Here is a 71873-nt window from a genome sequence, read left to right as displayed (position 1 = left end):
GAGAGGGAGAGAGGGAGAGAGAGAAAGAGAGAGAGAGAGACACACACACAGAATGAGAGAAAGATCTTACATACTCTAGTTTATTCTTCAAATGCCTGCAACAGCTGGGGCAGGACTGGTTTGAAACCAGGATCAAGAACTCTAGCTGGGTCTCCCATGTGGGGATACTGGCAGGCATCTAGATCAGATGTAGGGATTCCAACGGATTTCCCTATGGCATACTGCTGCTGCAGGTGGAGGCTTCAACAGCTATGCCCCAGTGCTGGCTCCTTGCACCTCCCCGCCCCCAAACGTCTCTTTCAATCCCATCGTCTACCAATGTCTTGGAATCTCTTTGTAGTTACGGCTTTCCGAGAGGTTGGATAACTCCTACCATTCCAGAGCCTGGGTGCAAATAGCAGAGAACAGTCCCTCAGATGCTACAGTTCCTCTCCCTGAGCTGTCCCACCTCCCGTCCCACTCACTTGTTTTGTAGGTGAGCAAACCAAGACCCCAGAAAATAAAGAATCTTTGCTAATTTCTCAGTCCAGAGAGCAGGAGCCAAAGAGGGGAGGCCTTTCATTTCATCCTCTCCTCCTTCAGGCCCCTAACGATGTGATTTGATTGCTGGGGAGATTTTTTTTTTTTTTTGCTGTTACCGTGGTGTGAATCCCCTCTGTGACAGGTTCATTTCAGTGATGTGCACTTAATGAGTCGATGGAGTTGTTGCAGGGTAGAGCTCAGAGGGTCACGTCAGGTGGGGAGGGCAAGCTGCTTCTGCTACTCAGCATGCCAGCCAGCACACAGAGCCCTTGATTGGGTCGTGTGCATGCCTGTGCACGGGGGTGGAGGGAGCTGTGTTTTGAGATCAAGAAGGTGTGATTTTTCCTCCACTCTGAACTCTGTGGAGTCCTGCCAGCTGAACCACCCTACACATCCTACAAGCTTAAGGCAGTGAGGGGTCAAATAGCATCTCCTGAGTCCCGAAGGAGAGTGTCTGTTGCAAATGAGTTCAGTAACTCCATCAAGAGCATATGAAGGCTATGGGTTCGCCGTGTTGTCGTAATGCCTTCTGAGCCCCATCATCTTCTTTGCACCTGCCGTGTGAGGCTGGCACTTGGAGGTATGCTTTTGCTCTATGTAACCAAGCCAGGGACTCCAGACTCAAGAAGGATCTGTGCTTTCAGAGCGAAGCGGACAGCTGAGCCTGCATGCTTAAGAGAGGGTGTGGATCTCTCTCATGGGCTATAGAGGATGAAGCCTCTGTGGCTCATTCTAGCTTCCATGTTCAAAGGTCTCAAAAAGTGTGTTGGTTCAGAGCCCTTGACTGCAGGGGCCACAGCAGCGATTCAGGAAGCTGTGGCAGACATGACCTGTCCACTTTTATACGGAAAAGCTGACTTTGTCATCCCGCCTGTTCTGGAGCCATGAACTAACCGTAGGATCTGAGGCTAAATGATTTAACTTGGCTTCTCTTTTCTATTTTCTCGTGAAATGGAAATAATGATATCTCATTTGTCTGTTTCACATGTTGGCTTCACAGATCAAAAGAGGGGATGGCATTGTGGCACATCACAACTGCACATTAAACTGCCACACATGACACCAGCATATCACTCTGGGGAGCGAACGAGGGCCTTGGCTGCTCTGCTTCTGATCTAGCTCCCTGGAAAGCAGTGGAGGGTGGCCCAAGTGTCTGAGTCCCTGCCTACACCTGCCGTCTGTGGGTGACCTTGGATGAGTCACCTGCCAACGCCTCTCTCCTGAAATAGGGAGAGGACTGTCACCCTCAGAGGCTCAGGTGTGACATCATTGACTGCTCTTCCACTTGTCCACAGGAGGAAGGAAGAGGCCCAGTGTGGATGACTTGGGTCTAAAGGCCAAAATGCATCATGACTTCGTTAAGGAAGGACCAGACAGCACATTGAGCAGTTATTCTGCTTGGTCTGTTACTTCTTCTCTGTGCATTAGCATCTCATTATCGCCTTTACCTAAAGGATTTTTTTTTTTTTAAAAAAAGGTTTATTATATTTTTATTGGAAAGTCAGATATACAGAGAGGAGGAGAGACAGGGAGTAAGATCTTCTGTCTATTGATTCACTCCCCAGCTCCAGCCTTTACAGCCATTTGGGGAGTGAACCAGCAGATGAAGACCTCTGCCTCTCTGTGCGTCTCTTGTTGTCTTTCTGTAATTCTTCCTTTCAAATAAAAGCAAATACATATATGTATATAGGCTTTGTTTTATATATATTAAGTAGTCAATATATGCATTAAAAGGAAGCCCCAGACAGTTGTAAAAGGAATCATTTGCTTCCGACAGGCCCTTTACACGATTTAAGCATGCAAGAGACACAGAACATGCATCATCTGCCATGGGAATAGACAGTAGTCCGTGTGGAGTCTTGGTTTCCTTTCTGAAACCTGGAGCCCACTGCTGTGCCTTGCTTGCCCCGGGTTGTTGCTGGGGGGTAGGCTGGGCAAGGAAGGTGGGGGCTCCCAGTTGGCACTGACTTCCCCAACGTGTCCCCTCTTTTTTTCTTGCTTCAGTCCCGCAGCTTGTACTTCCACTATCGCAGAGGAATCTGCATGCCTGTGATCTTCCAACCATTGCCGTCATTTTCTGTTTAAAATAAAAGCTTGCCGAGGATTGTAATTGCATGGGGATTTCCCTCCTTGAAGCCTCTTTGGGGGTAGCGAGATCCTCTCTGGCTTCTTGTGGTGTTTCCAATGTTAACATTTTAATAACACAGAGTGTTTTTGTTTGATGAATTCTAATATAGATGGAAGAGCTCCCCCTGAGAGGTTTTACAGCAGGTGTTTTTAAGTGAATGACTCAATATCCACATGCATATTTCCGTGACTAAGAGTCATTTTTTTTTTTCGCCTTCAGACATCAAATCGCTCTGTTCCACAGGCAGCCCAAGGGTGGTTATCGGCCTTTGTAAAGCATACTTTTGACTTTTCCTGAACAGTTCACTGCACCCTGGAAGACCATCCCGTGTGTTGGGCATGAGTGAATGTGTGTGTATGTGTGTTGGGCCATTAGCAAGGCCTGTCCGCTGCCTCACGTGGACTCCCACATGTGTTGGGAAGGAGATCGCTGTGGCATCTGTGGGGTCCTTGCTAGGAAAAGGCCTTCCCCGGGTGGCAGTTCTTGTGCTCATTTTGTTGGACTTGTCCACTCGCACAATGGCTGCCCACAGGGTGTTGCCTGGAGAAGGGAAGGGAACGAGAGATGACTCCAGAGGGGCAGTATCATTCTGATTGCTTCCTCAAGGGCTTCTTTGAAGGGACTTTGCTGGTCCCCTGCAGAAGTGGGCACAAAGGCCTGGGCTGTTGGCCTCTTCTAGCTGGGACTCACAACGACAGGGGCTCATTGTTCACGAGGGCCCTGAGTCCTGCCACTGGCAGTGTTGGCATTCTTTCTCTCTCTCTCTCAAAATGTTGGAGACTATTTAGTGTTTAGCAAGGGGCTGCCCTTGAAAGTCAGAGAGTTCTAGCCCTAGAACAAGGCAGCCTTGAAAGTGTTGCTAAGCATCGTTATTGACCCGTCCTGCGACCCTGGGCTAGAGACGTAACCTCTGCGGACTTTGCACACGTGGTACCCGAGTGGAGGCAGGCATCCAGCCACAGGCTGTAAGTGTCCCCCGTGTGTGTTCCAGGCTGTTGTTTTAGCTCAACTAAGGACTTGAAGGTTCAGCTGATCCAACTAAGTCATGGTAGCTCTAAAACCCTCCAGCTCATTCTCTCTGCAAAACGAGTGTGGCAACATCAGGTTGGAACAGCATGGCAGTGCCCCAAGAACACTGGGGGGAGGGAGAGCCCCAAAGTTTCTCCACATTGGCATCCTCTGCATGCGGCGATACCCTCCAAGTCACTCCAGGGCCCAATGTGGCTGCTGGAGCTCTAGCCATCACATTCTTATTCTGAACGGTGGGTGTGGCAGCTGTCAGTTCCCCTATGGGAGCCAGCTCACCAGTCAGCACCTGGCATGCATCTCCTTGGCCAGATTCTGTGACTGTTCACACCTGTCGGGGGGAGGGTTTTAACGGCTGCCTCAGCACAACCTGAGCCCCAGGACTAAAGATTCAGGGAGAAATGGGTGTTGGGAGGGCTGCTGCTGTTTTTAGAGTTGTTGGTACCACACGCCAGGGACCAACCTGGAGGGACTTTTAGTTCATGATGTAATAAGTATTGTAAAAGGGCTATACAGGAAGTGGTCTAGGGTGGGAGTCTTGGAGGGAGAGGTTAAGACCAATTAAAGGGGCAAGTGTGGTGGTGGTAGGTGAAGCCTCTGCCTGCAGTGCTGACATCCCATTTGGCTGCTGGCTTGAGTCCCGACAGCGCTACTTCTGATACAGTTTCCTGAAAAGCAGCAGAGAATGGGTCCCTGCTCCCATGTGGGAGACCTGGAAGAAGCTCCTGGCTCCTGGCCTCAGATCAGCCCAGCTCTGGGCATTGGGGCAATCTGGGGAGTGAACCAGCAGGTGGAACATAAGCCCCCCTCTCTCTCCTTCTTTCTGTAACTCTGTCTTTCCAACAAAAGAAACCAATCTTTACAAACTGCACTGAAAGAAGACTGTCTGAAGGAATCAGGAAAGTGATTGATTGACCAGGTGAAGTGATGCTCCAGGTGACGTGAGGAGCCCTAGGGGGTTCCCCAGGACAGCGAGGAGGCCAGGAGAGTCGGGGAAGAATGTGCACAAGCTTTAGGTGCCACTGGATCTGGTTGCATCAGCCCAGCATTTGGCTACCTGGCGCTGAGCTGGCTGGGAACGAAGATCCAGCTGGAGGGGACCAGGCTTCTCAGAGCTGCCCGTCGTGTGCATGGCGCCCAGGGCCGTGCGTGGTCATAGGTGTCGGGTCCTGCCGCTCCTGGGTATGTCTGGTCTGTTCTTTCGACTCACTGGAGAGCAGCCACTTTGTCATATCCAAAGCAGCTGGCTGTTGGGAGATGCGTATTTATGGAGAATTAACTGCCATGTGCGAAATGAATGTTTACCACCTCCTTGTCAAACATCAGCAAATTTGTGTTTAAGAATCATTTTTTTTTGTTTCAATTAACTCCCCCAAAATACATCCCATTAATTCTAAATTAAATGCGCGTTGGCAAAAACTCTAATTCCCAACATCAGCAAATCATCTCTCCCCAGCGGCTCCTGACGGGTCCGCGTTGGGGAGGGCCTTAGCTCATGTCCTGAGACACAATGTTTGGGTGTGTTCCTAAGAGGTGGCAATGTAGCCTAAAGGAACAGAGCCCCCCACCTGTCCCCTGTACACCTGGATAGTCCCTCAACTTGTTACCCGTTTTCTTCCACTTCCACCTCAGACCATCATGTTCCACTTGAAGGGTACCTAAACTGAGGGTTCAACATTGACCTCCATATTTAACCTACCTCTGTGGAAACTTGGGGAAATGGACACCCCCTTTCCTGGAATGCCTGTTTGGGAGTCAGAGGACCCAGTGGTTTTAATTCTGTTTTTGGTTATGGGAACTTGGATAACTCATCCTGCCCCTCAGGGCATGTGTAACAGAATAAAGTGACGTAGACCAAAATGTTGAAGTGTGTCCTAGCCATAAAGAAGCTCATTTCTGAAAAGTTCTTTGATTGCAGGATCTTTCGATTTCCAGGAGCATACGGATTGGTCTTGGCAAGATCTGTAGGCACTTTGTGCTTGGGCAGCCCACACTTCCACTCCAGTGAAAATCAATTGTTTTGTGTCTCGATCACCTCTAGCTCCAGAAGTAATTTTATTCTCTTTTTTTTTATTTGTTTCTGGAGCATCCTTCCTTCCTGGAGTCCCTTGCTAGTGGCATGGATGTATAGGAACTGGGTCTCCTGACAGCCAGGCCAAGACTCCCTCATTGCAAACTCAGCTTCCCCTAGCCACGGGAGCCACCTGGATGTAGCTGGGACTCAGGACCCGGCTTAAGCGAGCTATTGGTGGAAGTGCTGGCTTTTGTTCATACTGCAGATTCCACTGAGTTTAAAAAAAAATGCCCAAGAGAATAGGATCCAGGAGACCCAGGATCATGTTCTTAACTTGGGGAACGGGGGAATGGAATAGGATGCAAGGCAAGGGTAGAGAAACCCATCCTGTTATCTTTCTCTGCTGCTCCTGGCTTTCCCTGGGTTCTGATATTGATTTAACAGCCCACGCGTGTTGTTCCAGTGGGGTCCCTGAGGATGCTGGTTCTCAGATGGTTTCTGCACCACCCCCCTCCCCAAGACAGAGTGAAAACTCCCTTGGGAAATGTTCACACCCACTGACCGAGGTTCTCTTTTCCCAAATGGATGAGGTGCAACCGTGTGCTTAATAATCCACAGCACTGAACACAGTGTTTCGTCTCAGGACAGCACAGGGGGGAAAAAAAAAACCTGTGTGAAGCATTACTCGAGCGGTTCTTGCCAAATTCTCAGGATGCGCTAGAAAAACAGCATAGTCCCTCCCCATCCTCCCATAAATCACTCCTTGGAAAGCCGTCCAAAAAAATGCAGCCTGCATACACATTTTCACTAGCGGCTCAGCAAGAAGACAAACCACACAGGACCACACAGCTCGGCTCTGCTGAAAACTGAAGGCAGGACTTGGTTAGAAGCAGTCACCCCTGGACCTGCTGTGGGCTAAAGAGTGTGACCCGAGAGGTCAACTTTAGTCTGAGAGATTCTTCTCATGGGTCGCAATGGTCGCTGTCTGTAGTCCTGAAGCCGTGGAGTGGAATGTGGCCCTCCACTCCTTGGCTTTGAGATCTTGGATGGATTGCTTACCAGCTTTGCACGGGCAGTTAAAAAAAATGATTAAACATGATTGGATAGCATGTATGAAGAAGTCCTGGCCTTCTTGGGTGCCTGGCATTAGCAAGTGTTCAATCAAAATGTTTCTGTATTGTTGGCCAAGAGCGTAGCCCCTCATGTTGCTTAGAAAGAGAAAAATGCTGCCTGTTCCCGACCTTGGTGTGGGTGGCGGTAGACCTGGGTTTCAGCTCAGCCTTTGCCTCACAACCACAGCTGTGACCTTGACGTGGCTGCTGTGCCTCTCGGAGCCTTGGCTGCTCCTCTGGCGAAGCGAGGGGGTCATGGCCACTAATCTTGAAAGTCTTCCCTTATGCCATTTCAGAGCAACCGGAGCTAATGTCACAGATGGGTCACCCCGGGAGACTGTGGCCCTGCTGGCTGAGTGAGCATTTTCCAAGAAGATCACCATGCTTCTCTGGGCAAGTTTTTTTGTCAGCATCCTTATCTTCACTACCTTTCTGGGGTTTGCAAGGAGGCCCTGAAGATGTAACCACCATGGAGAAACATTTGCGAACAGCCAGGAGTTCAGCACTTGGAGGCCGATGCTGCGATGTAACGTGGTAAGCCTCTGCCTGCAGTGCTGACATCCCAAATAAGCACTGAATCAAATTCTGGCTGCTCCTCTTCCCATCCAGCTCCCTGCTAATGTACCTGAAGACACAGCAGCAGATGGCCCAAGTCCTTGGGACCCTACAACCACATGGGAGACCTATAAAAATGCCAAGCTGCTGGCTTCACACCAGCCCTGCTCTAACCGTTGTGTCCATTTAAGGAGTGGATCAGTGGCTGGAAGATTTCTCCCTCCCTGTTCTCCTTCTCTGAAATTCTGCCTTTCAAACACAAGTAAATAATTTTTTTTTTTAAAAAAAAAGCTCAGATGCATGATGCCATAAGGTTCTCTTGCATCCAGAGAGGTTTCCTCCCTTCTGTTTGGCTGGTTTGGGTTTTGGTGGCTGGCAGGAAGAGGTATGAGACTAGATGCCGGTGGCCATCCCTGGCTAAGGCCCCAACTGCTCATCTCCTAAGGTCACTCCACAAGGACTCGTTCTATTGGTGAAGAGACGCAAGCAGCTGAGCTCCACGAGCCGCTGAGTGGGGAGGAGAGCGGGCAGGTGGGACAAATGCGACCAAGAGGACATGGCCGTCCTTGCCTTTTCTCAGTTTTGCTCGGGCATCAGAAAAATCACCATGAGCGAGTCAGAACACCTCTCTCCGATCTCCTAGCTAAAGTTAAAAAAAGTAATAATAATTCCAAGCCCAAACAGCGGTGCCTAAATCTATCGCAAATGTCAGCTGCCAGGCCTGGAGCCAGAGCTGTGATCTCCCTCATGTCAATAAATCCTTGAAGCCGCCTCTCGCTGGGAAGCCTGGGCTGCTCTGATGCCGCCGCCTTGTACCCCAAGGCTGCCCTTTCATGAGTCATTTCTCTTAACCCGAGGATCACAGCTGCGAGCCAGCATGAAAAGCTTTCCTATACACCCGGCCTGCGAGGAAACCGCCGTGCCAGCGGAAGAAAGATGGGGAATTAAAAAAAAAAATCACAATTCAATCTGGTGTCCCACCTATGGCCACACAGGGGCCAGGCAGTGTGTGAAGGGGTCTGGCTGGGCTACACTGTCCCTCCCACCCTGGGAGGCTCATGGGTGGCCATAAGGACATGGAGCTTTCCAGGGCAGGGCCGTGGGGGTGGCCAGGGAGGAGAGAGATGGCAGGAGAAAGAGCGAGTGTGTACCAGGCCTCCACACTACGCTTTTCCATAGCTTGGGATAACAAGGGTGAGTGGGTTCCCAGCCTGGAAGCAAAACAGGGGGCTCTGCTAAGCCATGCCGCCTAACCCGAGAAGTGCACATTGTCATCAGGTACTGTCTGTCATTTTGACAAGGGGTTCTGCATCAGCAGGGGTGTAGGTTCCCCTGGGGAATGAACCACCTGCCTCTGTGCAAGGGACTCAAGCTGAATTCCGGACCCGATTCCCAGAGCCATGTCTTCTGCTCCCAGATGGAGGGTCACCACGGTGGGCTTTATATCAGTTCTTTATTCATGAGCTTTCCAGTTTTTTTTCTTTTTGAAGATTTATTTTTTACTTGAAAAAGAGAGAGAAAAGAGATATATCTTTTATCTGAAGATTTATTCCCCAAATGCCCACAATGGCTAGAGCTGAACGGATCCGAAGTTGGGAGCCAGGACTCTCTTCTAGGATTCCCACAAGGGTACAGGGTCCCAAGGACTTGGGCCGTCCTCTGTTGCTTTTCCAGGCCATTAGCAGGGAGCTGGATGGGGAGTAGAGCAGCCACGGCTCGAACTGGCACCGTATGGGATGCCAGCATTGCAGGCAGAGGATTGGCCTGTGTTCCAATCCTCTCTCTCTCTCTCTCTCTCTCTTTTTAAACAAAAGCCCATGTCTACATTCAGATTGGGTTACTGCCCTTTGCATTTGTTCTGGACTATTTTTCACCAACACACAGATGGAAATTTCCTCTGGCTCTTGATGGAGCTGACCCCAGGGGAGGTGATTTGGGCATTACTTAGGCAGCCCTGTACTTTCTCCTGTAATAAGGCGCTCCTGACAACTTGTATAAAATTTGAATTTTGGCCAATAGGATCATATTTTAATGTAATGGAAGTGTTTGTTGTTCAGGGAGTTCTGTGCCGAATCATTTTATAAAGTAGCAAGTCCTTCTGTAACAAAAACAGCCATTCTTCCCAATTTATCTCTTTCTTCTTCTTGGGGGTTTTCCATAAATCAGATTTGCTTGAATCAAGCTGCTGCTGTACACGCCAATGGGCAGCCTCAAGTTGTTGCTAAATGGCTGAGGCAGAGAGGTGATAAATCAGTGTCTATCTGAGCGCTGGCCTGACTCAGGGGTGTCCAGCCAAAGGAGGCAGGACCCTGGACAGGGCTCCAAGTCTGTAACCATGATGCATTAGCAACATGCACTGAAAACAGTCTCAAGCTATTGTGTAAGCTTTCAGATCAAGAAGGTAGGGCCAGGGCTTGTGAAATAGCTAAGCCACCTCCTATGCATGGGTTCGAGTCTAGGCTGCTCCACTTCTGATCCAGCTTCCTGCTTAATACACCTGACAGAACTGCGGAAGAGGCTCCAGGCACTTGGGTTCACACCCGGCTGTTGCAACCATTGTGAACAAGAGGGTAGAAGAGTTCTCTTTCTCTCCCTTTTTATGTCTGTTGCTCTGCCTTTCAAATGAATAAATAGATGCTTTAAAAAAAAAACAGAACTAGAATGTGCATGGAATGAAAATGGTTTGGGGGTGTTATATAAAAAGGTCCAAACATCACGGACTTGCTGGGTTCGTCTGGACTGGACACTGATCGGAGCAGAAGGGATGCCGCCGTCATGATCTGAGGGAAACACTTCTTCATATACTCTCCGTCACACAGCGTGAGCGGCTGTTAATGGACTGCAAGTGTCAGCGATGAGGGATGGCTCCCTCGCACTGGGGAGCTCGGCTCGGTTGTGGGGAGCCGCAGCTTCCCACTGGCGTTTGCTTTTGTGAGTGTGCTTTTGTGCAAAGGTGTGTGTGTGTACACGTGTGCATGTGTGCCTGTGCACCTATGCCATGCGTGTGAAGTGCATGTTGCAATGTGTGTGTGTGCATCAGGGGGCACTGTCATTTCTCTCCAGCCACTGCAGCAGCTGCTTATCACACAGCAGAACTCTCGAGTCCCAAGACGGAGATCCTGCTTGGAAGTCAACCTCATGATTTGCCAGCGAGGTAGTAGGGAGACCCCTGAGGGATCGAGATCTGACAGCACCTGCACTGATGAAACACAGAGGGGATTGGCGCTAGAAAGGGACAGGCTTTTCTGCCCTGAGGTCTGGCCTCATTGAGAGATTCCATCTGCAACGGGCACTTAGTGCCTTCTCTTTATGTGAAGTGCCAAGGATTGATGGAGTGTTACCAGCAAATAAGAAGAAAAAGGCCAGCTGCGCTTGTGAAACCACCAGAACGGAGAGAAACGAAGCCTTCCGCATGAGGCTGATGGAACAGAAGCATAGAGACAACAGAGGTGTGGGGGAAGGTTTGGGGACAGCTTCACCTGGGGAAAAAAGGATCTGAAGGGGAGAGAAGGCACAGGTGGGTGGGGCCGAGCAGGGAGAGGGTCTGGGAGTGAGAGGCCTACCCACAGTTGAAGTCAACAATCAGTTCCAGAGAGGTGTAGATGGAGCACTCAGGGGCTGGGCTGGGGGTGGGAATGGGAGGAAGTCTTGTCCATATTGAGAGTCCCAAGTGGCGAAATGGTGAGGACAGGAATAGTTAGCGAGCCCAGGAACACGGAGAAATGGAAGACTATATTTTCTGAATTTTGATGAAATCAAATGGGTCCAAATTTTATGTACTTTATGTTATTTAGGTCCTATCTAAAATTTTGGGGGGACTTAGAAGATTTTGGAAATTCTAAAGATTTTCTATTATTTTCTCCTTTTTTTTTTTTAAAGACATTATTCATAGATTTGCGGTCCAGTTCGGTTACTTTTGGACGTTTGGTATGAGCTGAGTGGTAATAATGTAGGTATTTGAATTACGTTACCTGTAATTGCGTCACCCTTCTTCTGGACTCTCTGTTCATCTTAAAACCAGTTTCTCACCAGTACTGTGTTGTTGTCTGGATTCCTGTCACTTGATCCCAGTGTTTTGATCCAGCAAGTTAAACCCTTTAGCTTTATTCTCGCTCACGAAGCAGTTGTACTATTTTTAGTTCTTTGGGGCTGTGGTAACTTCTACCAAGCAGACTTCCCAACTGTTCACTGAAACTGCACTGACCGTTGAGATCAGGTAGGGGAATCATATAACATCCTATGGACGCCGAGCCTCTCCAGCTGTGGACTTGTCATGCCTCTCGATTGGCTTAAGTCAAATGAATCATTTTGGCAATGTTTTGCAGTCCTTAGTTAAACGCATTTTGTTAAATCTACCCCGAGGTATGCCACAGTTTTAAAAGGTACTGTAGGTAGCATTTTTAAGCACTTGCTTTTTTTTTCATTATTCACTAAGGGTATACAGAAAAGCAATATAGATGAAAAGATCTTTAAAAATCTATGGAAAATGCATATTATGAACAAACTGCTCAAATTTCAGGGTTTTTTTTTTATCAAAAGAATAAACACATCTTTCAATTCAATTTTTCCATGCCCCTTTTGAAGTACCCTTCCCTTTATGTTTGATATAATCTACCTATTATTGTTGCTTGCATTATGCTTTACCTTCCTTGGTGTGTCCATCAGCCATGGACACTAGATGCTTTTTGATATTTTTTAAATTAAATTTTTATTGGAAAAGCAGATTTACAGAGAGAGGGAGAGACAGAGAGAAAAAGCTTTTATCCACTGGTTCACTCCCCAAATGGCTACAACAGCTGGAGCTGAGAAAATCTGAAGCCAGGAGCTTCCTTCGGGTCTGACATGAGTTCAGGGTCCCAAGATTTTGGGCCATCCTCTATTGCTTCCCCTGGGAGCTGGATGGGAAGTAGAGCAGCTGGGACACAAACTGGTGCTCGAATGGGATCCTAGTACTTGGAGATGAAAGACTAGCCAATAGAGCCATGCACTAATCCCAGACACTAGATCGCATGCACATTTCACATACGTGGAAATCAAATGGGCACCAAGTCAGTTGATAAAATTGCCCACTGGGTTTGCGACTTGGATTGTCACGTTCTTCCACTTTACCTGCTCCCATACCCTCTATTGTACATCAGCACCAGGCGGCAGAGAAGAGTGCCAGGCTGTACACCAGGCAACTCTGGCTCTCATCCCCGCCCCACCAATCAACGACTGAACTTGGGAAGTTACTCGCTTCTCTGGGGAGATTTTGTGTTCTGTGAACTCGGATGATTTTACCATCCCTTCCAGCTCCAACATTTTGACATTTCCATATCTCTGTGGCTGTCATCTTATGCTCTCCAGACTTTTTAAAGCATCTAGGTCAAGGCCACCCTGGGTGAAAAGGTGACTGCAAATCGAATTCAGGCAGAGCTGAGGCCGCTGTGGATTGCCGGAAGCTCCTGCCCGTTGCTCTTCTCTCCATGGATACCAGCGGATTAAACTGCAGCTGCCCCAGCCTTGGCTCCAAGGAGAGTCATGAGAAAACACGCTGGATCTAAGCTGCAGGCCCTTTGGGCTCCCTTGTCCAAGGGACTGACAGGCCGGCTTTAGTGCCTGCTATTTATTATCTTAACGGAACCTTGGCTGGCAGCCTGGAGCCCCAGCAACAGGGTGAATGATTAGACGTGGGACTCTCATGCATCTAACTTTAAAAAATCTCAATTACATCAGAAAGAGGGTTCTGGGTAACAGATGGGGTCCTGGGGACCGTGGTGTAAATAAGAGCAGGCCACTTGCCTTGATGCATGGCCACTTCCCCAGGAGCTCAGGAATCTCTGGGCGTGCTCTCCTGCTGGCCAGCCTGCAGCCAGGGGATCCAGGAGGTGGCAGCACTCACCAACGGGACCTGCCAGCCAGCAGCCTTGTCCACACAGCCTCTGGGAGACAGCATGGCTACAGGGCTGTCATGGGATCACAGCCCTGTCTGGACAGAGAAATGTGTGGGGAAGCAGCCTGAGCTTCTCAAGGATTGAGAAGAACCCGTGCTTCTCAAGGATCTTGAGGTTCAGAGTAGAGGCAGTGTGGAACACAAGAGTGGGTTTGACTTGGCAGGGTCCCCTTGCATGAGATTCAGTAACAAAGGGGAGTCTATGGGTCTGGCACAGTAGCCTAGTGGCTTAAGTCCTCACCCATATGGGCACCAGTTCTAATCTCTGTGGCCCCACTTCCCATCCAGCTCCTGCTTGTAGCCTGGTAGAACAGTGTCGGATGGCCCAAAGCTTTGGGACCCTGCACCCACGTGGGAGACTCAGAAGAGGCTCCTGGCTCCTGGCTTTGAATTGGCTCAGCTCCAGCCATTGCGGTTGCTTGGGGAGTGAATCAATGGATGGAAGAGCTTCCTCTCTATCTCTCCTCCTCCCTGTATATCTGATTTTGCAATAAAAATAAATAAATCTTTAAAAACCAACGGGGTATCTTTTTCTTTTCTTTTTAAGATTTTAAAACATTTATTTGAAAAGCAGAGTTATAGAGAGGGAGGAGGAGAGACAGAGAGAAAATCTTCCATTTGTTTGTTCACTCTTCAGATGTCTGTACAGGCTATGACTGGGCCAGTCCAAAATCAGGAACCAGGAGCCAGGAGCTTCTTCCGGGTCCCCCATGTGGGTGTGGAATCTCAATGCCTTGAGCCATCCTCTGCTGCTTTCCTACACCAGTAGCAGGCAGCTGGATGGGAAGTGGAGCAGCCAGGACTCAAACTGGTGCTGATATGGAATGCTGGTGAGGCAGGTAGAGTCCCAGCCCAGAAAGCCGCAATGCTGGCATCTTTTCATTACAAGGAGGTCAAGTTTAACCTGCTGCACCACATGGCCAGCAACAGGCTTCTATCTGCCAACTGACCAGTCCTGGTTGTTGTGGGCAGTTGGGACATGAGTAAATGGATAAAAAAAACTCTTTCTGCTTGCCTCTGCTGCTTCTGACTTTCAAATAAAAATGCGTACATTTAAAAATGTGTAGGTTATATGTAATTTGGAATTTTTATGTATAGCTTTGGCCTCAAAAAGCATATATATAATATATATATATATATACATATATATATATGTATCAGCAGTCGGTGAAAGATGAAGCTAAAAAAGTAAATGTGTTTTGGTGTGACAAACTTCTGAAATCATGCATATGAAAGGGCTTCAAAAAAATGTCATAGGAAATGCATGTTTGGAAAAAATTGTGTACTTGAATTCCAGTGCAGCTAAGAACTCTGTCTGGGTCCTCAACATAGGTGGCAGGGACCTCAAGCACATGGTATCTCCCAGAAACTGCCCTGGCAGGACACTGGACTCAGAACAGGTGTGGACCACAGGCCCAGAAGCCCCAGGTCATATTTGATGGTGCCGTCTTGATCGCCAGACACCCTACACAGTGCCTATGACTCTTGCAGATTTTAAATCTCCCCCAAATTTGGTTTGGTTAAAAAACAAGTTCCAGAATATTCCTTGTAAGCCAGCAACATAGTCAAGTGCTTTCGTTTTGTTGTCTACAAGTAGGGACTTAACTTCTCAAGGCACACAGTCAGTCCACCATGATGCAATGCACATACCCAGGTCTCGGGCCTCCTGTTCTGGATCTGTGAAGCTCCATCCTCAGGCATGCCCTTTTTTTCCTCCAGGTTTTGGACTCAGCAAGCACCGACATGAAGGTGATAGCTGATTCTGGCCTTGATTTGGGATAGGAATATTATTATTATGGTCAAATGACTAGTTTGCCAAATTCAGAGCCAGTGCTTAGCTCTGGGGCCTCCCTCAGCCTGGGAAGGAGTGGCATCCTCCAGCATCCATCCTGGGGCGGGGAATCAGAAGGAGGGTATTTGGCCCATTCGCCAAGTGTGCAGGAGAGAAGAGGCAGGGGGTCTCAGGTGTGTGCTGACTAATGTGTTGGCATACTGTGTTCTAGCAACTGTTTGGTAAAGGAGGAGCCGTGAGAAGTTGGCTCCTGGGCGAAGTTGAACAGGGTGTGACGTCACAGAAGGGTTGTTGGTGTGCTAGCTTAGCCTGGACTCTCTGGCTTTTGTTCCCCTCCCTTCCTGTACCCTACTGCGGGGACATCTTGTCCACCCTGCATAGTGCTGTCAAAGAAAGATCCAAGCTCCTTAGTAGTACTCCTGTGAAGAGAGAGAGAGAGAGAGGAGGTCTAGAAAGAACTTTTTATGAATGATGGCTGCAGGGCAGTCTGGCAGCCCCTAGTGGCTCTAAGGTCAGAATTCATCATAGTTGTCATCAGGATCTGTAAGAAATAGCTCCCGGTCCGGGCTGAGGCATCAAGATGGGCCTGGAAGAGGGGAGCACATGGGAGCCTGCGAGAGGTTATTGTAGTTCAATTTAGCCCCAGTGTACCATATAGCACAACGGTTGATTGATTGAGATGGAAGCTGGGGCACTTAGCTGGAGGAGGAGGATACATCAGTGGGAATGTCCTGAAAACACCAGGCAACGTGTGCTGGGCATGCAGTCAAATGCTGGCGAAGGCTGGGTGCAGCTCGCCTCTGCAACCAGCTGGGCTGTCTGAAGCCACATACTTGACCTCCTTGAGTCTCACTTTTCTTAATTTTTTCAAAGACTTATTTGAAAGGCAGAGTGACGGATAAAGAGATAGACATCTTCCCTCTGCTGGTTGACTCCCCAGTGCAATGGCTGGGGCTGGGCAGGGCTGAAGCCAAGAGCCAGGAGCTTCTTGTGGGTCTCCCACAAGGGTGCAGATGTCCTAGGATTTGGACCATCCTCTGGTGCTTTCCCAGGTGCACTAACATCAGAAGTGGAGTGGCCAGGACTCTAACTGGGGCCCCTGGGGATGCTGGCCTTGCAAGCAGTAGCTTAGCTCATTATGCTATAATACTGACCACTCCCCTCCCCACCAACATTTTTCTTAACCGTGGAGGGGACGGTTTTAACCTAGCAGGGCTATTTTGAAAAATGAAAGATTTGTCAAACATCAAATCATCCAACTTTACATCTCAAGTCTAGATAAAAAAGGAGTTTGTCAGAGCTTTGGAATATCGGTTTTCATTCTCAAATGGCTGGAAATGCAGCCTCTGATTTAGCTTATAATTCTGCAAGTTGCCTTTTGGGCTAGGCTGGGAAGGGTAGATGTGTGGGGTCATGGCTGGTCTCTGCTGTGGTCAGCAGTGGGTGACCTGGAACCTGCTGCTCTGGTGAGCGAGACATGGTGAAGGGCTGTCTGTCGAGGCTGCCTGGATAATCAATGCTTAGGGAAGCCTTCCTGGAGGAGGAGGTTTCAGCTGGACCTTGGGGGAATTCTTGACAGGTGTAAGTTCAGTAGAGGACAGAGAATCTTAGGACCCTAGGGGAGCCTCTTACTGAAAGGGATGTTCCTGCTGACGGAGCCAGGTTCAGAACCAGAGGCGCCAAGTTCTTCTTGTCTTATGCTGGCCTCCAGATCTTGTTATCTGCTGTCCCTTGCCTTCCAGCTGGCTTCCTCTGTTGCATGGGGTGGAGGGCTATGGGCCGTGGGAGGATATGGGAGGGAAGGAAGAATCTGGGAGAAAGAAGATGAAGTTTACTTGGGGACCATTTTGGATAGACAAGTTGCAAAGACAGTGCAAAGAATTCTGACACAGGTTGATTATCTCATTCAAATGCTTAGGGTCAAATATGTCTTGGATGTCAGAACTTTTGGGAAGGTATTTCAGAATATTTGCATACAAATAATGAGATGTCTTCAAGGAGGGAACCCAAGTCAAAACCTAAAATTTATTTATGCTTCATCTACACCTCAGCCATACACCTGCAGGCCATTTCACGCAGTGTTCTGTGTGTGTGTCTGGGTTTTTATACTTTGACTCATCCACGTGAGATCATGGTGAGACTGTCCATCCATAGGATCAGATCTTGAATTTTGACATTATAGGTTCTCAATCCATCAACTTTCCCTGACTGTCAGTGACTTACCTAACTACGGCTCATGTATCGAGACTAAGATCGGCACTGGAGCCATATTCGCCGGTATCTACATTAATGTCATTTTGTTGTTGTTGCTGTTTTTGCTCTAGAATTTGATTTCAGGACCTGTTTTCACCATCATGGTGGCATCTTCCCCCCACACCTATGAGACTGACTCAGGCTTCCATGTCACCGCCATGTCACTGCTTTGCTTTGCAGGCTGGGAACGTCCTTGCAGGGCGATGACCTTGACCGTCTGTCTGCTGTAGGGGAATTGCTTCACTGGGAGTTTACTGTGCCTTCTTTTCCCTACTCTTTGGGAGAAACTTGCTAAGTCCAGATGGGAGTTGAAGTTGAGGGGCGTGGGAATTGACTTGCAGCTGAGTGTCTTTATTTTGTTGAGTTTAGTGTGGATGTGCTTGTGGCTGTGGGAAGTTGAGCCTCATACCCGTGGGGGTTGGGTTTCTTCACCCTCCTTGGCACCAGCACCTTTGTGAAGGTTCTTCAGTGTTTAGTGCAGCATGGCGTGAGGTTTACCTAGCATCTCTGTAATCCACCTGTACGTAGCAGGTCTTAATTTGTAGCAGGAAACGCTGACCGTGCTGGTGTATCGCTGCATTCAGCGGACTTGGTGTGGCTCTTGGCATGGCAAACTTCAAGTTTTTCTCTTGGGAGTTTCCTGGTATTGTCTTTCTATTTGTGCACCTGTCACTGCCTAGCCACCTGGTTAGTTCAATTCATAGAACTGGAATAGGAGAGAGAGAGAGAGAGAGAGAGAGAGAAAGGGAGAGAGAGAGAAGAGAGAGGTCTTCCATCTACTGGTTTGTTCCCTAAATGGCCACAACAGCTGAGGTTGGATGAAGCCAAAGCCATGATTAAGAGCTTCATCCAGATCTACCAGACGGATGCAGGTGCCCAGGTACTTGATCCATCATTTTCTGATGTTTCCCAGGCTCGTTTGCAGAGAACTGGGTTGAAAACAGAGCAGCCAGAACTCAAACCAGTGCTTGGATTTGGCATGCCCAACTTGCTGCGTCGCTGAGTCGGCCCTGGCTGTCACAGCAGGACCTTGAGTCCATCTTCCTCCTGCCCCACCCCGATACTGACAGTCACTAATCTGTGTTCCATTTCTCCTGTGGTGAATCTGGAAATAGAATCATGTTGTGTGGAGCCTTTTGGGACTGTCTTCCTTTTCCCCCTGGCTGTGATTCTCTTTAAGTGCATCCAAGTTGTTGTCTGTTATCACACCTGCTACCTATTGCTGGGCTGCATCCCAAGGCATGGATGGGCCATGGCGTTTAACAACTCACCTGCTGCTCCTGGTTATGGACTATTTACAAAGGAATCTGCTTCTGTGTGGATAAGACTTTCATCCCTGTTGGACAAGTGCCTATGGCAGATGGGCTTTGAACAGAATCCAGGGTCACATTGACCTTGGGCTGGCATCTGTTCAGAACCAGCACAAGCAAAAGTGTTGGCTGTTTTGCAATTGGAAGAGGAGGAGGAAGAGAAAGAAAGGGAGGATGTCTGTTCTTTTCTCCTCGGTGGTGTTTGATGCTTATAGGGTTAAGATATCTGAACAGGAAAGGAAACAACACCCCAGTTATATGGGGGAGCAATCTCCGGGTTCCTACCTGGATTTCTGCTGGTCCAGTTTGCTTGTGGTCCCCAAGAGCAAGAGCCCTGTGGGAAGAAGGCAACTCATGGAGGTTGTGGGAAGCAGAGGTGAGGCATCTGGTGTGAGCCAACACAGGGTAACTTCTAGGAATTGAGCAGGCATGAACTTCTCATTTGGATGAGCTGGGACGAGCCTAATCTTTCACCAGAGTGGAGATCTTGGAGTGGGAGATCTTCTCACAGGGCTGGCTGCCCTGGTTGGCAAGGAGAGTCCCGTCTACAGCTCTCATCGAGGCCCTACAGTGAGAAGTCAGTTGTTTCTCAGGGAGACAATATTCAGGGCTATGACTTCACAGGGAGCAGGTGCAGGACCATTAACTGAAAAGAGACTTCCTCTTACTGACACTGCTCTATGTTAGTGCTGTAAAAACGAATGTTTGGCTTGATATGTTTATTTCCTGGATAATTGCTGAGATGATCAGGCACAGCCTCGGCTGGAGGACCCGATGCTCTTGTTGTTCATCTGGATGCCAGAGTCCTCCTCGAAAGAGTGGGCATGCACAGAGAGTTGGATAGACCCACGGGGTTGTGGGGGGAGCAAGCCTGCACTTCTCTCTCTCTTTGCTGATCACGGGGATGGAACCAGGACCCAGACTGGCAGCTGGGGGATGCCCACAAGAGGTTGAGGGATAGGAAAGCAAGACAGGAGGCTGATGGGTGAGGCCAAGGGCTGGCTTTGGACCTCCTTGGCTCTCAGAGGCACCTGTTCAACAGCACTGATGACAGTGGCTTGTGCTCTGGGGCGGCTGAGATCCTGGGAAGAGCTTCCTACTGGTCTCACAGGGTCCCTAGGAGAGACTCACTCCGACAGCTCTACGGGTCTCCTCTCTCACTTGGAAGTGTGAGACCCATGCTCGTCTTGCCTTATACTCTCTTCCTCTGGGATACCCAGGGACACTGTGCCTGGATTCATGAAGATCCTTGCCCACCACCCACCCATTTAGGTTTCAATCAAAATGAGGGATTGCAGCAGGGTGGGCTCTAAGCCTGCCTGGATGCAGAGATACCAAGAGCTCTTGACCAAAACGCCCAATTTCCAATATTCTGGGCATTTTTTTAAAAAAAGATGTACTTATTTGCAAGATAAGGAGACAGAAAGAGAGTGCTGGTTCATTCCCCCAAAGGCCCACAATAGGAACCAGAGGCCAGGAACTCCAGGTGGAGTTTTCTTCATGGGTGGTGCAGACACAAGCTCTTGGGCTGTCTTCTGGCACTTTCCTGGGTGCATGGCCATGGAGCTCGACCTCACCCTAGGTACCTGAGTAGGAGATGTGAATATCTGCAGCAATTCCTTACCCTACCATGCCACACTGCCTGCTCTGGTTGTTATAAATACACATCTAGCCCTCATTTCAGCCTTGTGGCTAGGAACTACGGGTAATAATATTGTCTCCGTTTGATGAAAGAATAAAATAAAGGATAAGGGGTGGGCTGTAAGAGTCACAGCTGGCAAGGCAGGTGTTTGGTACAGTAATTAAAATGCCACTTGATAGTCCTACATTCCATAGTGGAGTGCTGGAGTTTGAATCATCCTAACTCCGCTTTTTGATCCACCACCCTGGGAGGCAGCAGGTGGTGGCTCAAATCCTTGGGTTCTGTGCCACTCATGTGGGAGACCCAGATGGAGTCCTTGAAACCTGCCCTGGCTTTGATTATTGCAGGTGTTTGGGGAGATGATCCAGCTGATGGACGCTTTCTGTCTGTCTGTCTGCTTCGTTGCTGCTCTGTCCCCTGACCAGGGCTTGAGGTATCAGCAGAGGGGCTGGGTGCTGTAGGGGAGGGGCAGAGGTCTCAGAGCCACACCCACCCCATCCCCTACCCCTTGCTCTGGTTTTAGGTGGGCTTGTTTCCCCACTGCAGCTTACTGTTGACAAGATAGAAATTCTAGGGGATCAGAGAGAGAGAGAGAGAGAGGAGAGATGTGGTGCTGTGCTATCTCAGTGGGTTAAGAGCTACGCAGCTGCACCTGACTGAGAGATGTGCCTGTAAAATGAAGAAGCAGGCACAGCCACTTCGGGCTAGAGGAATATTTCCTTTAAGGCACATAGTCAAGGAGCCACACCACTAGGCAGGCAGATCACATTCAGATGAATTAGCTGCCACTTCGTGGAGCGCATGGCGTGAGGGATCCCCACACCGGCCTCTGAGAAGACTGCAACTAAATAAAATGGAGCTGAGACCCAGCCAGTCCATCGGAACTCCTGTTTTAAAGGCACATAACCTTGTTTGAAATGGGTTTCCCAGGGTTTGGGTAAGACACTCCAGGGCATCTGAACACACATTTTGCTGTGCCGTGAAAAACCTTCTTTGCTTAGAGACAGCTTCAAACTAGTTATATACACAGGTTTCCTTGTGTTTTGGGAAGAGCACCTGCTGATGGTAATAATGGTAATAACTGTGTTGCTACCATCTGCCCTCCGGTGTCAGCTCATTGGAGTAATCACAGAGGCTTCCACCATTTATCACCCCTCACCTTGCCGTGCTGCTTTCAGAGAGTGCCTGACTTCTCTCAGCTGCAGTCCCCATCTGCAAATCGAGGAGACTCATACTGCCCAAGATTTTTGAAAGTTTCAAAAAGTGCATGCAAAAATGTGTAGCCGGAAAAGCTAGGCATGCATTTCAAATATCTTTATCATTATTTTTTTCTTTTTTGGTACCCAAATATGCTTATCTCATAGTTCTATTTAAAAAATAATTTAATTATTTTTATTTGAAAGAGTTACAGAGAGAGGAGAGATGGAGAGAGATCTTCCATTTGCTGGTTCACTCCCCAAATGGTCACAACACAGTTGAGCTCTGAAGCCAGGAGCCTGGAGTCCAGGGCTGGGGTCTTTCATGTGGGTGCTGGGCCCCAAGCCAGCACATCCTGGGAGGGAAGATGCATGGGCACAGGCACAGCCAAGTCTTGACTACAGCCTTCCTTGAGTTTGTCAGCACACCATCAGGGGATGAGGTGGAACCCCCAGGCCTCTGCTATCACATCACGGTCTCAGGCTCTACTGTGGGGGCTACAGGTGAAGTCTAGTCTTGGGGTGATTTCCTGGGCACTGCAGACCTGGCCAGGCTCTCCACACAGATGATGACCCGGCTTGACTACACACTTTGCCAGCCAAGAACTATAGCCCTTGTGGTCAACCCCTACTGACCGGAGCCCATCAGGGCATTCTGTCCCTTGGCTCAACCTTGCTCCTTCCCCACCCTCCAATCTCCCAGGGAAATACTGCACTCGTTATCAAATCGGAGAAAGCGAACTGACGGCCGAGGCAGATTGATTTAAAGCTTGCTTTCCCATGGGGAGCAGAGGGCTGTGGAAAGGTAAATTTGGCCTCCGTCTTTTAGATTGGTTCTTTTCTTATCTGCCCGTTTTATGACATAATCTGCTGTCGCATTACCCAGGGTGCTCCGGGCCTGAAGCTCCTGACCAGGGGGGCCTTAGATAAGGGGGAGATATTGTCTCAGCGTGAAAGTTTAAAGCCCGTGGCAAGGCCTCGTTTCCCTCATTCTGGGCAAGGGAGAAAGGATATAAAATGAAAAGCAAGCAATCAATAAAGATGAAAGATAGTGATCTTTCCCCCAAAAAGGAAGATGGAGAAAAAAAAATCCTTCATCTCACTGACTATTCTCCTAACTAAGACTTTAACAGGCAGATAATGACTTGGCCTGTGCTTCACTGGTGGGGGCAGGCTCAGGAGGGCAGTCCCTGGTGCCACCATAATCCACTGCCCGACTCAGGCCTCCTGGGCAAGGATTGTCATGCCCCCCTACAAGCTTTGATTTCTTGTTGACAGCTGGGTCTTCCTCCGCCCTGCCTTGTCCATCAGCCTTAATAGTTACTCACTTCTCAGGCCCTCGGGGTGGCCCCTGGAGGGGGTGGGGGTTGACCGAAGGCAAGCACTAAGTGCTAGGATCCTATCCTTCCCGGGGAGGTAGCTAAACTCATCTCCTCTGGATTGCTGTTGAGAGAATCAAAGGAAAGGCATGAGTACGCTTTGGCTAACGCTGCAGTTTATGACGGACGAGCCTGATTTAATGGCTCCGCAGTCCCTTCTGCTGTTAGGAAATCAATGTTTTCCTAAGAGAGAGTAGAAGCTGCGGTAAATACACTCCTGCTTTTATAAGCCTTAGCCATGGCACTTACCTCCTGTGCAGACACCAAAGAGTGCCAAAGATACCGCCTCCGGACACAGCCCCAGGAAACAGGGCACTTGGTTGGCACTGCTCAGAGGTGGGGTTGTGGGGACCTGTCCAGGGTCCTTGCATCTGTCACACTCAGAGATGCACTCCTGTGACCCACTGGGCACCTGGGGTACCCTGCGACTGTTGACTGTGCATTTAACCTGGGGGAGTTCCTCTGGTTCACTCCTTCTGGAAGAATCTTGCAGGTGAACAAGGGCCAGGCACAATGCTTTCAAAAGAGGCAACGGGCAGGAAAAGAAGACTTGTGGATGAGAACAGGACTCCACCTGCCCCTGAACTTGGAGTTCAGACTTTCAAGAAGTATCACAAAGTCTCCCTGTTGGCCAACCGCGAGAACTGACAACTCCTATAGCCAAGCATGGGGGCTGCGTGTGCCAGGACTTACTGCAAAAACCCCTTTGGTTCTTTTCACCATTCAGAACTGACAGATGGCTCACACGTGCAATGTTTTTTATTTAAAGATTTATTTTATTTTTTATTCAGAAGGCAGAGTTATTGAAAAAAGTAGGCAGAGAGAGAGAAAATCTTTCATATGTACTGGTTCACTTCCCAAATGGCCGTAACAGCCAAAGCTGGGCTGGTGTGAAGCCAGCAGCCAGGAGCTTCATACAGGTCTTCCACATGGATGGCAGGTGCCTAAGGACTTGGGTCATCCTCTGCTGGCTTCCCAGGCTATAAGCAGGGAGCCGGATTGGAAGTGCAGCAGCTGGGACTTGAATCAGCACCCATATGGGATGCTGGCACTGCTAGCACAAGCTTAGCTTACACGCCAGCTCCCACTCACTGGGGTATCACCTACCAGGTGCTGGGCTGCTGCTTCTTTTTCTTTCAAGTGGTAGAAGAGAATAGACACCCTGGTTTGTCCTTCACCTGCACAGGATGGTTAGCTGTGCCACAGTTGCATGACTTAACAGTTCTGTGCTCTCCATAGGCTTACCCCATGATGGCTGGGGCCGGTTTGTCTTTCCAGGGTATCCGGTATTCTTGTGACTCATCAAGTGCAGCCACCTGGATGCCTTGATTCCAAGTTATCAGGAAACCCCTTCTTCCCGACTCTAGAAGGGGGAAATCACCTGAGCAGTAAATGTGGCTGTTTGCAAGTTGGTGACATCTGACAATCAGACTGTAGGTCTGATTTTCCATAGCCTTAACTGTCTGCAGAAGATAAACTCATCTTTAAATGCCGGCCTAGGCTGTTGAGCTTTAGATAGCTGTAACATCTACACGCATACCCTTTTACCACCAGTAATGGGCTTCTGGTTATTTGGCCAGTAAGTGACCTAATTTCAGGACCCCACCCCAAGTGTGTTCTTCTTAATACCACCTGTGGTACCACGGGGCTTAAGGTACATTTCCCAAGAAGCAGGTGCCAAGACAAGAATACAAACGCAAAAGTATTCTTTTGAAATCGATGCTTTGAACGCTGGCAAGGAAATGGGACCTAAACAGTGAAAGAAAAACAATTAAGTTTTGTAGTTTTGGGGGCGGGGGGGTGGCGAGATACGTGAATGGTAATTCTTGGGACATCTCAAAGCCAGCTCAGAGTGTGTGCCTCAGTGTTGTTACAGAAAAGTGAGAGATGAAGGATGTTCAGTTACTCATCAGTTCCTGTCAGTCATGGTTTGGTGGGCGGGGACACTGATTGCCTGCTGGAGCGAGTTCCAACAGCTGGAGAGATCTAGAAGCCAACCATTGGCCTTCGGCTCGGAGTATATAGAAACGCTGGGCACTGGTAGCAGGATCAGGCAACTGAACGCGAGCAGGCATGCAGGCAGCCATGAGAAGCACAGGCCTTGAGACAAACAGTGCCGTCTGCTTCTTTGCCATTTCCCCCTTTGACGGGAAATCAGTCAAAGTGAATTTACCCAGGGAAGCCTTGCATGCAGTAGGTGCCCAATAAGTGCACCTCTGTGAGAGATCTGAAGCACTTAAGGATGGTATGGGTCTACTAAACAGGCGTGCGAGTGTGTTTTTGTTGCCCTATGTACCAGGACAAAAGACGGGCCACATGTCCTAAATCCAGGCAGCCATCTTCAATGGCCTGATGCTTAGACAATGAGTGAGTCTGATCTCCTTTTCTGTCCTGCTGTTGGAAGCAGCTGGTCTGTCCGAGTGGCTCCCCGGCCAGTCAAGTCCTGCTGAATTTGTGGGGCCCAATGGGCCTCATTATCTCCTCCTGTCGCTTGCCTGGAAGGTTCCTGGAGTCCCTTTCCTGGGAAACAAACCTGGGAAACAGGAAACGAGGAAGTGACCGGGGGAGAAAGAATGAGCAATTACTGATGGCAAGCACCAACCCCAAACATGCAATTACTTTTCAAACAGGCTATTTACAGCCTGTCAGACAGAGCCTGTGGGAGTGGGAAGTGCGCAATCTAGGGCTGGTCAGAGCCTAGAGAGGCAGCCACGGGGGCGTCAGCAAGGCCTGGCTGCTGCGTGAGGCCAACACACAAGACACGGGGAGGTGGGGGAGGGAAAGCAGAGAGCCAAAAGGGGCAGCCCAGACCTGCTCCGTGGCTCCCTTGCTGCCCCTGTCCCCTGCTGCATGCTCTGCCAGTGCTCATGCCTCTCCTCCACGAGTTCAGCTTCTTGCTGTGCTGTTTCTGGGCACAGTGACTTTGCCTCCGGGGGCAGTTTCCCCCCTTGCCTTTTTTCTGGTCTTCAGCTCATTTCTACCTCTTGGTGGAAGTGGGTGAGGGAAGAAGCAAGCCATCCCTTGCCACTATAATCGCTTTACCCTCTGAACCCCCTCATTCTTGGTCCCACTTAGTCTTCAGATCTTGCCAGCGTGTTCCCTATCCAGCCTAAGTACACACCCTCCTGTGTTGTTATCTTCTGTGTTCTGGCTGGATCTTAGCCTGCTAAGCCACATGTAGAAGGTAAGCCTGCTTTATCAACTTCCTCCTTGTTCATAAGGTGGGACTCAGAAGGGCAAAACTTTATCCTGAAGGTTGCAGAAACGACCAGAACTGTTCCCACTTACTAAATGCCAGTGCGAACTTCAGAGATGGGCATTGGGTCATGGCTAGTTGTTAACTTGCTCAAGTTTTCTGGGGATCAGGAAAAAAAAAAAGAACAACTCAGGGTGGCCAGTTCATTTGAATCATTCCACATAGGGCAGGAAGAAATGATGAGATTCTGAGATGTAGCAGAGAAACATTTCTTGCAAGTCCGCCTGGCTAGGCGCTGTTTACATGAGTCCTAGAAACACAGCCTTCTTCAGTGCTCATTGGGAGGAATTTGAGAACTGCCGTACATGCCACATAACCGCTTTCTAGTGAGCTTGATTTTCAGAAGCTCTTTGAGATTCTAACAGCAAGTGGAATTTGTCAAAGGTACATCTTTGTTAAGGAGAAGTAGCAGCCCAGGGCAGCATTGCCAGGCCAACTGACCCTGCTAGGAGATGAGAACACTTGACCACATTAGTCCAAAATGGCCCTGCACCTGCTCTTGTATTAGGCTTAGTGTCTTATTAGAATAGTCTTTCCGCATACCAAGTGGTGATGTGTGCGAGTCAGGTGCAGTTGACTGTGGAGCTCAGCTTACATTCCACGTCACATCTTCTGTTTGAACCCCAGTCCTTTCCACTCATATCTTCTGTCTGGGTCCCAAGGGACATTCAGACACCTCCAGTGGTGGCATCAACGGGCTCTGTTGTCCTGTGGATTCTGCTTATGTTGAGCCAGTAGGAGGCTACAGGAAACCAGAGGGTAGGCATAGGGTATTCCTTCTTTGGCTTCCCCCTGGGTTGCCGATGGACTGAAGTTGGCTGTTCTGAGCAGGAGCTATGGTCCTCAGGGCTGCCTGCTCGGACAGTTCTCCCAGGCTGTAGGAATTATGCATTTCTCTGCTCTCAGCGTGGAGAATTGGAAACTCCCATCACAAAGCCGAGAGACTCCCTTGGCCCCATTTAGAGCCTTGTAAATAATCCTGCATGAAATGTTTGCTTACACACGCAGCTGCTGTCTCACTCCCATCTACAAGGGGACTCCAGAATGTTCACGAAAAAAAGTGTACTTTAAAGATCAGCTTATTCTGGTGAAAAAAGAAAAAAAACACATTAGAAAATCATGCTTATAAGGCATCTCCCCAAAACCCTTAAAATTCAAACATCTCCAAAATTCACATTATGAAATAAATGAGCATGGTGATGGCTCTTTAATATTGGGATTAAACGCATCTCTGCATTACGTTTTCCACACATGTTTTGTAGTCACCTCCTTGGACCAGACAGTCAGATTTGACTGTTTTAGTGATGCAATCCTGGAAAAGTCGCTTCACCTCTAAGGGGCCATGGTTTAATATGGGACTAATCAGTGTAACACCCTAATTGGTTTCTGAAGAGGATTAAATGGGGTAAGACATGCAAAGCCCTTTCCACAAGGCATGAAACATAACAGGTCTTTAATAAATGTTGGCTCTAATTATGCAACTCCATCAGGAGACGGAGGGGAGGTAAGGGGATACATTCTAGGAAGAAGAAACCTTACAAATGGAAGATAGTGGCTTGGGGTGCGATTGGTCCATCTAAGACAACATATCATGGGTTAGAGAAGGATACTCAAGAGTGTCGAGGAATTGTTCCGCCCAAGTGTTGGAGGAAGTCTATTAATCTGGAATCTTCCAGAGAGCTGAATTCTACTCTAAACTGTAGATCCCTGTCCTTTATCACCAACTGAGCGCCCTCTCTTTTTTTTTTTAATTCTAAAGATTTATTTATTTTTCTTGGAAATGCAGAGTTACAGTGAAGGAGAGAGAGATCTTCCATCTGCTGATTCAACTCTCCCCTCCTTCCCCCAACTAATTGGCCACAACAGCTGGAGCTTCTTCCTGCTCTCCCATACAAGTGCAGGGTCCTGAGGCTTCGGGCCATCCTCTACTGCTTTCCCAGGCCACAAGCAGGGAGCTGGATGAGAAGTGGAGCGGTCGGGACACAAACTGGCACCCAAAAGGGATCTCATTGCTTGCAGGTGAGAATTCAGCCTCGGGTCACATCATGCTGGGCCCATCAACTCAGGTTTTTAAACTTTACTTTCACAGCAGTGACTATTTGCATATCAATAGGCAAAAGGCCCCAGGTATCTGTGAGGTGGCTGGAGACTTCCTCTCACTTTCTGCCCGTGGGCTTTCCCAATCTTGGAAGACGCTTAACTGTGCCTGCCCAAATGCCAACCTGACAGAGCCACGGAGGTAAACCATGCCTGAAAAGTTCTTTGTCTACCAGCCAGGAGCCAGGGCACATTCGGCACAACTAGTGTTGTGTAGAGAATTCTTCAGAGGTCTCTGCGAGTCCCAGTGATTCAGCATGATTCAATGCAGTTAAGGCTGTTTTTCCTCTTCCTGTGGCTTCCTTTCCATCCCATAGGATCACCATCCCCAGTACACCACTTGCTGGCAATCCCTTGGGGCAACTTGTATAGCACAGGAGGAATCCAAGCTCAGGCAATATTTCATTTGATTTTTCATTGAGTGTACTTTATGGTTGCGTTTTATGCCACTTTAGTGAAGATAGTTTATGCCTTCTTAATAGTATGCAAATAGCTAGAAGTTAGCTCTTCATAAATAAGACCCCAATTCCAACAGTGAGTTTTGGTTGCTGCCTGTTTCAGTTCCCTAACGTGCAGGAAGCTGGCATGCACCTGGGTGGAGTGGCCCAGGTGGTGGAGCATCACTATATTATTAGGAAGTTCCAATTTTTTACAGCTTTATTGATATATAATTTATAGACCACAAACTTCACCCCATTAACATGTACACATCAGTAATATTTTTAAAGGATACAGGCACCAGGACCAAGTAATTTTGGAACATATTTGTCCCCCTCCCTGTCCCCAACAAACCTGGCACCTGTGAGCTGACTTGCTCCATTTCCCGGCTCTTCTCCCACCCCTCCCAGCTTCCAGCAGCCATTCCTTTAATTCCTATTTTTATAGATCAGCCAAATCTGGACATTTCACTTCAATGGGATTGTATGATCTGTGGTCATCTGCCACAGGCTTCTCATTTAGCCATGTGCTGCAATGCTTGCTTATTTGGTTGTGTAATTCTGGGTAACCCCCCACCTCCAGAGTTGGGTTTCCTCTGGTGCATAGGGGAAGGGGTCCTGGGGGGGCGCGTGAAATCCAGCCCAGGACACCCCCTGGGGAAGCAGCAGAGGAAAGGGAGGCTCCCGGGTTTCAGACTTCAGCTTTGACGATCAAGGAGCTGACAGAAGACAAACAGCATTTATTACATAGAGACTCTTCGACAGTTGGTGCCCGTCTGCCGGCAGAAACCAATTACCTATGAGGAGTAATTGGAATCATTAATAGCCACAAACAAATGTGTCTATTCTGCAAGTAATTTGCAGTAACGTTTAGTAATTGATAGTAATTTTTAGTAATTAAATACTAAGTAATTCATTTACCAAGCCACACAGCCATCTTATGGGGTTCCTTGGCGTGCCCACGGTAGATCTTCATGACTTAATCTTAGCACCAGGAATATTTCTGTCATTTCTAAAAATATATATATATACATTGATAAAAATAAGAGTGTGCTATTCTCAACAGGATCCCAGTGGAGAGGAAGCTGGGGAGAGGAGCTGTTTACTCAGGCAGCAGTCATTACAAGACGCCACCGTTCAGACCCTAAACCACGTTCCTGAGTGAAGCTTTTTGTCTTTACTGCCCAGAAATGCCGAGTGGAGTGTGAGTTAGAAGAGCTAATTTCTTCCCTGGGTCCCAGATGTTGGGCTCAACCTTTTCCAGCTTGTCCAGGCTGTGGCAGATCCCTGCAGGGGCTGATTCAAGCAGGAAGGCGGCAGGGGGCCCATTGTCTTCTTCAACACACCTCGTGCAAATTGTGAGTCTGATTTCCACCCTTGTCCCGCAAACTTGCCTGTTAGCGGCTCACTCAGCACCTGTGCCCTCTTGTTCCTGACTCCAAACTCTGCAATGTTAGGCAGAAATCTCTTCCTCCTTCTTGCTTTCTCCTCACAGCTCAGGTGAAGGAGGAATGCTGGCCCTGCAGCTGCTCGGATTAGTCTAAGCCAGAAATTGGAGCACCAGCTCTTGGTGGAGACAGCTTCCGGAGGTTTGGTCTGTTACTCTTGGCCCAGGAGCAATTGTGTGACCCAGCTGTCCAATCAGGGCTTTCCTCAGGTGGCCTGCTGTGTCTTACTGGCTATGGGCTGGACACCTGGCTGTGTAGTCTGGGAACAAGGCTCGGCAGAGTGGACAAACTGTGAGGACTATGAAGCATCACACATGGTCATCAGAGGGCCACTCTTCCCGCCCCAGGAACTCCAGATGAGGCTCAGCCTGAACCTTCTCTGGGCACCGCAACCCAGGAGGAAGTGCTGCAGCTCCTGGCCTGAGATGTTCCATGTGGCAGAATCCACACATGCATCTGCCTCACCAGTTCGCGCTGAAAATTTGTATCTATTTGAAAGGGGGTGGGGGGAGAGAGAGAGATTGATTCCATTTGCTGGTTCACTCCCCCAAATAGATGCAGCAGCTAGGGCTGAGCTGGTCAAAAGCCAGGAACCAGGAGTTTATTCCAGGTCTCCTACATAGGTGCAGGGGTCCAAGCACTTGGGTCATCTTCTACTGCTTTCCCATGCACATTAGTAGAAAGCAGAGCAGACGGGACTCAAACTGGCACCCACATGAATGCTGCCATTGCAGGTGATGGTTTAACCTGCTCAGCCACAGTGTTACCTCTGAAATCTGCTCTTGTAAGCCATTTGTACATGTATGAAATGAGATCACAGAATGTTCAGCCCGATGTTGTGTAGCTCATCTGGGAATACTGACCTGTTGCTTTATGCCAGCAAGTCACAAGCTTGTTTCCCTCTGGTCTCTGCATTTGGCGTCACCATTCTCCAAGTCTCCTAACTCCAGATTCCTATCCGTTGTGACTTTGTCTCCTGGCCTTGACTTCCAGGTATCCACATATACCAAGAGGCAGGCAGGGTGGGTGAAGGAGGACACTGGGTGTGCCCATCCCACCCCCTCCCCATGGGCAGCTGGGAAAGCCTCCTCAGCCGTCCCAGCCTTGACCCCTGCCCTCTCCTCCCCTTCATTGGACCCCGTGTCTGTCTGCAACCAGTTTAATAGCGTGAGACTCTTTTTTCATTTAACTGTCTGCAGAGTTCTGGGATGGCAAGTCTTTCGCTGCCCTCTTTCTCCAGTGGACATAATTAGCTGCAGCTCAACCCCACCTCCTATTCTCTCCCCTAATGAGCAATGCGTGTTAGTCCCAAAGAATCCCTTTAAAGAAGCAGGAGGTGGTTCCCTTGGTATCAATTAAACGTGAAACACTTCCCAGTGCAGAAACTCTTAACAAGTCAGGAGCAGGTGCCAAGGACCAGCTAGGGGTGCTAGGGGTACTAGCGGAGCCCGGCAATCAGCAGGGACTGCTTCTTATTCTTGGAGGAGAAAGAGTACAAACCCAGCTTGTGAGGCATCCTGTGGCTCCTGAGGGAAAGACAGAGCTTGCCAAGATTATGGCGGGAGGTGTGGGGGACAGTGGGAGAGGGAGGAGGCTGCCCCTGTGTGCTCCCCTCACCCCCGATTTCAGTGGGGAGTCCCCGTGCCCTGAGTGTCCCAAAGGGGTTCTGGCTTGTGCACAACCAGGCCAGTCTTTTCCTCCAGGGCAGGGGTGCTGCGGCAAGAGTGGGAGGGGCATCGTTCATCCCCCTGCATTTTCTGGGAAAGCCATTTGGAACACGGTGCAGTCAAACCAAGTCCTCCAAGCTCGCAGTGAGCGCACCGCTGCGGGTCAAGCTCGAAGGTGTGCCTTCCAGAACCTTGCCCTGAGCAGACAGCTCCGCGTGCCAGGGATGGGTATGGGCTGTGTGATGCCCGCTAACACGAGCCGTGGCCTTCTCAGGCAGGCACCTGTCAGCAGTCGCCAAGGCTGGGATCACCTGGCAGGTCATTGAGTAGGTTCTGAAGCTGCCTTGGTGAAGCATGTCCCTGCTCTACCATTAGCTTTGCTTTAATCCCCCAGGTAAGAGCTCATCTGCCTCTCACTGCCCCTGCCATTCAGCACCCGTGTCTCACGTTCTCCCGTAAGTGAGTTTCCTGCTGGAAAATATTTAGCAAACACACTATAAAAGGGCACAAGTGCCTCTTCCTGCTCCCTCAAGACTTTCAATGTCAGGCGACAGCCTCACCCTCGTCCCCCGAGGCCAGTCATGCCAAGACAGGCTCCAAGTGGCTGATTCAGGCAGGATGGCACAGGGCAGCACAGGAAAGGGGTGGGTAGAGCTGTTCTGTTTCCCTTTATCCCTCCATCAAAAGAAACATTGAGCTTGGGCTGCCAAAGTGCGTCTCACCTGTCTCACACACACAGCTGGTCCCTGTCTAGCGAGTCATCTGGAGTGGTCTGTACAACCCAGTGCCTTTGTACCCTCCCTTTGCAAAGACACAGGTTGGCAGGGTGTCCTGGAACAGCAGTGATGGCTGCTGTGTGCCAGGCCCTCACCTACACATTCTGGGGTGAGGGCTTCATCCATTCCCTCTGGCTTCGCAGGAGGAAGTCGATGCACCAGGACTGAGGACCACACCCCTCTACTCCATCCCACTGCACCCCACCAGCTCTCTTCCAGGGAGCAGGTGGCCAAGTGGTAATCGGAACCTGCAGTCAGTCCCTGTCTAGGCACGCAGGTGACAGCGAGACTATGCCCAGGCATCACACGCACAGGAACCAGAAGTGCTTGGGTTGTGCAGGGATTTATCCCAGCCAGATCAGCTTCACGGCAGCTCAGAGCTCCTCCCCCCCCCCCGGGGGATGCATTCTCTATGAGGTTCATGGCTGGCTTCTGCAGAAAACCCAGCCCTACCAGGATCTTCTTGAGGATTCCCATTGTCCAGAGAGCCTGTTCGGGGCCATTTAGGAACAGCCACGGATTGTTCTTATCATTGGCAATGAATGCAAATGGCAAATCCTAAAGTGCATGCACACCAATGGATTTTCAAGGGTGCAATGACTCGATCTAATGCCTGCCAGGCCATGCATTTCATGTGCTTCACGATCAGCTTCATTATGAACCTCAGTGGACCTTCAGATGGCTCTGCGGATGCACCTCCCAGTGAGTGCGTGTCTCCTGTGTGCTTTGTGGATGAGTTTCTTTCTCTGGTCTTTCACTTGAGCGTCTCTCAGCCACCAATGCCCTTCCAGGTTTCTAGATAATTTTGCTTTTTCTCTCTGTCTTTCTTTTATTCCCTCATGGACAAAGTGAGTGCTTTATCAACCACAACAGCTCTTTTCTGGAGATCTCACCTCATTATGGTCTAGGGAGAAGGAAGCCGAGAAGCAGGCAGTAGGTGTAGTCCCTAGTGCCAGCTGCGTAATTCGCTGGCTATGTGCCCTTGGGAGAGAAAGTTGCTTGCCCTCTCTGAGCCTGCACATAGCCCGCTCCTAAAGCTAGAAAAGGATGGGGGCTACAAGTTCTAGGATGGAATCCCCTCAACTAAGATAGCAGAGAGCTGCTGTGCGTGTTTACCACCTGAGCAGGAACCAAGGGAGTCAGGTGCTGTTTGCCCAACCTTGGCCTGCCTGAAACACAGGAACTGCACCCCCGCCCCTGCAGGCTGGCATCTGCGTGTTCTGTTGTGGCTCCGGCTGCTATTACAGCCACAGCACTTGGGCTCCAGCCGGGATTATAAGCATGCGGCATTCACTCGCAATTGGAGCTCGGGCCACAGGGAAATTGCAGACAATCGGGATGAAAATGGTTGGCAAATTGCAGTGTTTGAGGCCTCTCCCACCAGCCCCTTTATTTTTTTTCCCCCTTCCTTTCATATTATTATCTTTTTTTTTTTCCCTTTCTACTCTCTTCCTCCTCCCCACCCCGGAAATGGCTTCAGAAGCAGAGCAACCACAGACTAGAACAGCTCCAGGATTTCTTTTTCCCCCTCCAACCCTCCAGGCTGAGATGTATTTTGTAAACAAACATGTAAATGGACCCAGAATTTCCATTTTCCTCACTCAGGGGAGGTGGTTGCAGAAGGATACTGCAGAGGGACAAGGCTCTCGGCCCTCCTCACCGACCCCCGTAACTTCACCTCCCTTTCTGCTCCTGGATGAACTGGAGGGCCGGTGGAATGCTTGTTCTGTTGCATGCAATTTTTGAACGGGTCTCAGTTAACCAGGACCCTCTAATGTTCTATAACAAGCACAGGTGGCATCCATGGATCCGTCTTTACTGCTTTATTAATTTATTTAAAATTTTTTCAGACCTTTCCGCCTTCAGAAAAAAAAAAAAAGAGAGAGAGAATGCGAGGAAATTCATGCTTTCTTTTCACTGGTGTGGACAGTCACAGCCGTGATGACGTGGGAAGCACGTGTCACCCTCCGCACGAAGCGTCAGAGTCACGGCTGTGGATCGCACACCGGAAGGGAATGAAAATGAGAGTCAGACGGTGGTGGTGAATGCCAAGGTATCATCCAAACGTCCTGGCTGGACAGCAGGCATGGGATTCCTCACCCGGTTTTCTCCCCCTTGCGGCTGAAGCTGGCATTTTTTGAGAGCACAGGACCTTCCTCCAGGGGTCCTGGCATCGCTGGGCACCAAGGCTCAGGAAGACCAGCTAGAGTGCAGTTACGTTCACGCGTGAAGGGTTAAGCTAAGCTCCCTATGGTAGGATCAGGAAAGAGCTTGGGCTCTAACTCCCTCTGTAACAAAGTCCCCAGCCTCAGGGCCTGGAGGATGGAGAATAAGCCTGGCAAACCGGCAGGTGTCTCAAGTCGTAAACTCTGCTCCTTCCTGGCCAGGAGACCCTTGTCTGGAAATGCAGCTGTGGCAGCTTGGGAAACACGAGGACAGAGAAATTGACCGGCAGCAGGCTGGGTGGCAGCTGTCACGTTCTGTTCCCTCCTCCCAACAAATGGCAACAGGATGAGTTGGGGAAAGATAAAGCCATTGGCTCCATGGTGCTGTGCAGACATCACCGGGGAGGGCGTGGCCTGCACCTGGGGTGCATGGCGCTGTGCAGACATCACCGGGGAGGGCGTGGCCATGTGTGCACGTGTGTGTAGTTACCTGTGGATGTGGGAATGTCTACATGTAGAGGTGGACATAGATGAGCAGTGGAGCACCAGCCAGCTGCTCCTGGACTCGGGCCTCCCAGCAGCCACTGCGCTCTGCATCCTTCCCACACTGCTTCTCTTTTCCCAGCCTCCCACCACGGCCCTTCCCAGGACCGTGCCCTCCTTCCAGACCCTACCAGAAGGAGAGGTGACGTTCAAGACTTGTGCAGGCTGCAGCAACTGTTGATCAAATTAAGCGGTGTTCTGGAAGCTGGACAAGCGCATCAGGAATTGGATGCTAATTAATGAGCAACCAAGGCAGCTCTGGTAGCACGATTTGCATAAATCTGCATTGTCCAGCCCTGGAAAACAAAAAAGCAGAGTGGGAGCTCTGCACAGCCAGATGCACCAAGCCCTTTCCCAGTGTCCTTTACAGCCCTTCAAAGGTGGGGAGGGGGACTTGGGTGCTTTCCCCACATTCTCCCCCTCACACTCTGAAGCTGGGATTCAGCTCTCTCCACTGTTAGCCCCCAGCCAAATCCAACGGAATGCAAAGCGAGGCAGTGGGTGGGTGGGTGTTCCAATGAGATGCTAAGCCCCCTGAGTGTTTGAGATGAGAGAGAGAGAGAGAATATGAGTCAGAAGATTACTCCATCCCTCTGCAAGGAAGATTCCAAAAGCTTTGGGTCTTTTCTCTACCACCTGCCCCTATGCATGAATTTAATCCTTTCTAATGACAGCTAATTGCAGCTGCCAATTGCGTAAAACCCCGGAATTGGCACGGGGAGGTTGGGCGGCACAGGCCCATGAGGGTTATGAGATACATGGAAGTGAACAGGCGTGGAGAGGGAAGCCCTCGCTCGCTGTGCCCCAGCAGCCCCCCTCTGCAACCCTTTCTTTCCCCACAGGGAGGGGAAAGAGACAGCCTCGATTTTCTTCAGTCCTCAGACTCCCTGGTGGCAGCCCTTTCCCTCCCCCATCCCAGGCACCTGTGGATCATTTCAGAAATGTTGGCCAGGACTGAATTGCACCAAGTATGGTGGGAGGTGGGGAGTGGGGTGGTGGCTGCCTCTGGATGGGTTCCTATTTCCCAGGGTCAAAAAGTTGGGGGTGAAATAACCTCAGAGTTACCTGAGGCTGGAAGGAAAGGATATGGGATGGGGAGTTGGGGTGAGGAACCGAACTATCCTGCAGCCTGGAGTGGGGCTGGCTCACTTTTCACTCCTTGCTGTGTGTGTCTCAGCTAGCTCTTGGTGACAGGGGGCCAATGGAATGGCTCTGGCTCCCTCTGCTGGAGGGCAGTTGTTGCGTGCAGGAGTGAACTGCTCTGACTTTGTCTGCTGGCTGCAGCATGAGCTTGAATAGGCGTGCATCCCCTGCTTCACCAAGAAAGGAGGCTGAATTGCTGTAGGGGAGAGGTGTGGAGAGAAGCAACGCTGGACCACCAGGCAGGGGAGAGGTGGGAGGCAAGGTCCTGTGGGGCTGCCAAAATGCCCCAGTGCAGAAGGAGAAGATGTGTGAGTTTAGTTGCTGTATCTACCTCCTGGTGTGTTGCGAGCTCCACTGTGAGGGAGACCTAAGGAATTCATTTTCAGAATTGAAGGGATGGGGCGGTAAATGGCTCGACAGGGCTGCCGCCGCAAACATTCGCATCAGGGCTCTCGTTCTCTCTGACATCATTCCAGAGCTCTGATGCTCCCACTGCGCGTGTGTTGATGTCTTCCTCATGGACTGTGACATCCCTACCAGCGCCCTGAGTTTTCTGCATCCATTGGATTAGTCATCAGTGCCTTGGGGAGGGGAGGAAATAGTCTGAATGTGACGTCTGACTTTCCTAAAGTCTGGAAGCCCTGGTCACACATGGCTTATCCTGTGTCTGTGTCTGGCTTTGAGTTGCTGTCATCAAAAGCCACAGGCCGTGTAAACCCGTGAAAAGAAAAGAGCTTTCTGAAGCTCACAGCTTTGGGCATCCAAGTGTTATGTGCGACATGTACCTGTTAGGCTTCTGGTGAGGCCTGTGATCTCAGGGCAAGTGAGAGAAAAGGGGGATAGTGTCATATGCAGAACAGCCCGTGTGTGTGTGTGTGCGCACGCACAGGAGACAGGGGAGGTCAATGGTTGTAGAACCATCTGCTGATCCTGTAACCAATTAATCCCCTCTCCCCTGACCGTGAGAGTTGCAAGAAAGAAGTTGTCTCCAGTAAAGGGGCTCAGCGCCTGCCAAGGATGTTATAGGGTGAGGGGGGAGGGAGGGAGAGTTTGGGTGGAGACACAGCAACAACCAACGGGAAAACTCTGCAGGCCTGAGACTGAATAAATAGAACAAGACTGCCCTCGGCTGCAACCTGACCGCTCCATCATCAAGGTCAGAAACCCTGGAGAAGTGTTATAGTCAAGTTCAAGCTTGCAGAGGGTTTTGCTCTGGAAGAGTTGAAGGTAGGAGGTCCTCTGAGGCGCTTGGGGGTGGCGTGTGAGCACCTCTGGGGCTCTCAGAAGCCACACTCCCTGTACACACACCTGGGGAAGCACCGCACAACGGTCCAAGTACTTGGGTCCCTGTCACTCATGACACACAGAACATTGTGGAGTGGGGAGAGGACCTGGATGGAATTCCAGGCTTTCAGCTTTGACCTTGCCCGGTCCTGCCTGGCTGTTGCAGTTGTTTGGAGAGAGAACCAGCAGATGAAAGACCTCTCTGTCTCTAACTCTGCTTTTTAGATACATCAATCTTTAAAAATAAATGCTCGGATGTTTAATCACTAGCCGAGTTACACCCCTCCAGCCCAAGAAATCAGTGTCTCCGATTTTCATTGAGGAAACAAAGCAGCGATGAGGTGGACAAACGTGAAGTACCTGAGACTCACAAAGAGATGGGAAAGGAAGCCCCACGGTCCACAGGCCCCAGAAGAGGCTGCAACGATGAGCAACACGGGTGGAGAAGAAAGTAGGCTTTCAGTGAGTGCATCTGTGCACAAGGGGTTCTAACCTCTCACTGGTGGCAAGGCCAGGAAAGAACAAAGGACAAGCCCGGCCCTGCCAGGGGCCACTGGGCAGCTGGTGTCTCACTTCCTCTGTTGCCTAGAACCTGTTACCATCTCATCAGCCATGGCCCCCTGGGGTGCCTGCCTGGCCCCTCTCCATCACTGCCTAGCTGGAAGCCACCAGGAGCACCTGACAGTCTCTCTGTGCCCATCCTGCATGTGGCAGGTTTGGGCTAAGTGGGAGGCTCAGGTTGGGTTCACAGGGTGGATCTGCTGGGGTGCCCAGATTCTGATGGGCCCCCAGGAAGCTCAGGGGGAACCAAGAGATTAAGTGCACTTCAGGACACAGGCACCGGGTGCTGGTTTTGGGTTTGTGGGTCATACCTTAAGACCAGAAGCCCCGTGGGGGGCTGCTCCCCAAACCCAAGACCTCTCAGATGCTCAGCCAGTTGCAAGCAGTAGTAAGCAGGTGCAGGGTTCTCCCAGCACCTCCCTACCGCCTTCACTGAACCAGGCCCCTCCTGTGCTGAACTCAGGCAATGTTCAGCAGCTGTCACTCAGGGGCACACAGCCGAGATGAAAGAGCAGCCCGAGGAGAGGCTCCAGGGCTTGTTGGTTTCCACTTGTGAATTCCACATGGCCCATGGCAGCAGCAGGGAGGCCGGGCATCTTGTTAAGCCACAGCAAGTGGCCTCAGCACCAGCCTCTTCAGTGTGTATCTTGACTGAGAGCCAGTCTTGCAGGACTAGCTTAGGTGCATCCCTAGACCCAAGGAAGTGGGTCTACCTTTGTTACATATTGTATCATTCCTCCAGTGTTTTTTTCAATCATGCCAGGAAAATTTCACTTTCCCAAGCAGACTGCCAGCTCCCAAAGGTAAATGCCACATTTTCCTTTTTTCTTTTCTTTCTTTAAAAGATTTATTTTATTGGGCCTGGTGCGGTAGCTTAGCGGCCGAAGTTCTCACCTTGAATGTTTCGGGATCCTGTATGGGTGCTGGTTCTAATCCTGGCAGCCCTGCTTCCCATCCAGCTCTTTGCTTGTGGCCTGGAAAAGCAATGTAGGATGGCCTAAAGACTTGGGACCCTGCACCCATGTGGAAGACTTGGAAGAAGCTCCAGACTCCTGGCTTTGGATCGGTGCAGCTCTGACTGCTGTGGCCACTTGGGAAGTGAATCAGTGGATGTAAGATCTTCCTCTCTGTCTTTCCTCCTTTTTGTGTATTTGATTTTCCAGTAAAAGTAAATAAATCTCTAAAAGAGATTTATTTTATTTAGTTGAAAGGCATAGTACAGGGTACAGGGGCCCAAAGACTCAGGCCATCTCGCTCCTCTTCCCAGGCCATTAGCAGGGAGCTGGATAGGAAGTGGAGCAACCAGGACTCAAACTGACATGCATTTCGGATGCAGTTGCTGCAGGCTGAGAATTTGCTTGCCATGCCACTGAGCTGGCCCTGTGATTTTTAAATTTAATATATGGATTTAAAAAAAAATGTTGGTGCAGTCTCAGCCAAAATGTATTAAGTATAATGCTTCTGTCTTGGTTTGGGTGATTTCGAGTCTTATCATCATCCTTAAAGTTTATGATTCTGTTTCTGTGCAAACAAAGATGGTCTCCTAAGCAGCTACAAATGCACCATGAAGAGTAAGGTGCTTTTTGGGGGGGAGGTGGTGATATCCAGGACTTCTCAGCAGACAGTGTTGGGGTGACACGTGCACATGTGTGTGCGCACACACACCATCCACATTTATGTCTGAGTCTCCATACACCAAGATCCAGGAGCTCATCCAATCACATATTATGCTGCTTTTGCTCCTTCCCATGTCCCCAGTCCTTTCTTTTCCCAATGAAGATCCTAGTTTCTCTTGTACTTATTCGTACTCTCTTGTACTTCTCTTAGTTGCATCTCAGTCTGCACCTCTTTCTGATAACGTAGGAGATAGAGCATCATGCAAGGCTAGCCAATCAGAAGGTGTTTGTGAGAGAGATGCTGGGGGTCCCTGTGAAGGAGAGGTGGAGGCTGGAGTCTGGGAGCTGTTTAGTTTGTGAGATTTGCAGTTTGAGCCCCTTTTGTTGGGGGCTCTCCTGCTCTGTTTTTCCCTGAGATATGAGGTAGGCATTTATTTCAGAAGAAACCATTCACGTGGAGAAGCTAAGTACTCGTGCGGATGCATTTGCGAGATTATGGCTTTGTCAAGAAGGAGAATAAGAAAGTAATGTGAGCGTGGATCATGCCTTTTACTCCATAGCGGAGCCCATTCTAGTGCGTCACACCTATCCATTTATTTAATGGTTGCTGTGAGGTAGGAGCTATTATTTTCTCCTGTTCACTGATAACAGCTCAGGGCGCTGAGAGTTGGGTAGCATGTGAGGTTGTACAACTCGAAATAAGAGGCTGCATCAACAGGATCCCAGCTGCTCAGTTCCTGGGCCCAGCCCTCAGCCAAGGGGCTCCAGACTCAACTATCATTCCTGCTATTTAGCTAACAGTGCCGCTCATGTGGCAATGAAGCCGGTGGACACTAACGCATTTTGCCAAACAAAAGAAATTGTGCAATTTTATGCTCGTTTCGTTTCTTACTGAGCTCTCATTACATCAAATAACTTTTCTCTCTTTAGATGTGTCTGAGAAAAGCATTGCAGCATTTGTTCAGAAATTGCAGAGTGGGTCTGGAGTTTTCCGTGGCTGCCAGGTACCAGACACAGCCATCAAACAGAGCTTTTGAAAGTCACTGATCCTGAAAGTGAGACGAGCAAGGGAGTTAGCCATGACAAGACCCTGTAATAACGATGAGAGGCTCGGCATCCCGATTCCAAAAATCTCAAATCTGAACCTTGCTGAGGGCCAACGTGACACCGTATGTGGGAAATTGTACACCTGACCTGAAGCGTTGAGTTGCAATTCCCAGCACAGGCACATTGCGGGTACAGTAGGAAATTACCTTCAGGCGACGTGTGCAAGGTGCTTCTGACTTGTGAATGAATTCTGCGTTTAGACTTGAGTCTCTTCCCTGGGATATCTCATGCTGTATGCAAACTTATTCTAGACTTGGAAGAAGAGAGAGAGAAAAAAAAACCCTGAAATCAAAAACTCTTCTGGTCTCGAGGGACCCCGAGGATGTGAGATGGATGTAGGCAGAGAAGGCAACAAGGCTGGAGAGGAAAGACATGGAAAAGCTGCACAAAGGCGGCCTTGTGCAGAAGCTTAACGCACAGCGTGTGATGCCAGTGACACCTACCGGAGGAGCCAGTCCACTCCAGACCCCTTGGGAAGGCAGTGGAAGATGGTCCGAGGACTCTGCCACCCACGTGGGAGACCCAAGTGGGGTTCTAATCTCCTGGCTTCAGCCTGGCCCTGCCCTGGCTGTAGGAGGCATTTGGAGAGTGAATCAGCAGTTGGAAGATCTCTTTTCCTCTCTCTCACTCTGCCTTTCAATAATTAGGTAAATCTTTGCTATTACTATTATTATTATTTGTTATATATATATATATATATATATAGAGAGAGAGAGAGAGAGAGAGAGAGAGAGAGAGAAGAAAATCTCATTTTCTGATTCATTGCCCTAATGACTATAATAGCTAGGTCTGGGTCAGGCTGAAGCCAAGATCCAGAAACTCCATCCTGGCCTCCCACATGGGTGGCAAGGGTTCTACTACCTGGGGCATCCTCTACTGCCTTTCTTGGGTGCGTTAGCAAGGAGCTGGATCCCACGTAGGATGGATGGTATTGAAAATAGGGCTTCATGTGCTACACCTCAGCTCTGGTACCTTGCACCTCTTCTTTGAAAACCAGCTGCAGGCAGCAAGACAGAAACCTCAGACACCTAGTAATGGGTATGGACAGTTCTGCTTAGAGTGGTCAACCCCAACCCACTTGGGGCATGTCCAAACCTTTCCTTCATTAGCTGTCACTGGCCTCTGCTTCCTGCTGGGGGGTAGGTCTGTGCTCAGCAGACTTGGGGTTCTGGGGTGCCGCTGTGGTGCGGCTTGACTATGAAGGAGCTGCAAAGAGGTCTGCCTGATGTTTTTCATCCCCATATTTGTGGACACAGTTTCACAGACACATAGGGACAAGGTGAAGTGTCCTCAAGCCTTGGTGTCCCTTGCTGCCAGTTCTTTGCTGTGGTGAGAGTTGTTGATGGTAAAATCGGATTCAACTAAATTCATAGCCATTGTCTGCCTGATTATTAACTGGCCATGCTACTTCATGTAGTTTTGAAACTTCCCGGAAACGAGAGACAGCATGGCTCTGTGACTGGAATTTTACGCAGCAAAACTCATTTCTGAGATTTAGTTCCACAAAGGCTCTGGACTGTTTCCAAATTCTGTGAGGCCAACTGCACTCCCCACACCATCTCTCGAACCTAGACATACCGCCCTTGTCTGACGTTCAGGTATGCATTCACCGATTGTGCACATTTCTTTGGGCTGCCGACATGCCCTGATATGGTCCATTTACTCATGGAGTTATCCGTGTCTGCCTGTCGTGGATTCTTCTCGACCTTTTCCAGGAAGGTCTAAGTTACATGGGACTGGCATGGTGGCATATCAAGCTAATCTTCAGCCTGTGGTGCTGGCATCCCAAATGGATGATGATTACTGTCCTGGCTGTTCCACTTGCCATCCAGCTCCCTGCTGATGCACCTGGGACATCAGAGGATGGTTCAAGTCCTTGGGCCCTACCCTCATGTGGGAGATCTGAAAGAAGCTCCTGGTTCCTCATTTTGGACCAACTCTGGCCATTGTGGTCATTTGGGGAGTGAACCAGTGGATGGAAAAATCTCTTTGTCTCTCCCTCTGTCTTTGTGTAACTTTGACCTGTAAAATAAATAGATCTTTTTTTTTTTTTAAAAAGTCACCCATGAAGTTACAGAGTGCAAAAAAAAAAAAAAAAATCAAGAGCACCTCACATCCTGAGCAGTATTCACCACTCCAGATGTCACGTGATTCTAAAGTAGGTAAAGCCAGAATGGGCAGCAATAATAATACCATCCTGGTTTGGATTCAGGAGCACGGAGGCAGAGGGGTGCGAGCTAACACATTCACACCAGCGCTGCCTTTCCGGTGAGGTCAGAACAGAAAGTAGACGTACTATGTGTGGAGTGACTGGCTGTGCTGCCGGATCTCATCCTGTCCTTGTGTTCTAAAATCAGGGATGATTATCTCCATTTTGCAAATGAGAGAGGCAAAAGTGGGCCAGGTTCAGAAATGACCGACCAAATCAACAGCAAGAAAAAACTCTCCAAACCAAAAAACTCCCAAAAGTGCATTGCTCCCTTTAAAAAAAAATATTAATTTTATTTATATTTGGAAGATGGAGTTATAAAGAGAAGAGAGAGCGAGCAAAATCTTCCACCCCATGGTTTACACTCTAGATTTCCACAACGGCCAGAGCTGAGCCCATCAAAAACCAGGAGCCAGGGAGCTTCTTCTGGGTCTCCCATGTAGGTGCAGGAACTGGTGCCTTTATGAAATGCCAACACCACCGTGAGGTTTAGTCTCACTCACCGTTTCTTTTTCTTATTCAACAGAGGGAGTTTAGTCACTACACCGTTCAGCACACACTGCCTTTCTGTGAGCTGTGGACACTACCATCTGTGGCATGGAAGGAGGTTGACGCGGCAGAGAGGATGCACATTCACGCTCCAGCCCTCATCCGTCTTTCAGGCCTGAGAGCGTCAGACTTTCAGTCTCCCACCCTGCCTCAAAAATATATGTTTTATGTTGTCTTTAATAGAGGACTCATGTCTTATTGATCTCAGGCTGCATGCTGGCCCTGCAGCGTGCAGGCTCAGATGAGAAAGAGAAGAAATCAATTCTGATCCCAGGGTGCAGTGCTGTTGCCAAGTTTATTGGATTATCTTTCTTTGTCTCTCTCTGCCCCATGAACAAGGGCCGTGTGGCCTTGGCAGCACTTCCTGGGGCATGCAGCTGTGCTGTTCAACGAGGAAGCCAGGTGCAACCCCTCTCCTGGATCAGATGGTGCAGGGAGCTTGCAGCTTGCAGTCCAGCAGATGAAATGCAGTCATGTCAAAGGGCAGGTGGTCGTAATGGAGGCTGATGAGCTGCCTTCTGTGTGATTGTCTCCTGGTGTGAACGCTGCTTTCCAAGGCCACGGCCTCCACGCACAGGCCTGGTTGCCATCACTGATTCAGAGGAATTTTCTGCAGCTCCCACTGCTGTTCAAAACTGCACTCTGTGTTACAAGTTGAAGCCCTGGTTCTCAGGAGAAATAATTAGAAATGACCAGAATTGGGAGGCACTTCATTTTGCAAATACAGATGTGAATGAGACACAGGTAAGGAGATACTGATCCAACATCCGTGGGGAAGTCATCACCAGAGGGCAGCTATTGGTGACTCAGTCTAAGCACTGTAATTGATGAATATATAAAGTACACGAGGAACACACAAGGCTGGCAGTTCTTGTGGGAAAAACAGGAACACAAAACCTACAGAGAAGAGCTGACATTTGAGCTTGGACTTGAAAGTGACTTCACATTTGTAGTTGGAAAAGAGTATTCTCAGTAGAAGAACCCAACCAAGCGAAAGACCGATGCTATGAAAGCAAGCACTCCTCAAACCGGAGATGGCATGAATCTTCTGAGGCCAGGGTTAGCAGAGGCTGGCAAACACTGGCTACGCTTGAGAAGGGATGTGGGACAATAGTCTGAAGTGGAGGAAGTAGAGTTTTGTTTAGGTAAGGGATGACATGAGCTGGTGAGTGTCTGGACCAGAAGAAGGCCATGGGAGGTGGAGAGAAGTGGACACACTGCCTCCTATGAAGGAGATTACCCAGCAGTTCTTATAGATGCATTGGCTAGGAGAGGCATCACTTTGTTAATGGTGTCTCATCCAGAGCCCTTTGACCTGGCAGGTGCATGGCCTTCCAGCAGCTGCGAGGGCTTCTCTGGAAGCCTCAGTCTCTCTGAACATCTGGGAGATGATGCAACCCCGCTCCCCTCCCCCACCTCCTTCACTGGAGCCTGCCTGATTGACATGGCTACAAAAGGCTAGCCTGATCTCCATGAGGGCCAGCAGAATGACACGGTGTCCTAAATTCCCCGAGCAATCACAGTGAGGTTGATTTGCTGAGCTCTGACGGGAGCAGTAAGGAAAGTCGGGAAGGAGGCAAGGGGGGAAGGCCAGCTCGGCTGACTGTCCATGGGGCCTCTGGGTGTCTGCAGGACTGCAGCCTGGGAAAGACTCCCGGGCATTGTCACACATGTGCCTATGTGACACTGAAATTCAGCCTGCCTGGGAAGGAAGCAGAGAGAGAGACAATCTAGAGAGTCTGGTGTGAGCCCTGAGGCAGGTTCCTAGGGACACCACTCTTTTCTTTCTCCTAAGGCTGATGGCACAGTTGGGTACCCCTTTCCTGGGGTTGTTTTTGCCATTCAGAGAGGCTTTCAAAGTGTGCCCCAATGCACACACACGTGTGTGTGTGTGTGTGTGTGTGTGTGTGTGTGTGTGTGTGTGTGTGTGTGTATTACAGGTGCACAATGGAAAATGTTCTGTGCCTAGATTCATGTTCACAGAGGTTTTTTTTTTTTTACCCAGAAATGCTAAAAAAAAAATGCTTCACTAGTAATTAAGTATGAGGCACTCTAATGTATTCTGTTCTGTTCTTTTCTAGTCAATTCTGTGAGACAGGCTGATGTGCAATTTACTAAGCTGCTGTTTTTCAGCCACTGAGTGATCACAATATACGATTTTAAAACACTGTCAGATGGTAACCTAGAAGTTAAAGCAACGCCGTGTTTGGCCTTTCCTCCCTTGTAAATGGAAATGTATCTCTTAACTCTTGCCATGGAAATGAGCACTTTTTTTTTTAACCTCCTTTTCTATTTTCTCCTTTGGTTCCCGCACTTTGATGATGTTAGATTTGAATTGATTTGTTTCAAAGGAGAGTTCTTCAAAAGGATGGTGGAAAATGGAATTGAAGGATAGGTTTAGGGGCAGGTGTTCAGCCTAGCAGCAAAGCCACCCACCTCCTATATCCGAGTCCCTAGACTTACTGCCTGGCTCTGGCTCTTGACTCCAGCCTTCTGCCAATGCAGACGCTGGGAGGCAGCAGGCATAGCTCGAGAAGTTAAATTCTTGACACCAATGAACTGTGCCCTTCAAAATAACAAGCAAATAAATAAAACTTTATTGTGGTACCCCAAATTTTGAAATCCGTGCATGGAAGAGGTCTTCAATACACTGATGAAAAATTTGTAGAATGAGATAACCTTACACGAATTTTATTATTTTTTTAGACCAAAAACAAGTGTATCATTTAACTTATCTCTATGGCTTCCTTGAAGCCATATATCCTGTTAAAATGATCTTGAGTGTTACAATAAATGCAATGGCTCAACTTTGTGACTTACATATCTAAGTATGTATATTGTGGTGTATGAATGCGGGAGCCCGAAAAGCTCTGTTCGTAGTAATTATCCCAGGGCATTTGCATTTCAAGCGGCTTTCATTTTCTTTGTGCCTTACTACAATTTTTAGTCTTTAGAGAATTAGTCATAATGTCATCATGAATAAAGTCACCAAATAAAAAGAGAACTTGGAAGAAAATTTACTGTAATTATTGCATAATTTTACTTTCTACACAATGACATCGTATCATCTTTGGTAGTCACAACTGTGTATTACTCAGTTACGAGTTCTTTGTCTTCTAATTTAGAAAGTTCTTTTCCACTTGGAAGTCAAAGAACATTCCCACGTTTCCCTAGGTTTTCATGGCTTAATTTTCAAGTTTTCATGTTTTTGTTCAAGTGAAGTTTTTTTTTTTCCTTTTTTTCAAAGATGTATTTATTTTTATTGAAAAGTCAGATATACAGAGAGGAAGAGAGACAGAAAGATCTGTCTGCTGAGTCACTCCCCAAGTGACCACAACTGCTGGAGCTGCGCCAACTGAAGCCAGGAGCCAGGGACCTCTTCCAGGTCTTCCATGCATGTGCAGGTTCCCAAGGCTTTGGGCCATTCTTGACTGCTTTTCCAGGCCACAAGCAGGGCGCTGGATGGGAAGCAAGGATGCTGGGATTAGAGTTGGCACCCATATGGGAGCTCAACTCATGCAAGGAGAGGACTTTAGCTGCTAGGCTATTGCTCTTGGCCCTCTTTTTAAAAAATATCCTTTATTTTTTTCTATTTGAAAGGCAGAGTTACAGCGAGAAAAAAAGAGGGCAAGAGAGAAAGAGCTTCCATCAGCTTGCTCATTCTCCAAATGGCCACAACACCCAGAACTGGGCCAGACCAAAGCCGGGAGGAGGCAGGAGCTACCTCTGGGTCTTCCACGGGAGTGCAGGGGCCCAGCACTTGGACCATCTTCTGCCATTTTCCTAGGCATGTGAGAAGAGAACTGAATGGGAGGTGGTGCAGCCAGGATGCAAAATTGTGTCTATATGCAGGTGGTAGCTTTACCCACTACCCCACAGTGCTGGCCCCTAAGTGTTTTTTTTTCTGTAGGGGGTGCACATTTGATCTCCAGCAGTGCAGGCAGAGCCTCCCTTGAAAGTCTATGACACAAGCTTCATTGCTGCTTCCCAAAGGGGAGCCTGCAGATCTCCGCGTCTGACCCAGGCTAGGTGCAGAAAAAGGGGTTCACATCTTCTACAGCTTCCTCCTCCAGCTCTCCTGAGCCCAGCGGTTGGTACCCATCCATCACTGATGTCTAAACACAGTCCCTGCATCGAAGTCCCTTTCTGCCTCTGGCTAACCATTGCACATGTGAGACAGACCACGCCCCCTTGCTTGGATGCTGGCTCTTCAACCCCTGAAGGGATGGGTTGAAGTTAAAGGGTGGATCAGACCTTTTTTTTTTTTCAGGTCTAAGTAACTGTCCCTGGGTTCCCTGTTCTCTGACATGAAAATGATAACTTTACTTGTATATGAAGCATAAGAAGTCATGAAGGGCAAAGGAGTTAACATTCATGAGAGCATTATTAGTGAAGGGTTACTATAGCAGTAACATTACTGTATTGCTCTATCTTAAAATAATCACTTGCTTTTCAGTCCTTTGGGTGAAAGGATTGACACTTCATATTCTCTGAGTTTGGCTAAGTCAGCTCTCCCTATGGGGTGGAAGTGGGGTCTCCCCAGTACGCAGTCATTTTTCCTTCTGTCTCTTAGCCTTGGAATCCAAGCAAGAGTTCACCAAATACACTTCTTTCCCCCCACGCCCCGCCACTCCAAGTGCGTGGTTGGACTGTGTCTGCCAGTCTTGCGTGCCATCAGGTGTGGTGACGTGTGACTCAAATCCCAGCCTGACTCTCTAGAACATCATCCAAGCCAGGGCTCTGCCTCTCTCTACAGTTAGGGGAATGACGCTGCCTGAGATGACCACGGGTCACCAGTGTCTGGATTGTACCTTAGGCAATTGAGGAATCATTGCTACGTTGGCCTTCAGGTCAGCTGCTTTTGCTGTTACTTCTCTCCCTGCTTAGATGGTTATCAGAGAGTAGCACTTCCCAGGCATATGTATAGCAGGCATCTGCCTTCTGTGACTGGTAACTCAAATGTTACCGCCTGAGAGAGGTCCTCTTGGCCTCTCTATTCAAGGTATTCCACATTTCTCCATTTTGCTATTATTCCATTATTTCAGGGATCTGTGGGGCATGGTTATCTTTTTTTTTGATTTGTTTGTTCTCGATCTCTTCTATGAGAATCAAAGCTTCACAATGGCATGGTTCTGCTTTGTCTTGGTCCCTAGGGTGTCTGAGAAGCTGTGCCTGACATAGAGTCAGACTTCAGCTTTCTCAGCAAGTCCTCCTCCTGGCAGCGAGGAACTGAAATTTGGTGACACTGGATAGCCTTGCATTCATTCCACATCAATATGGAGAGTCATGTCATATCAGTCTCCATTGTGCTTTGCGATTGGATCCACATGTGGACCAAAGTGGGGTGGGAGAGAGAGAGAGGTGGATAAGGAGGACCCTGAGTCACTGAGGAGAGCGTGTGCCTTGAGGAACATGTGAGTTTACGCATGCCTGTGCACATGTGAACACATATGTGTACACAAGTAACAGAAGTTTCTCTTTATCTGGGTGTTTTCTCTGTATGTCACGACCACACTGTTCCCTCTGTGCTTGTCATCGTGTCTTTACGCTGTGTTCTTGCAACAACTCTCTTCTTTGCAGACTCTACCGATGCTTGGCTGCTCATGTCTTTCTCAGTAAACTTCTAGCAGGGGAATTTCCTTTACCTTTGGGTAAATCTGGACCTCCAGCTTCCCCTTTCTTATTTGTCTCACATGGTTTTTTCAGCAGCCTAATTCATAAGGGATGATGATCTAATAAACAAATGCTACCATTGCTTTGCACTCCTGTTTCCTATGAACCCTGAGGACTTCAGTTTAGGCTTCTCTCCATTATTCTTGTAGAGGTTTCTCAAGGGAAATATGCCATGGAGTTTGGAAGGCCAGCTTCCCCACCTAGGTATTGATGAGCTGTCCGTAGTGCTGAAAGGTTGACGGGCTAATTCGCAGTCTGGGGATGAGCTCTGCACCAACGTGTGCTTGGGAAGGTGACCCGGGGCTGTTCCTTGGCTGGCTGCAGGCTGTGGCTCTGCGTTTGACTTGTACTGGGGAGAATGCTTTTCCTGTTAGTCAGCTGTGAGATGAGCGGATTTGAAAGGTGAGAGTTAAAACCCAGACTTGTTGAGAGTATGCTTTTTAATTTTGTGATGCTATCCCTGTGAATTTTGGTATCGGTGTCACTAGAACTAAACCCTTACATTGAGGGGCATTGCATAAAATAGAATTTACACACTTTAAAGAAAATGTGAAGAGTTCTAAAATATGTCTTTGCAGCTATTTCTCTCCAATTCCCTTCATATGAACTAGTGAAGATTGCAACTTAAGGGCTAAGCTCTGCTTATCTCCTGATATATGCCTCTCCTCTTCATTGTCCAAAGTGTGAAGAACATTCTAGCCTTACATGGGGAATAGAAAGTAAGTCTGGGATCCCATCAAAAGGTTTTTTTCCTGTTGGCCTGACCCTGCCTAACAGGAAAACAGAGAGTCTACTCAAAGCACCACTATAATAGTAAAAATGGAGATGATAATAAGAATAATAAATTGAAACCCTTACCCATCTCTTGCCACTTGAAGGTTTGAAACATGTGTGTACCCAAGATTCATATGCCCCTAACTACTGCTATAAACTGAGATTTTTCTTTTCAATACCTACAATACACCTCACCCAGATGTAAGTGTGAATTTTAAATGTGCGAATCAACTAAGTCTGGTGAATGCTTCAGCTATGGTAATGGTGTGCTCAACCATCGCATCAGGGTCCCCCATTAGTGGTAATGCATTTGAGGTGTGGGGGCTGGTGTATACGCTGAAATAAAAATAGGGAAGAGGAAGCCGCCCGAGTAACTGAAGATGACAGTGCAATGATTTCCTGCAGCCTGGTGTGCTGCTTGACGTGTTACAAACACATTACCTGGCCAGTGGTATCCGGTGGCAGAGAAATGAAAGCAGGAAGTGTCCTTTAGGGTCTGTGGATGGAAAAGATAATACACTACTTTATTCCTCATTTTCTCAGAAGGCACAGCAGCAAAAATATTGGGAAGGGATTCATTAGCCATATGGGGCTAAAGCAAAGGGATCATTATCAAATACAGACTCTTGAATGAACCTATAGCTGGATTATCACACGACTCACACAGCGGTTGTGACAGACGGACAGTCCTCTCTTCACAGATAAGAAAGCTGGGGTTTACCAACTACTAAATAACTTTCCCAAAGTTGTGTAGCTGGCAGATAGAAATCTGGTACTGGGAGAGAGATTGTTCATCTGCTGATTCACTCCCCAAATAGCCACAAAAACTGGCTAGGATCTCAGGTCTGTCATGTGAGTGGCAAGGACCCAAGGACTTGAGCCATCATCTTCCACCTTCCCAGGCGTGTTGGTAGGGAACTGAGTAGGAAGCTGCGTGGGATGTGGGTAGCTGGAGCTCAAGCTAACTTCAAGACAAAGTACACCTTTCACTATGACTGATTTCCAACCATTAACCAAGAGAAAAGTTTCTATCTATCTAGATTGCCCTTTACTAAAGGCTTTAAAAAAAGATTTATTTATTTGAAAAGCAGATTCACAGAGAGGAAGAAGGAGAGACAAGGATATTGATCGACGCTCTACCTGGTCACAATGGCTAGAAACCAGGAGCTTCTTCTAGGTCTGCCACATAGGTATAGGGATCTGAGTGCTTGGGTATATCACACTGCTTTTTCAGGCACATTAGCAGGGAGCTGGATCGGAAGTGGAGCAACTGAGACCTCAACCAGTGCCCATATGGGTGCTGGCAGCACTGCAGGCAGAGGCTTACTCTGGTGCACTGTAGCACTGGCCTCAGGACTTTCTCCTTAATGGTGGGGACAGAGAAGCAGCAAATGTGTGGATGGTCACTGAATCGTTGGCTGAAGAAGAGTAATTTTGGAAGCTTTAGTGTTTTTCTGTTCCTGTCACCTCCTTTGCAACCATAAACACAAGGATAGTAGTTAATTATATCTGGTATTTACTAGTTACCAGGCACATCACAGACACATCCCAAGAAGTTATCCCACACAATCATAATAATTCCATGTAGAGGAGCTTATAATTGTCCCCATTGCACAGTGATCAAACTGGCTTGGAGATGTTCAGCGATAGGGTCGGCATTGCAGCATAGCGGGATAAGCCTTGCCTGTGATTCCAGCATCCCATGCGGTTACCGGTTTGAGCCCTGGCTGCGCCATTTCTGATCCAACTCCCTCTAACTGGCTTAAGAAAGCACCAAGACGAAGCTCTTGACTTCAGCCTGGCCCAGACCTGGCCCTTGCAGCCATTTGGAGAATAAACCTCTCTTTCTCTCCACCATTCTGTCTCTCCCTCTTCTGTCATTTTGCCTTTAAAATAGAAAAAAAAAATTCAGTGATTTGATCGAAGCTACTGGTGAGAGTAACAGCAGCATTGGCAACAAGGAAGACGTTGATTTATACACAAGGTTTATACTGCAAGTACCAGCCCCATATCAGACACAAGGCTTACAGCGAGTTCTGCTGGTCAGCATGGTATCAGTTGTATCCTTTTTATTCTCAAGAATGTCCTTGCTTGCAGGACAGAGGTGTTTGGCCACCCCATGTCTGAGGCCAGCGCTCTTATTCCTTCCAATGAGGCAGTGGGTAAGGAACGGTTCTCTGGGAGCTCCTGAGTATTCCCAACCAGGAACGCTGCTTGGTTGATATTTTTCAGCCACCACACCAGGACCCAAACCCAAGTGACCTAATTGATTTTTAAACTATCCCTTCCACTTGCATTCGCCACCGCTTCTGAGTGGCATTTACGCCTGTACTGAATGTTCTCACAAGTGGTGGCTGCTGTCCTGATGTCTGAGTCCTCCACACACACACACACACACACACACACACCATGTACTGCATACACATGCACTTAAAACACACACATAGGGACACATACCACATACTGCATACACATACACGCATGCAGACACACACACATGCACCCACACACGTGCACAAACATACACATATACACATGTACAAATAGGCACACACTGGAAATCTCATTCTTTCAGAACATTAGTAAAGAACAACAGATCTTCTGTGCTGCAGCATGCATCGCTATTCCTGAATAAAGGAAGGGACTGTCAGTGAAACTGTTAACTATACCTTGACAATTCAATACTGGATTTTCTACCATTGTCTCTATCTACAATGCCATGATACACTTAAATAGCAGAATGTTAAATTTGTAACTGTTACTAATGGACTATACTACTGTGATAGCATGTGGGGGAGAATAATGAGGTGGGGGAGGAGGACTGGAAAGGAGGAAGGGGTGGATAGCGCAGAATCCCTATACCTAAAAAAACTATCAGGGAAAATCATTAAACAAGAAAAAAAAAAAAAAGGAAAAGAAAGAGCAGATCTTTAAAAACTCCAAGAGATTGTATATACATTTTTTCTGAACATGTTACAGGCTTCGCTTCATTTTACCGTTACAGATTTCCCGTGGGTTACCCATCTTTTGTGTGTTATCCAAACGAGCAGACAGAAGCTCAGGTCAGGTGTGTAGCTCTCCTGAGATCTCACCCTCCTTCTACCTCCTCCCCGAGCCTCTGCCCTTTCATCATGGACACTGTCCGCAACCACAAAATATTCTCCAAGGTCCTCCCACAGCCCCGAGACCGTAACTCTAGTTTCCGAATACTAAAGCCCTATCCAATTTGAAGCTCATGTCTGCCTTCTATGGCTTGGAGGATAACTTATTTGTTTTGAAGCTGCAAGACTCCCATGCCTTCTCCCTGTGATAATTCCAGGCCTGGTGACAGCCTCGATAAGGCTGAAAAGTCCTTCTCAGTACGATGAGCCCTTGTCCCTGAGATAACTGTGCAAAGAGATTGAAGACACGCGTGGGTAACTAACGAGCCAGGGAGGAGCTGCCCTCTCTAGCCTGTCCCGTTAGCCCTAGCTAAGACCCCTGGCCTGGGCTGCTGCACAAGCTGCTTCTCTGGCCCCCTCCTTCCTGAGGACAATGTCACCCAGGCCAAGTGCTGTGCTGATGAGCTGGGATGACAACGCCGCCTGCTCCACACTCGGTTATGGAAGGATGCAGCCAGCCAGGCACGCTCTTCTGCTTTCCCCTTCCCTGCTCCCCATGGGCAATCACCCTGATGCCTCACCTGCCAATCAGAGTGGATTCTAGTGCTTGGAATGGGTCTCAGTTTTGCAAGGCACAGGGACACCCCCTTGGAAGCCCAGGTGAGCTGCTGGATGACTGCCCTGCTGTCTCCTTTCTGGGATGTGGCTTGATGAGCTTCCCTCTCCCCGCATTCCTCAAAGAGAGGACTGTGAAGAAAGATGGATATATGTTGGGATCACTGAAGCATGAAAGATGCTGAGTATGTGGCCAGAGAGCAAAATGAGGTGTGTGTGTGTGTGTGTGTGTGTGTGTGTGTGTGTGTGTGTGTGTGTGTGTGTGTGTATGTGTGTGTAGGCACCTGAACATGTGCTCTGGTGCTAATGAAATCAGCAAGGGATATGGAGCTCACCCAATGCTGAGGAGAACAAGAAAAAAAAATGTCCAGGCTATTACTATTTTCTTTTTAACATGAGAGCAGCTCATTGAAATGTCAAAATATCTTCTCATTCAGGTTAAACAAAGAGGAGTGATCGTGTTGTTTCGCTGGCACTTGGTGGGCAAAAGCTAGAATCTCCGTTCATCCTCTCCATAATTTTTACAGTAACTTTGTCGTTCATATTGGCCATGGAAACTTACACCTGTGCAAGACGTAAGCGTCAGTTAAAGCTGAACAGGAGAGCACACTGCGATTGGAGCACAGGTGTGGACTGTACACAGCCTTGTCCTCACCTGTTCACCAGGGTGCTTCCAGGAGCTCGAGGACGTGGGCTTTAAAAGTGAGTTTTGGTGCAAAGAATTCAGAAATCTGTGTACCCAAGAAGTCTTCGAAAAACTCATGGAAGAAAAAGAAAATGTCTCTTATGAAAGTCTGCGTGCATTTAAAAATGTTTTATTATCCTAATAAACTTTTTCAAAATTTTTGTTTTGTTTTGAAGTTTCTAGTGTCATTTTTCTAATCCTTCTTTCTGTTGAGTAGCCTTGGACAGACACCTGCTCTCCTCTCAACACAGGATGCTTTCTGAGGCTTTTGTTTTCGTCTCCCTTACTTCTTTACCTGCAAATTCCCATTGAGGTTCTCTCATGCTCCCGATGATAATACTTTGTTGAAAAAAAAAAAAACCCTTTTTTTTTTTTTGGAGCTGCAATCCAATATATCCAATGACCTTTACATGGACCTTAGCATCCCTAATAAAAAAATGTGCAGTGCTGTGAACTCCATAACTGCTTCTCTCCCACCATCGGCTCTCCTGATGAAAGGCCGTAGGATCAAGCTAGTCATTCATATCGGGAGACCTGAGTGTCATCCTTGCTTTGTTACCCCATCCCTTCCAACCAAGGAATGAGCTGTTGTGTTGTGACAATTCTGGCTCTGTAAGAGCTCCCCAGTTCACCAGCCCCCTTCACTGCCTGCTCCCACCAAGGCTTCAGCATCCTGTTTGTTGATATTCCAAAGGGCTCTCATGTAGGCTTCAGTCTATACCCTCTACTGCCTCCAGAGTTGGTTCCCTAAAAAGCAAATGGGTTCATGAAATTTTCCCCTAGGATTGACACAGTGGCTCAACAGTGCTGGCATTTCATACTAGCATCAGTTCGTGTTCCAGCCGCTTTACGTCTCCATGCTTACAGCCTGGGAAAGCAGTGGAGGCTGGCTCATGTCCTTGGGTCCCTACACCCACATGGGAGATCCAGAAGAAGCTCCTGGCTTTGGATTGCCCGGCTCTGGCTGTTGTGCCCAATTGGGGAGTGAACCAGCAGATGGAACATCTTTCTAGTAAAAAAGAAATCAAATCACTATTCACTGGCATTTCTAATCAATGTCAGTGGTAAAATAGTCTATACTATAATAGTTTTTAGGTTGATCAATGTTTTCAATAATGGTTGTTGGGTTTTAATGACATACATGTTAGCTTCAAATGAGTACATTTTTATTATTTATGCCTAAGAAACACTGCATTCCATATGAAAGTTAATTTGCAGAATTCTCAGCTATAGAGCCAACCCCTGACAGATGTGGTGGAGCACACCTGTTTATTGCTAGAGTGAAGAATGAAATATTATGAACCATACACACTTGTTGTTCCCTTCACTCTTAATATCATTTTTCATCTGGCTGAACTCTCATTCCAGCTTCACATTGCAGTTTAAATGCTATTTCCTTTGAGAGGACATTCTGTCCCCTACCTCCAACATAAATGAAACCATTCTTGTTTTGGTAGGCTCTATTTCCATTTATTGGTAATAAAACACTTTTGGTCAGCCCTTTAGCACTTGACTTCCATGAAGATTGTCCTATCCAATCGAAAGGGACTTTGTGTCACTGCTACCTGTTTAGAATGCTTGACACATACTGGAGGCCCATCACCATTTGTTGTATTTTCATGGAAGCAAATACAAGGATGATGCAGTTGTGTAATTGAGTGCCTTGTCTTTTGGAACACATTCCCCTGGACTGTTTTGTCATACAAGCTTGCCTTTGGCATTAATGCCATGCTGAAATTCCCCTTCATGATGGGCTCATAGCATAGCTTCTCGCTGGGAACAAGCAGACTTACATGTTCAAGATCTTAGGGCTCGAAAGCTCGAGGCCTGAGTTGGGTGAACGTTGGAATTTAAGAATTAACCAGAGTCATGAAGACAGACCAGCAGCCGTGCCTGCAAAGCTGCCGTGCTTCTCCAATACCTGTGCAGATCCTGTGTGCTTCTATGTGGTGTGTGCACGAGCTCTCGGGGCCGCAAAGCAGACTCACAACTGTTTTTGTGTGGAGGTGCTGATGGTGATTGTGGCAGATCTATCTGTCCGTCATCACCATCAACTGCCATCTCTCTTTATCTGTTGTCCACCACCAATCATCATCAACTACATACCATCTGCCTATGTATATACCTTCATCTGTCTGTCTAGTTTCTATCACCATTGTCTGTATCTACCACCATCCTCAACTATCTCATTATCAACCTCCTTATCATGTTCCTGCTTTTATCTGTTATCTGTCATCATCATAACCATCAACAACGTCTCATCATTTATCATCCATCTACCTTAATATTTTTTATTATCATCACCATCATCTATTGTCTACTTGTCTATCATCTTTCATTCCTTATTTCTTTTATCTATCTATCTATCTATCTATCTATCTATCTATCTATCTATCTAATCTTTATAACTCTCCATCAGCTTCCTCTTGTAGATGTCCACTCCGGGAGCAGGTGCCTTATTGTAATCAGTTTTCATGGCAAGCCTTCAGTACATTCTGCCCTTAGCAAACAGCTGTGGAGGGAATATGTGCATAGTTATTCTTCTCATATGAGAGCTGATTGTTTGCAGCCTTTACTTACAAATAGAAACTGACTCCTTCTGCCTTGATTAGAAAGGCTTGCATAAGAATGTGCTGAATTTGATGTATTGTTTTGAAATGGGAGCTTTGTGAAATTCAATTTATGCAATTCAATCACAACCTCAGCCTATTAGTAGCTTGTAATCAAAGAATAACCTGCTAGTTAAAGAAACCATTAGCTTTGAAAATTGAGGCATAAACAGACGAACTGGCTGTGTGTGTTTTCCCATTGTGGCTATTAACCCGGGAATTAGCCAGGAACTGTTCTGCTGAATGAATCCGCAGAACCCCACGTGTAAGTCATGTGTGAAGCTAGGGGAGAATTGTCACAGCCAAAGGGCAAAGGTGTAACTCAGCCACTTTGCATGGTATAAGTGGCTACAGATACAAATTAACTCATCTAAGAAGCTTCCTGCTGTGCCACAGAGGTGGGAGGCAGTGCTGGCTGTCTTCACCTGGGTGTGGAAATTGAGGGGTGTGTGCTATTGACATTGACTGGGCAATTCTGGCCAACACCCATCATGACGTGTTCTCTTCCCCTTAGTTCTTTTGTTGATTCAAATTCTCAATAACTGCTGTATTGACTGTTGGCTTCTAATGGACACACATGTGAGTCTCAGATACGACTTATCTCCAACAAATATTGTACTCCATATGGAAGTTAATTTGTACAATTCCCAGTTATGTCGTTGGCCCCTGACAGATGTGGCTCGAGTACACCTGCTTATTTCTGGAATGAAGAATGAAACATTATAAACCATTATGGACTTGCTCCAGCACACATTTGGGGGAAAGTACATAATTTTGTGTTTAAACAGTGGATGAAAAAAAAAATGATAATAGCCCAGAAACCCAACTTAAGTTGCTTTGATGCTGTCATTCCATGCGATCCCTTGGGGTTTTTGTGGTAGTAGATTTTTTTTGTTTGTTTTCTTAAGTTCTAGAAATATTGATTTTATTTGAAATGGAGAGTGATAGAAGGAGAGGAAAGAGAGAGAGGGGAGAGAGAGCGAGCCAGGGATTAGGAAATCAACCTGGTTGTCTTATGCAGGAGACAGGAACCCAAGTACTTGGGTCAATAAAACTGAGAGATTCATTTTATTTTTTTATACGCAAATATATTTATCTCATTTCATTATGACAGCTGAAGTAGTTCTCATATGGGATGTTAAAACACAACATGAGCTAGTTAGTCACATTTGGTTTCCTCCAACCCAGCCTCCTTCCTCTCTCCCTGGTATATGGAAAGTCCACAAGCTCCCAAGATTCCAACTTTGCTGGAGCCCCTCAAGGCTCAGCCAGGGGCAGGGACTGGCTCAAGGACTCCACCAGCAGGTGCATTCCACTCTGATCCTGCTACACGCATCACCCTCCATCATTCCCCCAGTGCACGTTTCCATGCATTTTGACCGACTTTGTGCCTTTTCTGTCATCTGCTGTGTAAATTCTCTTGAACCTTTTTCCCTTACCAAAACTCTTGTGTGTGTCTATAAAATCCTTACATCTCATCCCTCCTCCCAAGTCATTTCCAAATCTTCCATGAATCCCTTTTTAACTGTGCCATTTCTGAAATCTCTCTTCAGTCCCAACCATCCTCTAGTGCTTGATGTCTGGATTGCCCTATTGGCTGCTCATCCTCATTTTTTTTATTTCATTTTATTTGAGAGACAGAGCCAAAAAGAGAAAAGAGAGACGGATAGAGACTGTGATAGAGAGAGCTGGTTCATTGTGCGATGGTTAAATCTCAGAGCTGGGACTACCATCCAGGTCTCCCACATGGGGGCCAGAATGAGACTGCCTCGAGCCTGTAGATGGTTTGAGGAGGTATAGACATCTGAACAACGCTCAGAGCTCTGGTCTATAAACAGAGTATCTTTATATCTATGGGTGTCTCCTCTTCCAGCAAAGCTCTCAGAGTTCAGGCTCTTCTCACCCTTAGTAAAGTCTGTTTTGAAGCGTTTTATTCTTCCTGATGTTATTGTTAAGTGAAATTACCCTTGTCCTTTTCCCCCAGGACTGTTAGTTATTAGTGTAATGAAAATGCAACTTACTTGTATGAGCATATTCTTTAATCCTCTACTTTTGCTGAATTTTGTTTTAGTTCTAGTCGTATTTCTGTGAGATCTTCAGCATTTTCTATATGTAAGATATGTCATCTGTGAATAAAGAGAATTTTATTTTTTCCTCTTATTTGAATGTCTATTATTCTGTTTTCTCGCCCAATTGTTTGTTCTGTGTGGGAATTTCAATGCTATGTTGAACAGAAGTAGGAAAAGTCAACATTTTTGTCTCACTCCCAATGCAAAAGAGAACCTTCCAGTTTTTCTGCCTTGGGTGTGGGATGTCAGCTGTATAATCAATTTTTTGTTTGTTTTGTTTTGTTTTTTGTTTTTGATGAGAGCTCTACAGACTATGTCACATGACTCATGGTCTCTAAGCACCTTCCAAAGGCCTGGCTGTGGGTTGGTCTCATTCATTTGGGTTTCTCAAGAACTCTTAAGAAGAAAATATGATTTATTCACTCACAAATGATGAAACCATGATTCCCAGAAGCTTAATCAATTGTGCAAGTGAATGCAATTAACAAAGGTTGGGCTGGAATTTGAACTCAATTTTACCCCACAGGACAACCCACATCTTCTCCACTTCGCCAAGTTGTAGCCTGAAAGGCAAGCAAATCTTTCTGAATCTAAATTTCTGTTGCCCAGTTACAGTGTCAGAGTTGGGTGGGCCCAAGGGCTCCAAAGTTTGTTGTTGGGTCCATTGACAACAGGAAAATTGGGATGCCCAGAGAGGGTTCCTCATCCCTGGTGAAAAGTCAGGTCGGATCTCTCAGGCAGGTGCAGACACTCTGTTCTTGGCAAACACAACGCCTGACACAGGCTACAGGCCCTCTCCCTGGGTTCTCAGCCTGGCCAGCCACCCCTGTTCATGCTCCAGCTTGCATCCGTGCCTAGCAATTACAGTCGCTTTCAGCCAGGCTCCCACAGCCTGCTTCAGAGGCTCAGCAGTGAGCCTCTGCTGTGCTTTTCATCTTGTGTGTGCCCAGAGTCACCTTAACCCCTGATGTCAGTGGCACACTGCCTTGGAGAAGCAAGGCAGCCTGCTGAAAATCCATCCCTACTGCTAAGACTTCTTTTCTACTTGGTTTAGAGTGAAGAAAAACAACCAGTGGTAGCCAAGCTAAAGGAAGGAACTTGAAAGTAACTTCTCAGGCTGAATCACAGTTCTGACAACAGGCACCAGCAAAGTTGCCGCAATTTGGTCCATGGGCATCCTTGGGATGTCCTCTTTGGGTTCTGAGTTTCTCCTGCAGGGACTGTCTCTACCTTCCTCCCTTCTTGGTCCTCTCCCTTCTCTTCCATCCCAAAGAAGAGTGGGGTAGCCAGAAAGCCACTACCTTTGTACTCACACCCTGAAGACTCAGGATCTCTGTGACAGAGGACTCCTTCGCCCCTGTCCCACTCTTCCACGTGCCCTTGTTTTTTGTTGCATCTGTTGCAGACTTAGCATTTAGTTCCTGGAGTGACTACACTGAAGGGCTTCAAAGCGTTGACCTCCAGAACTCTCAGCCTCCACCCAGGGTTTGCTCTCCCGACTGTCCCTCTTCATGGCCTGGTTTTGAAGAGCTCTTATCCCAGTTTGCAAAACTGAGGCAGTCCTGGTGCGTGGCTCTAATTGTTCCTACCCACGGAGAACCAGGCCTGCATGCACAAAAGCTCCAGAACTCCTCTCTGATCTGATAGCATCCATTCTTCTTTTAGATATGGTACCTGCGGATGGGCACGGAGTGTAAGAGCCTCCTGTGTCAGGCTGGAGGCAGCAAGGGGGGCAGCTTTGTTTTAAGATGTGGGTCGGCTACTGTCAAGGGTGCTGTGCTGCTGTTGGCAAGAAATGGTAGGTGCAAGGCCCAGAGAGAAAGGGCAAGAAATACGGAAATGGCCCCTTTTTCTCCCCCACAAATTTAATCACAAGCAATTACGCTCAGTTCTTTTCAATACCCTTCCCTGCGAATTGTCATTACCTGCAAAGAAAAGCATCTCGGAGCAGATGAAACGGAGCGGGTTGGCGACACAGGTTCTATTAAGCGTAATGGGGATGTTTTTGAGGATGGGCCGGTGATGAAACGTGTGGATACAGCTGGACCCGATTTCTTTTCAATTCCCTGTGTGTTGTTCAGGAAGTTAGTTAAAACCCATCTTAGCAAATTGGACCGTGAAATGTATCTGGCGAGTCCATCCTCCACATATGTCTTTGTATGGAATGCTTAATATTTTCTCGCTGTGTTGAAGAAACGAGAGAATGATGCTCTAGGCAATCTCAGCTTATTTTTAACCTTTTTCTTTCACTCCGCAGTTAAAGAACATCTTGATCGCGATGTCTCTGGCAAAATTAATGACATTATTTCAGAAGTTATGTGTACCTAATTCTTCACTGATGATTTTCCAAACCTGAGTGTGTATGTGTGTGTGTGTGTAAGAGAACGAGGGAAAGTGTGTGTATGCATGAGAGAGAGAGAGAGAGAGAGAGAGAGAGAGAGAGAGAGAGATTAAATCCATGCATGCAGGCTCACCTCACAAAGAACTACGAGGAGTTTTATATTTGGGGTCCATAATTCACACATTTTATTACAAATTGTACCACATTATTTCAAGTTATGTAGTGAGCAGAAGCATATGGATGTACTATTATTTGGATTAATTATAAATACAGACTGTACTGGCTTTGTTTTGGCTTAGTCTCGACTGCTTTTAGGATTCTATAGTAATAATTTTTTTCAATTTAATATAATAGGGAAATGTTTTTATTTTATCTATTTTTAAATTTTGTTTTAGATTTACTTATTTATATTGAAAATATACAGAGATATACAGAGAAGAGGAAAGGCAGAAGGAAGGAAGATCTTCCATCCGATGATTCACCCCCTCAAGTGGCCACAATGGCCAGAACCGAGCCGATCCAAAGCCAGGAACCAGGAGTTTCTTCCAGGTCTCCCACATGGGTGCAGGGTCCCAAGGCTTTGGGCTGTCCTTGACTGCTTTCCCAGGCCACAAGCAGAGAGATGGATGGGAAGTGGAGTAATTGGGGTCATGTACCTGTCACATATGGTGTGCTGGCACCCTGGGGGCAGAGGGTTAGCCATTGGGCCACAGTGCTGGCGCCATACTAGGTGATTATTTTAATAACGGTGTTGAAATTTCTATCAATTAGTGATATAAAATGTGAAGATGGAGTTAGATGTGTGAGAGATGGTGTTTGTTCAGGCTGGTCATGGGGAAGCAGTGACTGAGGTTGTTAATTAGATTCCAAGGCAGACACATCCCCACTCACTGATTTTGGGAGACCTGCCTTGAGAGGATAGCACAAAGAGAGCGCATTGTCCAAAACTCACTGAAATGAGCATCATTTTAATTATTTTTTCATGTTATCTGATTATTGGTTGCTAAACAGTGTGCCTCCAAATTGAAAAAAACAAAAATAGACGTTATAGTCCCTTTGCAAGTTTTGGTAATGACTTCTTGGTATTCTTCCCAGGTACGGAGAAAGTGAATGATTTTAGCAAGTAAAAAAAAAAAAGAAATAAGAAATAAACCAGATTTTGCACGCATCTATACGTACACACGCCTTTCCCATCAAACAACTCCAACTGTGCTGTGATCCCCATCAAGCAGTTTCTCCTCGTGCATCACCGAGTGGATGCTGGGGTCTATGCAGTGGGTGTGGATGACAGGAAGGTGAGAAGAGAGCAGCTCCCCTGTTGACAAGGCCACAAGGAGCTTCCAGCTGTATGTCAGGGCCTGGCGGATGTCTCTCCACCCACCTCAACGCAGTCTCACCCCCTTTTGCATGGACACTCAACCACCCCGCTCAGAATTTTGTAATCCACTGAGGCAATGTTGTCTGTCCTTGTGAGATGGTTTTTGCAACCAATGTGAGCTTGAGAGTTAATGTTGCTGATCATGTCTTGGTGAGTGGGTCTTTAATAATAACAATTTGCACACAGGAGGACAATTAAGCCCAGGCAACAGTTTGAGTCCTAACTGCTCCACTTCCAACCCAGCTTCTTGCTAATATACTGGGGAAAGCAGCAAAAGATGACCTAAGGACTTGGGTCCTACACCCATGAGCAAGACCTGCATGAAGTGCCTGACTTCTGGCTTTGGTCTGACGACACCTCGTTGCTGCAGTCAGTTGGGGAATGAACAGATGAAAGATCTCTCTCTCTCTCTCTCTCTCTCTCTCTCTCTCTCACTTGCTTTCCTCTCTCTGTAACTATGGCATTTAGATTTAAAAAAAAAATCCTGCCCTTTAAAAGACACAGATAAACTTAAAATGCTGAGTCAGAAAAATCCAGTCTAAAACAGCCAGGAGATTCTTAGCAGGTTCCATTTTGAAATAGACAAAGCCAGCAGGACAGTCAGGTCAGCGCCTCCCAAGGGGAAAGAGGATTTTATAGAGCAATGATGCTAGTCTACACGACACGGCAGAGGTGAGCACAGGCATCACACCGTCAGACTTGGAGGACGTATCCTACCTAATGTGGCCGTTGGTGACAGAGGTGGGTTGATGTAGGCTCAGTCATTGTAACCGGTACAGCACTTTAGTGGGAGAAAGTTGCATGTAGACGGGGCTGTGTGTGGGTGGGGGGAAGGGGAGGTAGGACCTCTCTGTGCCTTATCCTCCCTCTTGCCCTGAAGCTGCTTTCAATAATGAAGTCTTAAAAACAAGTCTTTGATCTCACTTGCCCTCCCTAGACTCACATCTCTGAGTCCTGTCCTCCTGTTTTCTCCTAATCCCATGGCAAACACGATTTTTGTCTTCAGGCATACAGCTAAAATAATTCTTGCTTAAGGTCACAGTGACCTCAGTGTGGGTAAATCCATAATCAATGGAAAACCTGATAATATTTGACCTTTTGGTAAGCATTTCACAGGCACCCGTTAAATCCTCCTGAAAAATCTTTTGTCCTGGGCTTCCTACACACTACACCTCCCTGGATTTACACCTGCTTTGCCAGTTGTGTTGCAATCTCTTCTTCTGTTTTCTTGTCTCATCTCTTATGGGAGTGTCCCGGGGCTCCTTTCCAGGACTGTTTCTTCTCACTGATGCTCTGTTCCTGGGTGATCTCATCCTGTCCCATGGCTCGGAATCTTTCAGGCACAGGTTTCCCCATGGAACTCCTGACTCCCTACTGATTCCCCGTTTATCAATGATGTCTCATAGAAACAGAGATCTTAGCTTAGCCAAATGAGGTCTCTAATTCCATGGTGGTTTTCCTCATCAGCGCTCATGATAGCTCCAACTTTCTGTTTGCCTAGGTTTGACAATCCTGGAACTTATCCTGGATCCCATCCGAACCGCCATAAAGAGATGTTAGTTCTTCCTTCAAAATGCATTTGTCCTGGCAGTTAAAATGCTCTCCAGGATGCTTGCCTGTCAGAACAGAACTTGCCTCCCTTCCCAACTCTGGCTCCCAACTTCAGCTTCCTGCTAGGTTGCACCCTAGGACCGTGGGTCCCTCTCATCCACTTGGGAGACCTGCATAGGGTTTCCAGCCTTCAATTTCCACTTCATTCCTCCTGGTTGTTGAGGGCATGTGAGGAATGAACCAGAAGAGGGGAGCTCTGTCTTTCTACCTTTCAAATAAATGGGTAAAAATTTAATATGAAATAAAACGTACCTAGCATCTGGTCCTTTCCCATCAACTTTTGTTTGCCGTCCCCCTCGGCATATGTGGATGTTGATAGCAAACCCCTGATAATCTCTTTCATTCTTACCATCTCCCCTGAAGTCTCCTTTCTAAGAAGTGTTCAGGAGAGCTCACAGATTCTCGATTCCACATCTCACTCTGGGTAGTCTTGCAGCTCCTGCGTTGGCTACCCGACTCTGACCCCATCACCTCTCCCAGGAGTCTCTGTTTCTTTCGTCGTCCTCTAAGCCCATTGGTGTCCTCAAAATTGTCCCTGCAGTAGCTCTGGCCTTTGGTACTGTCTCCTCTGCCTGGAGCGCACCTCTCCAGCTGTCGACAAACCTAATTCCCTTTTTGTGTATTTCAATTGTTGCTCACGCATTGCTGTCTACTCCAAGTTGCCATCTAAGTCTGTTATTGCAATCTAAGGCTGACCTCCTCTTATAATTCTTCACACTTTCTGTAGCCGTTACCATGCTGACTGCTGGTGTTGGGTCTCACTCTGCCTCTGACTGATGGATGGTCTCTGAAAGAAGGGCTTTTATTTCTCTTGTTGTTTGTCTTCTCTTCACCCCCACAACCTCAGGGTCTGAGAAAAATACCTGGAAATCACAAAAGCTCAATGACTGCGACTGAATACAACAGAGCACCATTGTTTGTGGATTCTGTGCATCCAGATGGTCCCACTGCACAGCATTTACAGCCGCCAAGTCACAGGAGTGTGCGGAGCGGTGTGAAGTACAAGTGAGATGTCAGGTGTGCCTGGAGCTCGCGAGAGCAAAGCCTACAAGCAACCATTCTTCCTCCCTGAGATCTGTAAGATCTCATGAGTTTCCCACATGGCTCTGTTGTTGGCGTTGAGATTGCTGTTTGGGATGGTGGATTGAGAGTAGCCCGCCACCCCAATGCAAAATGCTTTCCGATGTTCCAAGTGTGAGAAGGCTGTGATGTGCCGCATGGGAGCAAAATCTGTTAGAAACTTCACTCACACGTGAATTGGAATGCTTTTGTTGTGGGCCCAATATTCCTTTTCTAGGTTCTTGCCTCTTACTTCAACAGCATTTTAAGCACAGGCACCAATACAGCTTGAGAAGTGATGTGAGTCCCCACTCAGGTCCCAGGTCAGGGGAGGTGTCCCCTGGGCAGAAATCATTTGACAGACTAGTGGGTGTATACTATTACATAAGGCAGGAAAATGTGGCCCTAAGCTAGCTACATACTTATCACATATTACCTTGACCACGAGTTATATACATCACATATATATATGTTATATCTTATATATAGAGAAAGTTAACATAGAAAGTGGATGAGCACCCAACACAGGAGGAGTGATGAACTGGGAGGGGATCAGGTGCCGAACCCAGGACTTCATATTTCAGAATCTCTGGCTAGATACAGTAACCCTGGGTCACAGCTTTTTCTCCCTAACGGTGGCATCGTCCTTTCTGTTTCCTGGCATTGGATGCTGCCTTGCTGTTTTCCTTTGCACAGTGCTTGCTTTTCCTGTCTGTTCACCAAAAGACCCATCTTCCTTTCTTTGAGTTGAATGGCGTAACCAGGGCACCTGCTTATTCAGTTGCGTGGCTTCCTGTGAATGAATGTGCTTTTCCAATTTGCCTTTCCTCTTCTTCAATTCTTCCTTCATTTCAGGAAATTTAGCTTTCAAATATCTTCAAATAACTTCTGTCTGCACACTTTGGGTTCTCTATTTCATCCAGGGATACTTTATTTTTAATCCAAATGTATTATTTCTGTCTGCCCCTGATATCTCTCATTTTATCTGTAAGCATTTTCTCTCCTTTCCTTCCCTCGGCATTCACTCAGGAATTTCATTTCAAGTTTTTAATTGGAATTTCAGCCATGTTTCAGTCTTTAGCTGGTCTAATTGTGAGCTCCAAAAAGATGTTATTTGGGTGCTCAGTGAGGTTTCTTACTCCAGCAATCGCTCTTTTAATCTCATCCCATTCTCTCAGTGCCTTATCTTTTAGTCCTTTTGAAAAAATACACAATGCGTGTGGCTCTCCAGCGATCCCGCCATCCCCAGTGCCGGCAGGCAGCCCTCTGCCGTTCCTTGGCTTATTCTGCTGTATGATTTTCCTGCCCCTGCCAGCCCCTGCTTTCTTCCTCGTTTCTCTGTGATGAGTTTCCACAGTCAACACAACAGTTTCATCCCGGGGCTTGTGCAGGTGTGGGCATCTCTGCCGCAATGCTGCATCCTAGATTCTTAATTTCCTTCCCATCTTTTCAAAAGGCTCTTGCCTTCCCCTTGGAGCCCAATGAAGAATGGTGCTCAGACCCCTTAGGTTTCAGAGTCAACCAAAGAAGCCAAGCTGGACTGTATCAAAAGTCCTTCGATAATCTGGATTCTTTTTTTTTTTTTTTCTGAGTCTTTGAAAAAGGTTTCTGAGGAGCTGGCACTATGGCACACAGAGTGAATGAAGCTGCTGCCAGCAATGATGCTGATATTCCATGTGGGAACTGGTTCAAGTCCGGGCTGCTCCACCTCTGATCCAGCTCCCTGGTAACACACCCAAGAAAGAAGCAGAAGATGGCCTAAGTGCTTGGGTCCCTGCCACCTGCATGGGAGACCAAGATGAAGCTCCCGGCTCCTGGCTTCAGCCAGGTTCAGCCCTGGCCCTTGTGGCCCTGTGTAGAGTGAATCTCCAGATGGAGACTCTCTCCTCTGTTTATCTCATTTGTTTCTCACCCTCTTGCTATAATTCTGCATTTCAAACAAATCACTAAATCTTAAAACATGGTAACACCTGAGGCTAGAGACCACCATGTCTGGTCAGTCTAACTTCCTTGTGGAGAAATTCCCTGTGGTTCTGATTATCTCCTTAATTTGGAATGGGATCTTGACAGCAGGTAGATCTAGGGAATTGTGCTTTTGCTGAAATGGCTTGGTGTTTAGGATCACCTTGTCTTCGGTCCTTATGGACAAGTAGCATCTAATAGCACGCTGTTGTGTACGCTGGTTCATCCTTACGCTGTAGCGGGTGCTCACAATACGCTCGGTGTGATTGTTGTGCTACACTTCCCAACAGATAATCCCTTGCTGGGAAAGTCCCTGACCTTGACCTCAGGCTATCTATTACATTTGAATTCTGCTGCTTTCCAGATGGAATTGCATTTGTAGCTTCTCTCTCTCTCTGTCTCATTTTTTGTTGTTGTTGTTTAAACTATGCCGGCCTCATCTGACCTGTTGAGCACACGTGTGAACAGGGGTGGCATCAGGACTTGCAATGAGCCCCACACAAGCACTCTGTTGATCTCCTTGGTTACAGCTTCCACAGCTTACAGCATGAGATCATAGCGTATTCACTTCTGGTTGCCGATGGTAACACATTTGTTGGTGATGTTAGTTCCAGCATGCAAGAAGGTGGGATGTTGTTTATCCTCCCCTGTTCCTCAGGTCTATCTGGAGATTCAAAAAAAGATTCTGCAGGCATAAAGGAGAGAGGCAGGCGCTCTGGCAGAGGCTGGTGAGACAAGGAGAGCAGTAGGGCTGAGCAGGAGGAAGTGGTGAAGGGCAAGGACTTGCTAGCAGTGGGAGACTAGTGAGTGGACAGCCATGACAGGAGGAAAGGAGATCTCAGGATGTTTATTTTTATTTGAAAGACAAATTTACAGAAAAAGGAGAGAGAGAGAGAGAGAGAGAGAGAGAGAGAGAGAGAGAGAGAGAGATATCTTGCAGCCACTGGTTTATTCCCCAAATGGCCACAATGGCCAAAATTGGTCTAGACTGAAGTCAAAGTCAAGAGCCGGGAGTGTCTTCCAGGTCTCCCACGTGGATGCAGGCTCCAGAGGCTTTGGATCACCTTCTGCTGCTTTCCCAGGCCACAAACAGGGAGCTGGAAGGGAAGTGGAGTGCCGGGACTTGAACTGGCGCCCATATGGGATGCTGGCACTGCAGGTGGGAGCTTAATTTGCTGAGCCATGATGCAGGCTCCAGGAAAGTAGACTTTTATGGCTGGTCAGATTTTGGGGGAAGGGAAGGGCAGGGTGGCAGAAAGAAGAGCAGGGGTTGGCAGTAAAGCAATGGCTCTTCTTAGGCCTGGTGGTCTTTCGTGGAATGTCCATGGGTTCACCTGTTTGCGTGCTGTTTCTGCGTACTTCCAGCTTTCAGAGCTGCAGGACAAGAGGTTCTGACAGGTGGATGCTTGCTCCTTGCCATTCCTCTTTGATGCTGAAGCTACCACAGCTCTGTCTGCTTCAGATGGAAGGTCCCTATTTTGCTAGACAGATACAGCTGAGGGAACTGCTAAAGATTTTTTTTTTAAATGTATTTATTTGACAGAATTACAGACAGGGAGAGGTAAACACACACACACACACACACACATGCACAAACACAGCTCTTGGATATGCTGATTTACTCTCCAAATGAATAACCAGGGCTGGGCCAGGCAGGATCGAGGAGCCTGGAGCTCCATCTGGGTCTCCCACGTAGGTGGCAGGGACTTAAGTACTTGGTCTTTCCCAGGTGCGTTGGTAATAAGCTGGATCAGAAGTGGAGCAATAATGAGCTGAATGGTGCTTATTTGGGATGCTGGCATTATAGGCAGTAGCTCAATTCATCGTGCCACCCCTGCTGGTCCCAGTAGCCTAAGTTTCAATTCTCTTCAGTATTTGAGAAACTGAACAGCTCCAGGAACTTCAATGACACAATCACAAGGACAGCTAATTTGCAACTAGGTTCTGCGAGCTCGTTCATGAAGGGTAGATAACAACGCTCCTCGATCGAGAGATTCCGGCACCATCGGCCGTCGGTGCGTACCCAGAGCTGGAGCTGTGGGCTGGTATGCAGTAGGTATTTAAGAGATGTTCCTTCATTTAATAGCACTCCAGGAGTTGGAGAGCATCCAGGCCCAAATCCCTGTCTCCCCTCACATCCTACCACCTCTTCTCATTCTGCACCAACTGCTTCCCAAGAAGTGCGAGTCTGCCAGTGGAGTGAGGAATCACCCAGCAGGCGGGTTATTTTAAATCTTTAATAGACATATTACCTTACATTATGGCTTCATCATCCACCCCTCAGCGTGAGCCCAAAGAGAGCATCCATCACAATTAGCGCAGCATCCTCAACACATAAAAAAGATGAAAATGTGCAGCAAGGATGGGTGCGAGGGAGACTGGGCTCGGTGCCTGGCACTGCTTGGCATTGCCTGAGACTGCAGGCACATGGCCAGGCCTGGCAGCTGTTCCCCCGAGAGCCATGAAGGGCGTGAGGGCTATTCTGAACCCAGGAGGCTGCCACTGTCCAACCTCACCCAGAAAAGTAGGACTCCCAGCCAGGGGCTAAGCTGCCTCAAAGAGGCTGTTGGCCTTAAGTTGTGGTTCCAGAATACAGAGTCACCCCACAGGGGCATCCTGGTGACTGAGCCAAGTTCTACTGAAGCTCCTGCAAGTCTCTTGGCTCCCTAAAGCCCTGGGATCGCCATGATAAGAAGGCATTGGGGTTAGCTCTTTATGGGGATGGTAACTGAGGTTCAAACCATTTCCATGAGCTGCTCAGGGTCATGCAGTCAGTAAGAAGCAACACAAGTACATTTCAGTCTGGTTACAATGTGCACACCGGGCAAACACCAGTGTTCCAGGGAACTGAAGCTGAGGGAACCTGTCTCTAAGTTTGGAGGCGAGAGTGGTGCAGCTGTCTAGGTACCAAAACTCACTGTCCTCTCTCTGCCTTCCCTTCCTTTGCCCTTCACATGGGCATGACCCTGAACACTGCGCTGTAGTCACTGCTTGTCTCTGTCTAGTGTTTGTGTGAGTTTGCGTATCTATAGAGGTGATCACCTCCCTGTTGGGTTCATGCATCTGGGAAAGTAGCAGAGTATGGCCCAAGCACCCAAGTATTTGGGTCCCTGTACCCACATGGGAGCCCAGAAGAAGCTTCTGGCTTCTGGCTCCTGGCCTTGAATGGATTCAGTCCTGACCATTATGGCCATTTGGGGAGTGAGCCAGCAGGTGGAAAATCTCCCCTTATCTCTTTGTAACTGCCTTTAAAATAAATAATCTTTTAGAAAGATTTTAAAGATGTCAGTTTTTTTCCCCCTGAACACTAAGTTACTAGGTTTATCCACACCTGCTTTGTGGGCATGTAGACTTCTAACTTGTACATGCTGTGGTAGACGCATCCACCACCTGGCCTGTCCACATCCCTGGACACAGACATGGCAGGTTGCCTGGCAACCCTGGCCACTGCAGATAACACGGTCATGCAGCCAACACCAGCATCCACTTCTTCTTGATTCTGTTTTTGGGTTCTCTCTCTCTCTTTTTTTTTATTTTTAAAGATTTATTATTTATTTTTATTAGAAAGTTAGATATACAGAGAGAAGGAGAGAGGGGGAAATCTTCCATCAGTTGCTTCACTGCATAAGTGGCTGCAATGCTGAAGCTGACCTGATGTGAAGCCAGGAGCCAGGAGCCAGGAGCCTCCTCTGGATCTCTCACGCAGGTGCAGGGTCCCAATACTTTGAGTCATCCTCAACTGCTTTCCCAGGCCACAAGTAGGGAGCTGGATGGGAAGTGGAGCAGCTGGAATACAAACTGGTGCCCATATGGGATCCCTGCATGTGCAAGGCAAGGACGTTAGCCACTAGGCTACTGCACTGGGCATTTTTGGGTTCTGTTATTAGCAAGAGATATTCATGTTTTGGGTGGGCCAGTTGGCACTTAGCATCCAGCTTCATTTTTCTACATACCCTGAATTTGAGGGAGACTCTTGAGGGAACACACAGCCAATGAGAAATGAGTAGAAGAGGGGTGTGTGGGTCTATTCTCTTTAGAGCCACTAAATTCAGCTTGGTGTGGAGAACAGACAAGATTTCTTAGGCTTCCATTTCTCTGTGGCTGGGATGCACAGTTGGTGGGAACCTGCTTAGCCATTTCAGGTCACTGATGGAAGCCATTGGTTGAGGTTGAGCGAGCAAGAAGATAGAGTTACCAGCCCTATAAAGGCTCCTCATCAGTCTTGGCAAGCTCGTGCTAGGGCTGTTAGCAAGGGATAAGTTGGTTTGCTTTGTTTA

This window comes from Ochotona curzoniae, unplaced genomic scaffold, assembly GCF_017591425.1.
Source record: "Ochotona curzoniae isolate NIBS_2020 unplaced genomic scaffold, NIBS_Ocur_1.0 contig_21, whole genome shotgun sequence".
Lineage (NCBI taxonomy): Eukaryota > Metazoa > Chordata > Mammalia > Lagomorpha > Ochotonidae > Ochotona > Ochotona curzoniae.
The sequence above is the reverse complement of the archived record's forward strand: the minus strand, read 5'-3'. Positions refer to the sequence as shown.